This window comes from Centropristis striata, chromosome 9 (genome assembly GCF_030273125.1).
Source record: "Centropristis striata isolate RG_2023a ecotype Rhode Island chromosome 9, C.striata_1.0, whole genome shotgun sequence".
NCBI classification, from domain to species: domain Eukaryota; kingdom Metazoa; phylum Chordata; class Actinopteri; order Perciformes; family Serranidae; genus Centropristis; species Centropristis striata.
Genome location: NC_081525.1, coordinates 10821789 through 10893877, shown reverse-complemented (window position 1 = coordinate 10893877; position 72089 = coordinate 10821789). Strand labels below are relative to the sequence as shown.

The 72089-nt window shown below is 38.6% G+C and overlaps 4 protein-coding genes and 1 pseudogene across 4 annotated transcripts; 4 read left to right on the top strand and 1 right to left on the bottom strand.

The window, feature by feature from the left end:
- Nucleotides 1-7931: 7931 nt before the first annotated feature.
- On the bottom strand, nt 7932-14099 carry LOC131978350 (aquaporin-4-like). Its single transcript, XM_059341966.1, has 4 exons — nt 13629-14099; nt 12319-12483; nt 9963-10043; nt 7932-9102 (listed from the first exon to the last, which is right to left on the bottom strand). Exons 1-4 carry the CDS (start codon nt 14010-14012, stop codon nt 8851-8853), a joined length of 882 nt encoding a protein of 293 aa, XP_059197949.1. The 5' UTR covers nt 14013-14099; the 3' UTR covers nt 7932-8850.
- A 34062-nt stretch (nt 14100-48161) lies between these two features.
- Nucleotides 48162-50334, top strand: LOC131977826 (interferon-induced protein with tetratricopeptide repeats 1-like; annotated as a pseudogene).
- A 3228-nt stretch (nt 50335-53562) lies between these two features.
- On the top strand, nt 53563-57882 carry LOC131978102 (interferon-induced protein with tetratricopeptide repeats 1-like). Its single transcript, XM_059341618.1, has 2 exons — nt 53563-54556; nt 57598-57882. Exons 1-2 carry the CDS (start codon nt 53563-53565, stop codon nt 57858-57860), a joined length of 1257 nt encoding a protein of 418 aa, XP_059197601.1. The 3' UTR covers nt 57861-57882.
- A 2436-nt stretch (nt 57883-60318) lies between these two features.
- LOC131978056 (interferon-induced protein with tetratricopeptide repeats 1-like) lies at nt 60319-65665 on the top strand. The gene is made up of 3 exons (XM_059341559.1): nt 60319-60395; nt 62239-62415; nt 63904-65665. Exons 2-3 carry the CDS (start codon nt 62411-62413, stop codon nt 65129-65131), a joined length of 1233 nt encoding a protein of 410 aa, XP_059197542.1. The 5' UTR covers nt 60319-60395; nt 62239-62410; the 3' UTR covers nt 65132-65665.
- A 1309-nt stretch (nt 65666-66974) lies between these two features.
- Nucleotides 66975-68898, top strand: LOC131977825 (interferon-induced protein with tetratricopeptide repeats 1B-like). The gene is made up of 2 exons (XM_059341268.1): nt 66975-66979; nt 67587-68898. The coding sequence occupies exons 1-2, from the start codon at nt 66975-66977 to the stop codon at nt 68896-68898; spliced, it is 1317 nt and encodes a 438-aa protein (XP_059197251.1).
- Nucleotides 68899-72089: the final 3191 nt, after the last annotated feature.

Below are 72089 nucleotides of genomic sequence, written 5' to 3'. Positions count from 1 at the left end.
AAATTTTATTACTTACATAATCTACAATCAACAACAGTTTCCAAAAACACGACTAGAGGGTGTGAGGCGGACTAGCGAGAGAGTTGTTGTCTGTGTCCGGCGTGATGATGTTTCATGTCCCTGACAACACTGTAGTCTCATTTAGCCACTTGTTAGCAACCGCCTTTTAAGGACACGTGTTGGGATATTTACTAATTTATTTTATGTCGCACAATAAAACGGCAACATCTCTTAAGCTTGTGTTAACCACAGACCTTATTTCAGGCATCTAACCAAAAACCCGTTCAAAATCCTCATACTGAGTTTGAGAGGAGAGACCCCATGGTGCTAAAATGCTAACTTACTTCCAGGTTTAACAACTCATTCCTGTGGTAGTCATGGAGATGGGTTGATAACAATCAGGTGTGTCTAGACCATAGACTGTATAAAATAGGTCTAGACCAGCCAAGGAAGATGAAAGTTAGAGTTACCTTCAAGTAAGTGCTTTGAGTTACATAAACACCATTAAAACATCAATCATGCATTAGCTATATTGCAGGAAACAGGAAATATACAGGTACCTTTCTGCTTTTTGATGCATGTACTTTTTGTGCGTGTGTGTGCGTGTGTGTGTGTGTGTGTGTTCTGTCGGGGACGGATCTTTAGGGGGAGATAGCAGGTAAACAGTAGATGTCACATAGAAATGGTTTACACCATCTGAAAGCTGGGGATCTGAGACGAAATTGACCACTGTGTGTCAGCTACAGACTGTAAAGGCTTCAACATGTCGTATTCATAAAACACATTGTATTTTGGTTTTGGTTAGGCACCAACCATTTAAAGATATAAGGGTTTAGAACATTATGATTGAAGTATTTGACGACCATTCCCATGCTCAAACAGTTACAAAATAAAAAAACTGTCTTCAGATAACAATGATTGAATGAATGAATGGGATGTTGCATGCATGGAGCTATACCCATTGTGCATATGGTCTTATACAAGACATCACAAATGCATATTCAAGATCCAGAATATACCATAACATTTTCCAATGGTATGCTTTTTAAGACAAAATGAAATATGACTTAATATATCTCGCAGTAGGGAAATTTAGTCATCACATTAGCTCAAGATACAGATACAAGGATATAAAAATTAGGACATATATATACATTCTATACACATTATATACATACATTTCTGCTATATATAATATAAAAATATAGTTTAGCATGTTAAATAGTAGTGGTGTCAACAATAATCGATTCGGCGATGCATCGCAATGCGGGGCATGCACGATTCAGCATCGATGCGGCAAAGTGCCATAATCGATTATGTTTATTTCCTGTCCTCCAGTGGAAAGTTGTGGGGGACAGTTAGGGTGTGCCATATCGTATCGTTCACGATTATACCGGTATATTTTTTTTATGGGTAAAAAAAATGCATATCACGATATTGGCAACATGCCCTACTTCTTGACATAGTGGCGTAAGGATTTCCTATTACTTACCTAGACCTTGGCGGCCCGCCAGAGTCTCCTATGCTGCGCTAACGTCACATTTAAAGCTACTGAAAGTATATCTACACTTTTCATAACATAGTTATTTTGCGTTGTGTCTCTGCTCAGCAGTGTCTGTCACCCGTCAGTCAGTCAAAACCCCGACCCACCTCTCAGTCCTCCTCCAAGACATGTGCACGCATTCACACACGCACTGAATATACCGAGCTGCCCTCCCACTGCGCTTCAAAACAAGCACCTACCTGTCTGTAATGTGTCAGTCCCGCCCCCACTCTCTCTCTCTGTGCGTCTGTGTGTGCGTGAGCCGATCTAAATACTATCAACATCCTGTCAGAGGTCCAAATGGTCCAAACACACTGTTGCATTCTGCCGTTTGTTAGCCACGAGCTAACATTAGCTAACAATTAAAGTTGTTTTAATCACAAAAAGCTACTATTACTTCCTGTCGCTATACAAATGCAGCTTTCAAAATAAGAGCACAGAATCCACCACAGAAATTACAAGAAGACTGTCAAAATAAGATGCCTTAAATAAAACATAGAAGAACCCTTATTCTCCTTTTCAATAATTAATTCAAATAGGCAATGATGTGTTTGTGAGGCGTTTGCTCCCATTTAGCTCTTTTAGTGGACGAGATTGATCACATTGTACTATAAAATGTACAAAATTTTCTCCCAGGGGGCCCCCAGACCCCCTAGAAGGTTATTGTTTATTATTATTTGCTAATACTCAAGTAAGTAATTTTTTTGTATTTGGCAACTGTTGAGATTTGCAATTTACACTACATTTAGATTTATGATTGCTTTTTATTTTGTTGTACAATTTTTATTTATTTGTACAGACTAAAAAATATTTTTTTATATATTTTCCAGTATTTTTTAATATTGTCAAGAATATCGTTATCTCGAAAATACTCTGAAATATCGTGATAATCTTTTAGGGCCATATCGCCCACCCCTAGGGGACAGGGTGGGAATTTCACACTCTGGCCTTGATGCCCTGTGAAAAAATGTTCAATTTATGGCCAAGGTGGCCTTTGCGCCCCTGTCAAAGTTCCAGTAAACACAACGCTAACGTGACCCACTCCCCATCCTTCCAGTGTGCATCAACACATGGCTCATTTGAATATTCAAATGAGCCATGTGTTGATGCGCAGCACAGGTAAGCTAGTGGGACAAGCTGTTTTGATATGTTGTGACCGAAGTATGTGGTAGTATTTGACAGAACATTTAACATTTACGTTTTTATAGAAAGTACTATTGATAGGTAATTACCATTGTATTTGCCTATTTAAAGTCGACTCCTTAACGTTACATTTTTGCGTCATGAAAACTAGCGATAGCTAGCTAGTTGGGATATCGATAACGTCTTCCCTAGCTCAGGAACAAGGGCTCGACATTTAGCTGATGTTAATTTCACCTCAGCAGGTTCCTTTTTTATGACAGGAGGAGGCATTTCTCTTTCCTTACTTTTAGATGAACTCAGGCAGGAGATTCATTTTGCCATCTTTTCAAAATATAGCCAATAAAATCTATTGTTATTAGGCCTATCTGACTGCTTGTATTGCCTCATGACTGACGAAAAATGTCCCTTGTTGTGTGCAGTATAATTGTGATGCATCGCAGTACATCGTAGAATCGAATTGAATCGTTACCTGGTGAATCGTAATCGAATCGAATTGTGAGGGCAGTGCCAATGCACACCCCTATTAAATAGGTTAAATAGGTTGTTGCATGTTGTAGTATGAACTAAATATGTAAATACATTTAAATATATGCAGAGATATACACAGTATAGTATAAGTGGTGTATGACATATATAATATAGAACAAATACAGAAGGCTTAATATAGGCCTAATGTGGTCGGATGTAAACACAGAACACATGTATAGATAAAGCAGGTGTGAAGAATGAAATGTACCTGTAATGTGTATATTTAAGGAAGAGGCCCTGAAGTCTAAAGTTTCAGTTTGATGAAGATGTCTCTTCTAAGCTCTGAACTGTACCACGTTGTTCATTCTTGCATGCATGGATGAATGCAAGCTTGCTTAGATTAAAGTGTATTGAACTGTAGATCTCTGCGTCATCTCTTTAATACCCGGCCACTATCAGAAAAGGATCATTATACATCATACAGTGGCTCCATTCTAGTTTCACGGTGTTGCTATTGTTTCTGCTGTCTCACTGTGTCACTAAGAATTTAAACTGCATCCATGTTCTCCATGCTGAAGTCAGAACAGACGTTGGTCTGTAGCTCCAGAAAATATGCATCCATAAGCATCTGTGTGTGCAGGAGAGCAAGCCATCACTTTATCTTCAGTGGATTTATGATACATTATTAATAACCTGACAAATGATTGATGGCCTGAAGCAACACATCCAAAATCTGTGCTTTGCCAAACACAAAACACACCAAGAGGGATGGAGGGGTGTGTGTGTGTGTGTGTGTGTGTGTGTGTGTGTGTGTGTGTGTGTGTGTGTGTGGTGGGGGACCTGTGTGTTTTTTTATATATATATTGAACAATATGCAAAAACTCTTAACAGGTCCCCATTCAGACAGGAGACATTGTGACAGAAGGTAACATTTTCACACTGTTGCTGCATAAAATTTGATCAATCAGATCTTCATCAGGCGCAGAGTAACAAACACAACAATACACGCTGTTCATGTCCTGTGTGAAACCAAAAGGCAGTGTGAGTTATTTATTCATGTGATGCACATACTGTATGTTAGTTCCACAGTTAAGTTAAAGGTGCAATATGCGATTCTGAAGTAGGTTTAGAAACGCTTTGGGGTGGTGTACTGTGAAGTAGAGTGTTGATATTAAACGTCCTGGGAATGAAACTCAATGATCAACTGTCTTTCCCTGTTTGTCTGATTCTCCTGTGCAGTGTTGCCAACTCCTCAGTAAGGAAAGTAGCTATTGGCTGTCCTGAAAGTCGCTAGAAGTCGCCAAATTATGTCATCGCCTAATTTGCATAATTTACAATGTGCATGTAATTTTAATGGACGCTGTAGGAGAGAGGAATAACGTTGTGGGAAAGACAAAAAGTGAGTAAAAAAACACTTTAAATATGTTTAGAACTGCAAATGCACTGTCCCAAAAGAGACACTGACTGTAAACCAGCCAGCAGCAACGCCTCGCACGCATGATTCAACATCTCCTGCTCTGACTGCAGCTGGGAGAGACTCCTGCAGGAGAACTGGGCCGCTTGTGAGTAGTGATGTGCCGATGAAGCCTCATGAAGCAATTTCCTTATTCTCTGAGCCCACTCGATGTTGCTCTTGGTTTAAAGAAAGAGCAATACTAATTCATTGTGCTTTCAGTCCTTTGTTGAACATAGAGCGCCATCTAGTGGGATCAGAAAATAAAGAAAATGCTTCATGAGGCTTCATTGGCACATCACTACTTGTGAGTGCTTTGGGACGGGGGAGGGGCTGCCGGAAGCCCCCGCGGCTCGTTAAGAAGAGTAAGAACGAGTCTACAAAAGTCTCCAATAACACCAGGAAAAGCTAGATTTGTCGCTAGTCGCCTGAAGAAAAATAGTTGCTAGGGGGATCTGAAAATCGCCAAATGTATCGACAAAGTTGCTAAGTTAGCAACACTGCTCCTGTGTCTCCTCCCCTGTCTGTCTGTTTTGTGTGTGTGAGTGTATGGGCGTGGCTTAGTTCACAGGAAGCACCAGGTAAACCTGATCCAGCAATCAGCCCTCACAGGATAAACCCCGGTCTTCTCTTCACTTGTAGCCTGATCGTTTTAGTCACCCAGCATGGTAGAACCTTTGTTCCCTGTTCCTGAGCACTAATCACCTCACCTGCCACTGTTGCATCCTGGGAACCTGCCTTCTGAGTCGTGCATTTGGGTCCAGACCTCCCATAGTTTCCAACACTTACGTTAGGAAGTTGACCAAGTAGTTTTGTTGCCCAAACCTAACCAAACATCAGCGAATAACATTAACCACATGTTTAAAACTGTGACTGGTACATTTATGGAACATTGTAGTATATTTTATGCTACAAATGATGTTACATATAATATAAGAGTTTTGCTTTACTAAGAGAAGCCACAGTCTGACCTTTTGTTCAGAACAGAGTCTCCATGTAACTGGTTCAAACCAGAATAATGAGCATTAATATCTGGGAGTCGTCAGACAGTAAAGGCGTTGGAATTTGAATATAAACAAGTATAGATTGTATCCTTTTAAGGTTAAAAAGTAGACTAAAGAGCGTGCTCGTGCCCGGGAAGATGTGTCCATGCGTTGCGTATGGGCTGGAACATTTGAATTAAATGATCTTACACACAGACAGAAAAGCCAGAGAGAACTGAGGGCTCCATTGGACTCGGGGCCACCTTTTTCAGCAGCCTTGAAATTGACAAAGTTCTCCTCCGCTGTACCTAGGCAGTGTATTCTGATGTTTGATAATAAAGAAAACTAAAAGGAACTTCGACTTGGTCTTTAATCCACTTTTCTCACTCAGAGAGGTAGTAAATTTACACCACAACATTCTTTTGGTTCATATCAAATGGAAAGACTTCTGTGGATGTATGAATGAATGAATGAATGAGGGCTTGTGAGACTGATTACACCGCCCATTGCTTTATACCTTGAAAGTGATTTAACATTGTGGAGTGCAGTGCAGGTTTAATGAGACTGTTTTATTCATTATAAATTCAGTTAAACTGGGTTTAAATTTTTAATGAATGGCCAAGAGAGTGTGGAGCCATGATGCACACACACACACAAAAACAGAAAAACATGCTGGTTGGTTTGATTATAGCATATTTAGTCAGGCTGTTAGTGACATCTGCTGGTTAACAGAAATATATACAGCAATCTGCCTCAGACCTTGAATTAAACAGCCGTTTATTCATTCATTCATTTTTGATTTAATGTAATTGAGTATGAGACAAAAAATGTAAAAGTATCCTTTTCAGTTTTTTTATTATGTACTAGTGGCCTTTTATGTCGCACATCCCAAAGTCACAGTGGCTAGATGTTTATGATATATAGTATTTAGTGTATCTGGGATATAAAAAGATAGATATGTAGAAGATATGTAACAAGCAAACAACAGTTCACCAAAATCTGCTCTGTTATTTATAACTCCATGAACCTTCAAATGGACACAAGTAAATTCAGGATTCATTCTGTTTATTTTCATATAAACGTGTTTGCATGAAACCAACTGCAGCCGTACTCTGCATGACCACATACAGAACATGACCAATTTATAATATTTGTGTCAATTTATGTCTTTCACCAAAATGCATGAGTTCAGATACATTTACACATACACGAAAAAAAGAAGAATTATCCAGTTTTTCCACAGTATTATATATTACAATATATTTTTAAATACTTTTCATAGCCATTTTAATGCATTTTAAGCTGTGTCACCTACAAATTGTACCAATATAGATGTACCTATATGGATTAACAACTGCTGCAGGGCCTGTGGGCCTCGGGGTTTGAGGCCTGGTGATTCAGTTTATACTGTGCTTCCACTATGCATTCTACAAAATAATGTGTGCTAAACCAAGCAGTGGTGGATAAAGTATTCAGATCTCTTACTTCAGTAAAAGTACAAATACCAGACTGTGAAATTACTCCACTACAAGTAAAAGTCCTGAATTCAAAACTTACTGTAGAAAAAGTACAAAAGTATCAGCACCAAAATGTACTTAAAGTATCAAAGGTAAAAGTGTTTGTTATGCAGAATGGACCCACTCAGATATATATTCTAAATAATGTTGTGATTAATTTATGTTTGCAATTTAGTAAAGATAGGCCTCATTTAACTGCTTAATATACTGTTATGAGGTTTAATTTATACAAAATGTGAATTATTTTAAATTGATCATTTTATCATGTTAAACCTAAAAGTAACTAAAGCTGTCAGCTAAATGTAGTGGAGTAAAAAGTGCAATATTTACCTCAAAATGTAGCTAAGTAAAAGTATTAAGTTACTTTAAATAGAAATACTCAAGTAAAGTACAAGTACCTCAAAATTGTGCTTTAAGTACAGTACTTGAGTAAAAGCTTTATGGAGGTTTAGTGTTATGCACAACGGACCCACTCAGATTGTTTTATATATTCCAATATATTATCGGATTATTATTTTTGATGTTTTTATATAAGCAGTGTTTAGTCAGTCAAGACAGTCAAGTTGCCCTAGCAGCTCTGATAACTATCCAGGATCATTTCAGCTGTTAAGCAGAATTATCACAGATAACTTAGTTTCTTCACCATGTTTTGAACTGAATTTTATTTAGCACTACCAGGAAGAGAAGTAGGAGAGAAGAGAAGTGTCTTTGATGTGCAGCTCTTGGTGGTGTTGCGCTTCACAGTACCACCTAGCCTTCTTGGCTGCATACTACATCCGAGAACGTTCCCTAATGCTGCCCTCACACTGTTTCTCCACCTTTCCCTGCCTAGATTTTAGCAGTTATTGCAGCAGGAAAAGTCCCCATGGTCAATGACTGCAGGTCAGAGGCAGTTTGTATAAACTTCCATCCCCTTCCTTTAATATGAACACCATTGAAAAACACATTATATTATAAGAGCTCAAACATCGTTTTTAACGACGCATGTTTTTTTCTTACATTTTACTGGTAAAAACCTAAATCAGTGGTAGGCAACCTGCGGCTCCACAGCCACATGTGGCTCTTCAGGCCATCTGCAGTTGCTTCCAAAACATTTATAGGAAATGAAACGGTTAGTTGTTTACTTTTTAATTTTTGTTTAACGTTGGTGTAGACCCAAATCGATTTATATTCTTCTATTGTAAAAATGTGCAGCTAATATATGGCATTAAAACATTGTTGTTGTTACTTAAATTAAATGTGCATCATAGCTTACAAAATTCGACGGCCCGCCACCTTAACCTCTAAATTTTGCCAACTTCAAGTCTAGTTTTAAGTTTCCCTAGAAGGCTAGCTTTTGATTCCAGGTCTCCTGAGATATTTGTCAAGTGTCAAGCCTCTCATTTGCACTTTGGTTCTCACTGCTCTCTGACAAAATCCTATCGATAAATGCTCATTATGACCTATTAGTAAAGCTGGTAGGATAGTTTAGACTTAGCCAGCTGTTTGATCGTCATTGTAAGGCTTGGAATAAGGTTTGCGGCTCCATTCCGACATTTTTTCCCATTTTTCTGCCAACAGTGGCTCTTTTGCCCATAAAGGTTGCCGACCCCTGACCTAAATGCATTACTACAGTTAATAAAGACAAACACAATCTGACTCATTCCTATTTGCTCCATTTGTTAGTGTCTAAAGGAGGTCGGTCTCCTTCAGAGCTGACTGTTGATCAGCAGACTGGAGCGGATCAGTGCCGTTCCTCTCTAGTCATACGGAGGACAACACGTCCCCCGACACCTCCCTCTCTCTCTCCTTCCTCTCGGCTCTCTCCACGTCCATGACGGTGAAGAGAGGCTCCTGCGCCGTGACGGAGCCCTGACGCTGTTTAGCAGCAGTGAACGGCGTCTTGATGACGAAGGCCTCGGAGTAACGTCTCTTCAGCTCCGGGTCCGGATAGAACAGGTACTCATACAGAGCTGCAGCCAAGGTCCCTCCCAGAGTCGGAGCCACCCAGTACACCTGTAACACACACACACACACACACACACACACACACACACACACACACACACACACACACACACACACACACACACACACAAACACACACAAACAGTATTTTCATTGTTAAATTAAAAATGTATTACAATCATTAATATATGGATCATTTGAAATGCACAGCTTGAACATGTTCGTTTTTCTTTTTTTAAATAAAAAAATGAACCATTTTCTATAAATACTCATATACTTCAGTTTTATTTTGAAGTACTTGTACTTTACTTGAGTATTTCCATTTTATGTAACTTTATGCTTCTACTCCACTACATTTAGCTGACAGCTTTAGTTACTTTTCAGGTCAAGATTTATCATAAAAAAACATCATACATTTAAAGTGATTAGACATTTTCTTAAAAATAAACATCATTACAGTATATTAAGTAGTATAAATGAGCCCTATCTTGAGAGAATTGAAATGCATCAATAATAATCCAATAATATATTTGGAATCTGTAGAATACAACAGTGTAAGTGGGTCCATTCTGCATAATGAGTACTTTTACTTTTGATACTTTAAGTACATTATGATGTTGATACTTTTGTAATTTTACTTCAGTAAGTTTTGAATGCAAGACTTGTACTTGTAGTGGAGTCATTTCACAGTGTGATATTAGTACTTTTAGTTAAGTAAAGTAAATTCACTTCTCAGGTCGACCTTTTGAACTGCTCATTAATATGTAAACAGCCAATCCGTTGACATGTTCAAGACAATACAACAATCCAAAAGATTTGTTTTCTTGTGCATACAAAAAAGCATTAAAACTGCTAACATATATTGATAACTTTTGATTGATATTGAATTATAATAAAACACTAGTCACCCAGTGGTTTTCCCAGCTCCAAGTGACGATGGCGGGGCCAAAGGATCGGGCCGGGTTCATGCTGGCTCCCGTGTAGGGAATCTGAGGGGAGAATTACAACATCAGGACACTGAGACAAGTCCTCCAAATTCAATTAAAGAATAAATTATTTGTAATTGCCTTCCAAAGTGATCAAAGCAGCCTTTTTTTTATATACCTGACACATTGATTGACAGCCTCCTGGATAATTAAAATCACTATTATTTTTCAATGCTGTCTCGACTTGGTTTTAAATCAATTAATCTATAAACATATTCAGCAAAACACTGAAATACTTCTGACTAATCATATTGGTCCAGTTTGATTGGAAGTGTTTAGTTTGGCCTCATACAACCAACCAATCATAACTACAAGATTCCCCCATATTGGCATATTTATATAAACAAGTTGCATACACACTGTTTTTTACTTGCTGTATGCTTGCTATCGATACAGCATAGTATCACGATATTTTGCATGGCAATATTATATTGATTCATGGCCGCCAAGTATTGATATTTAGCGTTCCGACGGGCCGTCACTATTTTTGCAGTTGTTTTTTGTTTCGGAGGCTGTAGCGGGCTCCATTTTAGGAAAATACTGGAGATACTGGTATATACATATGAAACTAGAAGATCTAAGGAATCTATAGGCACCATGTGTGTCAGGATATTGTGTCGGGAAGTTGTTGAAATAACCCTGCAAATTTAAGCTTTTTAAATGTTTCATTCGAAAAAATTCAGAGCAGTGAAGCCTAAAATGCTGCAGTTATTGTCGTCCATACATGTTTGATATCAGTTCAGTTCAGTTTGACTGAAGTGAGATGAATAGACTGAGAATTTTCTCTTTTTGGACAAAACAATTATTGATTGAATTTAATTTTGTGGACACAAAATTCAGTTAAACAGTTAAATCACAATATATTGTATGGTAATACTCACCGTATTGCAAAATGCTTAAAATCACAATAATATTGTATCGTGACTCAAGTATCGGGATAAAATTCTACCGTTTGGTCTCTGGGGATTCACACATCTAATACTTGCTATATTATTTTAATAAGGTTCATAAAAAAATAAAAATGACGAATCATATTCACATTCCGACCTGCTACCTCTAAGGTTAAAGGTCAGGTTTGGGTTAATAACCACTTAGAACCTTATCACTGATGGTTAAGAGAAGAAACATGCTCCTGGTAATATTGACTGTAAACAGCTCTCTTCTGTGTTGCAGTTGTGGGTCTAATAATGCCTGAATGAAGGTGGTATGAGGGTTTGTTGTGTTTTGAGTTTGCTTCTTTTCCTGTAGGCTGTGTTTTCATGGCTGGATCAGATACTGAGCCTCCTTTGGTCATTCTAGGTCAGGGATGGGCAACTGGAGGCCCGGGGGCCGCATACAGCCCGCACCCTCACTTGAAGTGGCCCTCAGTACAACTCAAGGTTATTATAGTTAATAACGAAAACTAGAATTGAAAAAAACATTTTCGTTAACTGCAATAAAAATACAAACGAGAGTTTAAAAAAATATATATAACTGACTGAAACTGTATTGTGTGGTTACAAAACTAACTAAAATTATAGTGAAAATATCCTTAGTTTTCATCTTTGTCAACTTTTTTCATACTTAAACCTTTTTGGTTGATATGAATCCTATTTCATCTCTCTGGTTTTATGACTTAGTAAACTTATTGGGGCTGAGATGGATCAGACAAAGGAAATAAAGGAACATTTATTGTGACTTTTTTGAATCTCGCTCCCAACAAATACCCCATTGCAACAAAACTAAAACTAATAAAAACTAAACTGTAAATAAAAAAATAAAAATAAAACCGAATTAAAACTAGCAAACTCACTCTAAAAACTCATTAAAACTAACTTAATTTGAAAACAAAAAATCACAAAAAAAAAGGAAATTAAAACTAAAACTAATGAAAAATCCAAAACTATTATAACCTTGGTACAACTACATGCATTTGAGCATGAAATCTTAAAAGTTCAGTGTAAAAATGCACAAAATTACTTCTTGCAATTAATGTTGGTCTGCTGTTCTTGCACTGGGAAAAAAAAGAAATAAGAGTAAGTGGTTATTTTTCATTTGCTTCAAACCTTTTGTATTCCTATTTATACTGTTATACATGCATTTGAGCATGAAATATGTTAAGTTACTGCACTGTAAACATATTTAAAATTGCTGGTTAAGTGCACGGTCCTATATGTGGCCCTGTGGTAGTGTCCATGAAAAATTGTGGCCCCCTTCAGCATTTAAGTTGCCCATCCCTGGTCTAGGTTATCATCTCTATCTCTTTTATTTACAGTAACAGCTGGTAAAATGTACTTACAGCAAACAGATGACCGATACACACAGACAGGCCGATAGCCAGAGCAGGCGAACCCTTCAGGTCGGTACGTTTGTGGTCGCAGGTGGCGAACACGGTGAAGACGAGCTGGAAGCTGATGAAGAGCTCCACAACCAGAGCGTTCCCCACGGAGACACTGGGATTTATCTGACATGGAAAAATCACAGCAGCATAGAAATGCATCACCAGGGCTAAAGTCCAAGTTAATTACGAAATAATAAATAAAAAATAAATATTTCATTATGACATCGGTGCTATTTTTATATGTGTTGGTAGCAGTGGTGTAATGTAACTAAGTACACTTACTTAAGTACAATTTTAAGGTAATTCTACTTTACTTGAGTATTTCCATTTTATGTAACTTTATACTTCTACTTCACTACATTTTGAGGAAAATTTTGTACTTTTTACTCCACTACATCTAGCTGACAGCTTTAGTTACTTTTCACGTCATGATTTAACATAAAAAAAACATGATAAATTCAAAGTGATGAGATATATTTTTAATTAAACCTCATATCAGTATATTAAGTAGTTGAAATGAGCCCAACCTTTACATAATTACATAAAAGCATCAATACAAATAATACAATAATATACTTAGAATATATAAAACAATTTGAGTGGGTTCATTCTGCATAATGAGTACTTTTACTTTTGATACTTTAAGTAGATTTTGATGCTGGTACTTTTACTTCAGTAAGTTTTGAATGCAGGACTTTTACTTGTAGTGGAGTCATTTCACAGTGTGGTATTAATACTTTTACTGAAGTAAGAGATCTGAATACTTCTTCCACCACTGGTTAATAGACAACAAAATGCAGCAACACTGCTAGTTATTGCAGTTATTTCTTAAATAATTAAGACATTTTCCAGATTTATTTTCTGGCTGTAACCTTGAATGTGTTTTCCACCAGCAGCTTTAGCACCTTCAGACACTTTTTGCATATTTTGCACCATTACTTTCAGGTTTACAAAGCTAGACCTGACCCAATAATGTCTGTTGATGAAACAATAATAATGTTTTCTTTGAACTGATCCCATTAATGGCAATTATTAGTGATGTGCCAATGAAGCCTCATGAAGCATTTTCTTCATTTTCTGAGCCCACTAGATGGTGCTTTTAGAAAAAGACTCAAACATTAATTATACATTTTGCTTTCAGTCCTTTGTTGAACATAGAGAGTCATCTAGTGGGCTCAGAAAATAAAGAAAATGCTTCATGAGGCTTCTTTGGCACATCACTAATAGTAGTGTACAGTAAATATCTGCTCTCATAAAGGATTGAGTACCTTGCTGACCCCCATGTCCCCCCTCACAGAGACCGGGGTGATGCCGTACAGGATGGCAGCCCCGACCGTGGCTCCGCCACACTGGGCCAGCAAGTAGAAGACGGCTTTAGCCAGATTGAGCTTTCTGGTCACCACCATGGCTGCTGTGACCGCAGGGTTAATGTGAGCGCCGCTGACGTGGCCGAAGCACTGCACCATGGTGGCGATGCTCAGGCCGAAGCAGAGCGAGATGAGGACCAGGTCGGGGGGGCTGGGGTCGTCCTCCACAGCCGCCCAGTGGATGGTGGACCCGAGGCTGAGCAGGACGAAGAGGAGCATGGCGAAGAACTCGGCCCCCACGCAGCGCCAGAACTCCTGAGTCCAGATGCCTTTGAAGGCTGTCATGGCTCGGTCTCGAGAGAACTGACAGGGTGGCGTACGGCAGGGGACGCAACACCTCCTGGACGGGACACAAATCAATGGCAAGAGAGGGCTGTTAACTAGTGATGTGCCAATGAAGCCTCATGAAGCATTTTCTTTATTTTCTGAGCCCACTAGATGGCGCTCTATGTTCAACAAAAGACTGAAAGCACAATCTATAGGCGTGTTTCCACTAAGTACTTTTTGTAAAGCGGCTGAGTGTTTTGGCTCCGCCCACTAGTTAGTTCCCCTATTCCTCTGTTCCCATACAGGTACTTTAGCGGCTAACCAACAGAGTTTCAATGTGACAACAGACCCACGTGGCAAGCAGTGTTGCCAACTTGTTGCTATATTTAGACTATTCAGACCCTCTAAAGACTCTGTCTCTATATTTAGACTATTCGGACCCTCTAGAGACTCTTTGTCTCTATATTTAGACTATTCGGACCCTCTAGAGACTCTTTGTCTCTATATTTAGACTATTCGGACCCTTTAGAGACTCTTTGTCTCTATATTTAGACTATTTAGACCCTCTAGAGACTCTTTGTCTCTATATTTAGACTATTTAGACCCTCTAGAGACTCTTTGTCAACCCTTTTTCAAAAAAGCGACTAGCAACAAATCTAGCGACTTTTTCTGGTGTTGGAGACTTTTGGAGACTCATTCCTATTCTTCTTAACGAGAAGTAGGCACCATCCCAATGCACTCACAAGTGGCCCAGTCCTCCTGCAGCAGTCTCTCCCAGCTGCATTCAGAGCAGGAGATGTTAACCCCTCAGCGTCCAGTCTGCAAATGAATCATGCATGCGCGAAATCGCCACCTCAACCACATCCAATCAGCAGTCAGTAGTACTACTCGGTGATGTTGGGCGGATCCTCTCTTCCAAGCCACACCCAATCATTTGAATGAAATTTCCATTTTATGTAACTTTATACTTCTACTCCACTACATTTCGCTGACAGCTTTAGTTACTTTTCAGGTTGAGATTTAACTTTAAACATCATAAATTTAAAGTTATTAGACATTTTAAAATTAAACCTCATAACAGTATAATACATAGTTAAAATGAGCCCTACCTTGTGAAAATTGAAATGCATCAATAATAATCCAATAATATATTTGGATTATGTTGAATATTACACTGTAAAATGGTCCTTTCTGCATAAGAAGTACTTTTACTTTGGATACTTTAAGTACATTTTGATGCTGATACTTTTGCACTTTTACTTTAGTAAGTTTTGAATGCAGGACTTTTACTGTAGTGGAGTCATTTCACAGTGTGGTGTTAGTACTTTTACTGAAGTAAGAGATCTGAATACTTCTTCCACCACTGTTGCTGATCAATGTGATTTTGGATTTAACCCTGACTGTACTGACGTCATCATGCAAAGATGCACCACCTGTACTACTGTTAATACCAAACAACTTTATATCCACTTTGTACTACAGTACTACTTCTTCTGCTAGTACCCCTATGATACTGACAAGCACTGGTGGTATTATGATTATAAATAACTTATGATTGATTTTTGATTTTATGTTATGGCAAATGCATTCATAAATATAAATAAACCTAATACACATACATGCTGGATGGCAATGCAAAGAAAAGCAAGGGAATACACCAGAACTTTGAGTACAATGTATTTGTGTTCCCATGCATGCACTACAAAAGTGACAAGGGGCCCACACAGTCATTGTAGGACATTCTTGGATTTGTGATGGTATAACAATATTCCCAGTTGAATCGAAGGGACAACAGAACCACTATAATCTACAAACAACCCAGTCTGAGGCTCTTAATGAAGGACACAGATAAAAGGCTTTCAGGCATAACAGAATTTATAGATAATAACCACAAACTTATAAACCTTCTTTTTCAGTAAATCTTGATAATTCAGGCTTTATAAGAATAAAGAAAGTGTGGTTTAATAACCACCAACAAGTCTAAATGTCTTTAGTAGAAACAGAAGTTGAATATGTCCTGTAGAAAAATCCAAAAAGACAGATCTGGGAGTAATGTTGAGCCGTGAGCAGTGTGGAATTATTTCTCTGCTGCAGCAACTTTAAGCGACCAGACTCAACTGACGGTTTCATAAAATGGTCCAGGCCGTTACTTGTGCATGTTTAAAAACCTTCAGCACTGTGCCCTTGCAATATTCTACATGTGGTGGGAAAAGTATTCAGATCTCTTACTCCAGTAAAAGTACTAATACCACACTGTAATTACTCCACTACAAGTAAAAGTCCTGCATTCAAAAACTTACTGAAGTAAAAGTACAAAAGTATCAACATCAAAATGTAGCCTACTTAGAGTATCAAAAGTAAAAGTACTCGTTATGCAGAATGGACCAACTTACAGTGTTATATTTTTCATATTCCAAATATATTATTGGATTTTATTGATGCATTTCAATTTCCTCAAGGTAGGGCTCATTTTAACTACTTACTATACTGTTATGAGGTTAAATTTTACAAAAGCGTCTGATCACTTTAAATGTATTTATTTACTTTTTCTGTTAAATCTCGACATGAAAAGTAACTAAAGCTGTCAGCTAAATGTAGTAGAGTAGAAGTATAAAGTTACATAAAATGGAAATACTCAAGTAAATTACAAATACCTCAAAATTGTACTTAAGTACAGTACTAAATGTACTTAGTTACATTCCACCACTGCTTTCAGACTTACAAAACTAGACCTGATCCAGTAATGTCTGTTGATGAATAAATAATTAATTGCAAGTGTTTTCTTTGAACTGATCCCATTAATAGTAATTATAGAAGTATAAGAGTAGTGTACAATCAACATCTGCTCTCAATTTAACTACTTAATATACTGTTATGAGGTTTAATTTTAAGAAAACATCTAATCACTTTAAATGTATGATGTTTTTTTTATGTTAAATCTTGACCTAAAAAAGTAACTAAAGCTGTCAGCTAAATGTAGTGGAGTAAAAAGAATGTTTAATATATTCCAAATATATTATTGTATTATTATTTTTGATGCATTTATGTAAGCAGTGTTTTAATTTTGTAAAGATAGGGCTCATTTTAACTGCTTAATATACTGTTATTTGGTTTAATTTTAAGAAAATGTCTAAATTGATCATGTTTTTCTGTTAAATCTCGACCTGAAAAGTAACTAAAGCTGTCAGCTAAATGTAGTGGAGTAGAAGTATAAAGTTGCACAAAATGGAAATACTCAAGTAAAGTACAAGTACCTCAAAATTATACTCAAGTGCAGTACTTGAGTAATTGTACTTAGTTACATTCCACCACTGATCAGCGATCAGTTTACTTGTTTATATTGTTCTGGCTGTCTTCAAGGTTTACAACTGTTAATTAGGCTACCGTCCAGAAAAAAAACTATGAATGAAAGCGACCACAGATCAGAATATACAATCCATTCGCTGTCAAACCCGCAAACCATGAAAACCAAAGAGCTTGCCACAATTAAGTCACCAATTAAGTCGTACTTTTTAAGCATTCTCCCTATTATATCGGTTAAATCCAGTCCGAGCCTCGGCTTTTCGGTTTGTCTTGTTACAAACTCACCTTCCCGTGCGTCTTTACGCGTGTGGCTACTCACCTCAGGCGCTCCAGAGCCCCGCCGCTCTCCGTCATGACTCCTCCAGCCTGCTGCAGCTCGATGCCTTTTATAGCGGCGCTTTGTGAGTGTGCGCTGCTATGTTTGGGGTCTGGTTTCTCCTGGTCTGGGCTGAAGAGAGGAACCATCAGAAAAAAGACAGGGGAGTGCCTAAATTGATGGAAAATCATCAGTGGCGGAGAGTAACTAAGTACATTTACTCAAGTACTGTACTTAAGTACAATTTTGAGGGACTTGTACTTTACTTGAGTATTTCCATTTTATGTAACTTTATACTTCAGTAACTCTTTATATTAAGGTCCTTGTAATAAGCATTAATTAACAAGTAATAAGGCCATTGTAAGTCCTTACAAGATGCTTATTAACATTACTGTGTGTTTATAAGCCTATATAAGTGTTAATAATGGCATTATAATATAGCTAATAGCAGGCTATAAGAGATTTATAATAAGAACATTAATAAAAGCCTCATGAGTATCTAATAATTCTTCATAATAGCATTACAAACACCCATAACCCACCCATTATGTCTTTGCCATGCCTTTATTAATCTTTTGTTTGCTTATTGATATTAAAATATACTTTATTGCTCATCTATTATAAGTTAACTATGCACTTGTTAACAGTTAACTATGCTTTTTGCAGCTAAAGGGATCTAAAGAGAGAACAATGCCTTATTACTTGTTAATTAATGGTTATTACAAGGACCTTAATATAAAACGTTTTTGTAAACCTGAAAGTAATGGTAATATAATATAATATAATATAATATAATTTTAATTATTTATACTCAAAGACAAATTAAAGGTTAAACTGATAAAATGTTAAGGGTAGAAATAATTAAGTATTTTGTTGTCTTCTAACACAAAAAATAGCACCTATGCAGTGGTGGAATGTAACTAAGACATTTACTCAAGTACTGTACTTATGTGTAATTCTGAGGTACTTGTACTTTACTTGAGTATTTCCATTTTATGTAACTTTATATTTTTACTCCACTACATTTAGCTGACAGCTTTAGTTATTTTTCAGGTCAAGATTAAACTTTAAAAAACATCATAAATTGATAAAGTGATAAGACGTTTTCTTAAAATTAAACCTCATAACTGTATATAGTCATGGAAAAAAATATTAGACCATTGTTTTCTTGAAATTCTTGTTCATTTTAATGCCTGGTACAACTAAAGGTACATTTGTTTGGACAAATACAATGAAAAAAATATCTCATAATAGTTTAATTTAAGAGGTGATCTCTAGAGATTTTCCCTTGTTTTCTTGATAATAACCAAAATCCTTATCAAGAAAACCATGGGAAATGGTTAAAAATGTAACTCTTATGAGCTATTTTTGTTGTTCTCATTATATTTTTTCAAACAAATGTACCTTTTGTTGTACCAGGGAGTGGGATAAGAAATTTAAAAGTTATTAATTAATTACCTTCAAATGATAAAAGGACTTGCATACTCTTTGGATGTGAATAAACTTTACAGTTAATAACAGAGGGTTCAGTCATTAAATCATTAATAATGAAGAATAATTTGCTGAGTTGTATTGTTTAAAAAAAAAATCATTCTCAGTTATCAGTATCATTGCTTGAGTTAGAATTTTTTAGGGTTAGGTGTTTTTTTTTCTTCATATATTTTCTCTTGTTGGGACCGTCTCTGTAAACCCTAGAGATGGTTGTAAGATCAGCAGTTTGTGAAATACTCAGGCCAACAACCATGCCACGTTTAAAGTCACTTAAATCACCTTTCTTCTTCATTGTGATGCTGGTTTGAACTTCAGCAGCTTTTCTTCACCATGTCTACAGGCCTAAATGCTTTGAGTTGCTGCCATGTGATTGGCTGATAAGTTATTTGTGTTAACGAGCAGTTGAACAGGTGTACCTAATGAAGTGGCCGGTGAGTGTAAATACTCAGTTATATTACATTGCTTTTCTAACCTGATGTTTTGCTTGTTGCATGTTTTGCTTTTTTGCATGTGTTGTCTTGCATATTTTGATATGTAATGCTTCAATTGCCAAGCTTTTTCAAACTTTTGATTTGAAAAGTGCTGAAATAATAAATCCATACCAACTTACATGTGGAGCCAGTGAGATCAGCCATTCCTATATCATACAGAACCCCCCCCCCAAAAAAAAACAAAACACACACACACACACACACTCACTCACACTCACTCACACTCACTCACTCCCAATCCTGCAGGATAAATAGTGACACACTGCTGAAACACAAGGCTGCTAGTGTTTGTGCTTCTTCTTGCAAGCTGACAGAGCAGCCCTCCCCCCGTCACACACACACACACACACACACACACATTTATATAATAATTACACAACATGTGAGTGAGTGACAAGAACAAAAACAATACACCAAATACTTGTGATAATAGGACCGCGCAGTCCAAAGCAAAGGCTTATGTAACCCCGTCTAGTGACATATCAAGCTGTTTTCTATTCATGCTATTTATCAGAAAGCAGCGTTTTTATTCTGGTGCTTTGATTTCACACACTGTAATGAATGGGTTACATAGTGACAAGGCAATAAAAATATGAAATTCTGTAACACTACCTTTTAAAATGAGGGTGATAATGACCTAAATGCACATAGTTGAACTTTAAGTAGCCATAAAGTTATCACTTTGTATTTACATTACAAGTCTAAACAGCCAATGGGAATGTACCATATGGAAGCAATAATTTATTTATTTATTTTATTTTATTTTATTTGACAGGGACAATGCAGTTAGCATAGATACAGTGCATGCATCCGATGTGCTGCATATAGAGATATAGCTTCAGCTAATTTTCAACTCCTGTCCCTAGTTGGGCTTTTACAACTACATACAAAATCACAATACTATAAAAATCCAATATACAATCACCCCATCTACAAAATAGAATAAAATTACAAACAATTACAATTACATTTACCCTGAGAAAAAAAACCTGTATAACCCTGTATAAATATAGCGTCGAGTTTAAAATCATCATAAATCTACAACAATAAGGAGAAAAGAAAGAAATCAGATAAAAGGGAGAAAAAAAAACAATCTTACATACCAATCCAAGGTAACTACTCAAAAAAATAACCACCAAAAAATAAATACAATAATAATACAAAGGATAAAAAAAACATTACAACCCAATCTAAAATAACTACTTAAACTATAACACTTTAAGAATGGGTACAGCTCTGGTTTGCTGTTGAATAAATGACAAGTATCTAAATCATTAATTGTATTTTATTCATCTCTAAAAAAAAAATCTGTGTTTTGTTGGATGTAGGCCAGTCGTAATTAATAAAGTAAACTTAAACATTTTTAATGGGCTTAAAATATAAATGAATCATGAAAAAATACTCATTTCTCTATGAGCCCTTACATGATGGACTTAATGCTGTTCATGAGCCTTTTACTCATTAAGATTGATACAATTTTGGTTAAAAAAAACAATAAAAAACCAAGACAATACGACACCATGAGGAATAAATTGAGCCACTGGGCCTTGAGAGTGGACAAAACAAGTCGGTGCCCTGACAGATGGTTATCTGTATTTTGGGCTTACCCATCTAAGCCCTCTGGCTGATCCAGGAGCATCTCTGTCAACTGCCTGTTGTATTGTTTGTGTCCTTTTGGTGTTTCTGCTGTTTGTATTTGCAGCAAAGATGATGTGGGAAGCCACACGTGCTGATAAGATACAGATACAGGTCAGATAGAGCCAGGACGGCCTGACTGTGACCATGAGCAGCTGCAACACGCTGCGTTTACTGTAACCACCAATAATTAGGAGCCGAGGCTGCCCTGCAAGGTGCCAGCTGCTCACCAGAAAGTGTCACATTCACACGCTCATACACCATTGGGAGAGCCATCAGGAGCAATTTGGGGTTCAGTATCCCACCAAAGGACACTTCAGCATTAGAGGTGGGGGGAAAAATCCATACAGTATAGTATTGCGATATTTTGGGTGGCAATATTATATTGATTCATGGGCAGGGCCGGTTCTAGGCAGCATATATAAGGGGGCAGTCAGAAATGTGAAGGGGGCATTATGTGTACACATCATGCTCCAGTACTTTTTTTTCTGTGCTTATAGTAACAACGCTTTCTTCATTGAAAGGGGTCTATGTGTCCAACCCCGAACAATCCCTCAGGGGGAGGGATTGTTCGAAAACTGACACTGAAAAATTAAAATAAAATGAATGAATAAAATAAAATAAAACATCCCTCATCCAGATTTCGACCAACAATCGTGTATCGTGTGTCCCTTTTTCGGTGGATTTTTCCGCTACTGCAGATAATTTTGCCTAATTTTAATGTATATTAATTTTGTGAGTATATTAAAATGTGCTTTCTCAACTTCTAAAATTTTGATTTGAGGGGGCAAGACATTTATTTAAGAGGGCTCAGCCCCCTTTTGCCCCTGCGTAGAGCCGGCCTCGTTCAGGGCCAACAAGTATCGATAGTTAGAGTTTCTTTAGCGGCAGTTTTTTTTCTTTTTCCAGAGGCCGTACACTGTAAAAAAAAGTTTGTTGAAATTACAGTAAAACACTGTCAAATTGCATGAGAAAAAGGGTGTAAAATTTAAAATTGCATATCACCCTAGTAGACACTTTTAATTACTACAAAATCAAGGAATAGTACAAAAACTGTAGAAAACACACAGTTTTACTGTAAAAATATAAAATGTTCATGTAAAATTAATGGAGAAATACCATATTGTCACAAGGACACAATTACCCTGAAAATAAAGGGACTTTTCGGTCTAAATTACAGTTTTTGCTGATATTTACATTTAAATTTAAAGTACAAAACCCACTCACTGTAATTTTTACTGTGAGGTTCTGGCAACCACACCTGCCGGTATTTTACCGTAAATTGAACAGATTTTTTTTTACAGTGTAGAGGGCTATACTGGAGATATTGGAGATACTGGTATCATATGAAGCTAGAAGATCTAAGGTATATAGGCACCATGTGTGTCAGGATATCATGTTGGGAAGTTGTCGAATTAAGCTGCAAATGGTGCTAAAGACACTGGAACCAGGTATGTGACTCTGTGGGGACGTTATTTCACGGACACAGCTGTATCGAAGCTATTCAGTAGCCTGGCTATCACCAGACTACATCACAAATGAGATATAGTCATTTTTCCATAGAGGAGGCGTGGTTTAAGATCGTCCATAGCCGTTTATTGGGCGCTAAGAATGTCTATCATAAGTGTCTGTACGTAGCTCTTAGCCAATCGTATCAGTTATACCCATCTCTACTTTGGGACTAAAATGCTCAATTCTGCTTCTGCAACGTTTTTCTGCAGCATGTTCTGACTCTGGCTGCTCTGTAGTTTCAGCTCACCGTCTACCGGCAGTGTTGGTGTGTGTGTGTGTGTGTCTGTGAGAGAGTGTTGCTTGCTGCTTTGCTTCTCCAGTTCTCGCTTTCTGCAAGATTATTTATTTTTACGCCTTATTCCCCCTCATGTCATTCAGCCACACACATCCACTGATTTTATGGTCAATAGACGAGCTGCTGCGGGTCTCTGGCCGGCTCCGCTGTCCCCCGGCTCGTAGCGAGATCACCGGCGTTACAGTAGCGAGCGGTAGTGGGGCTAGTTGGTAGATTAGACTTTGGCCAAATCCTGTTGGAAGCAAGGCTAAAACATCCTTTTTGGTGGTGAAACAGGAGTGTAAAGTCAAACATTGTTCTTCTTTTAAAATTAACTTTGGCTCTAAACTATCTAATACGGTCTACAGCTAGATCCAAAGAGAGCTTTGCGTCTGCTGCAGCCATGTTGGATCCGTAAGAAAACTACAAAACTACAAAATTCCATCTCGCTGTCCCTCCCCGTTCTGTGATTGGATCCCTAAAACAGGGCTAAGAATCGGCCATGGACACCAGACCCTTTGGCAGTTCGAAATGAAATCGAGTGTGCAAGGCAGTATGGGTATACTCAGGCTAGCTATTCAGAGCAGTGAAGCTATATTGTACCGCAATACTCACCATATCGCAGAATGCTTAAAATCGCAATAATATCATATCGTGACTCAAGTATCAGGATAAGATCGTATCGTGGGGCCTCTCTGGTGAGTCCCACCTCTATTCATGTAGATTGCCATAATCAGGGATCGAACCACCGACCTTCCACTTACGCCTCAGCCATCCCAGTGCTCTTTCCTTCACCAAAACCAAGTCCTGTCAGTGTCTAAACACAATTATAGATAGTTTAGTATTGCTTTTATTGCAAGATAAATTAACAGGAAATCCAAAAGAGGTCTGCAAGGAGCCAGGGCTCTTATAGAAGATTGTTTTGAAATCTCAAGGCTTTCTTTTTCCTTTTGTTTTGGCCCAGAATCCCTTTTCTTATCTTTACTTCCTATTGTCTGGCCAAAATGTAAATCTACACATTTCCCTGCCAACATGTGACTGATGTGCTGAAGCATGGAACATACTGTGTTCATCATGTGGGACTCTTAATGTTTTTTGGCAGATTTTGTCTCACATGACATATACGTATTTAGATAAATGCCTTAAACTGTCTTAATTGGCATTCAAACATGTTACAATAATTTGGGGGTTTGTTGTAATATAACAAACAACAAAAAGGGAAATGCAAAATGAAAGCAGAGGTTCTTAACCAGTCGCCAAAAGGCAGCTTCTCAGTCTGCAGTGCAGATGTTGGGACAAAACAACACAGAGTTAAAAAAAAAAAAAAAGTACAGAACAGCAGGTTGTTATTGTTTCTTTTATCATAAGAGCACATCTGGAGTCCTGATCTCATGGCGAGACCAGACAGAGCTCGGCTGAATCACAAGAGAAAGAGAAGTTTGAGAAATTTAAATATGTGACCAAACAGGCACAGAAAAACGGTTATCAGTCTGATAAAAAGAAAAATTTAAGTACAAAAGCAATTCTGTATCTGTAATCATTATTTGACAGGTTCCAGGTCTAGGTTGAAATGTATTTATACATATCATGGCATGCTGTTCAGGAAATTATTATGGATATTGAATGAAAGTTTGAAAACCTGAGAATATATATAGAAGGTTTTAATTGTAAGGTTTCTAAATATATTCTCAGGTTTATATATATATATATATATATATACACATATATATTATTTTCTATTGTCTGTTTAATATATATATATATATATATATATATATATATATATATCAAATAATTATTTTACTTGAGTGATGTGCAGCATACGGACCTTCACTGTCACCAGATCTCAACCTGGCTGAAAACCTACTGAAAATCAGTAACAGTGGATCAACCTGTTAGTCATCGCGTTTCACCACCACCATCTAAACATCAGATACTGATCCCTCAACTGGGATCTCCAGAGATCTGGGTCATCTAAAACAAGCAGCACTAGAGCTGTCCTAAACCTTGTGGTAAAACAGTAAACTTGTTTTTTGTTTATTTGTTTGTTTTTTTAAATGCCACCCCTCTGTATTTTTATGTTCTAGTTTGATTTCGGTTTTGTATTGTTGTCTGCACCTGCTCCATCCAGTAGAGGGCAGTGGAGCACTAAATAACAGAGACAAATACAGTATGAGGCATTGGTCTTATGTTCTCAGGATCTCTCATGAATTGTCATGACATTTTCTGCAAAGCGCTCTCTCTCTCTCTCTCTCTCTCTCTAGACAATCTATTATTCTTATTTTAATGGATTTTTAAAGTATGATTTTCTAGGAGCAAAAAATATGCATAATGATGGTTGATTTGTTGTTAGAGTTCCACTCTGCACCCTCCTGCTCAGCCTCGGTCTTTCAGTACTTTTCCACTCTACCTGCCAGCCCCTCCCACCTCATCAGCCCGACTCCACTCACCTGTTCACTCAGCTGCTTCAGATTACCAATCAAGCCACTATATAAACTCCTGCCTCACACACACTCATTGCCAGACTGTTTGAGACTCTGCAGTGCTTTATTCTGGACTGTACTTGTACTCTGAGACAAGTTGATTAAAACGTGGTTGTGTAAGCAGGACAGGTTGTAATGCTACTTGGATGGTGTTTTCTGTTTTCCACGGTGGAAGGGCCTTGGTCACCCTGGGAGATGTTTTTTGGAGGGCTTTTGTACGGTGGCCCTGAGAGCTCACAGCGCTGCAACTTAAGAAAACACACGCAAATTGAGGAAAAATCTTCATCAATTTGACAAGACAAGCACAGCATTTAGAAAACGCGCAGCAAATAAACCACAACACGACAGAAGTGTTTCCAGAGGACCATTCAAAGTGATGCACACGTCTGGACACGCTTGTGATATTATCAAGTTATTTCAAGATAATCGTAATTTCACGTTATAAAGATCTTAGCGTGCTAACGTTAGCAGACGAGCAAGACCAAGACCAACTCGGTGCCTTTGAGATAGACCAACTAAAATGTGTATCATTCATTTATTTGATTTGTTTAACTGCAATGTGATTGATACGGGCTAGTGGGCTAACGCTATATATCACAGAAATCAGAAAACTTTGTCATGACAGAAAATCATCTTGGACGTGGCTCAAATACAACAACAAACAGTGCAAAACGCAAACTCGGACAATAGACATACATGAGGGTCTAAGGACAGAGGATGTCGTACCATGTACAGTCTGTGAAGCCCTTTGAGGCAAATCTGTGATTTGTGATTTTGGGCTATATAAATAAAATTGATTTGATTTGATGAAGTAGTCCTAAAAACAGAATAAAAATACCCAATGAAGTTAATTTACACAGGATAAAAAAATTACAGTACGCTATATGTGCAAAGCAGGAAAGTGTCTGTGTGTGTGTGTGTGCTGCTGACATCTGCCAGCTCCAAAACAAGCACCCAGATGGTAGCCGGGGACTTTAACCATGTAAATTTGATGGACATTCTGCCCAAATTCCACCAGCATGTCACCATAACATAACACACTGGTGTGCATTTACACAAAGGTGCATACGAAGCTCTCCCCCGCCCACACCTCGGCCTCTCCGACCACATCTCCATCTTGTTGGTCCCTGTCTTCTGTCCCCTGCTGAAAAGGATTAAACTGTTAAGGTCATGGTTAATTGATTCTAAGCCCAAGAGTAAATACAACCGGAGGAAAAGTAAGTTCTCAATGCAAGCCTTTTATTTAAGTCACATGTAAAATTAAGCAGATCTGGACTCAGATTAAAATCGTTCTCGCAGGATTTTGGTCAGAGTGAGCCCCGATTTCTGTGATTTCTCGCGTACAGGAGTTGGACTTACATGCAATCCGAGTTCTATTGGCCAGTTACCAATGATGTGGACAAGTCAACAGCTGATGTGGCTAGGTCAATTGCCACATCTTGCTTCTGTGGGAACACAAACTATGCATTGGCTATATGAGCTCTCTGTCTCATTATAATTACCTAATTATAACAAAACCAACACAGACAACTGTCTCTGTACTGCAGGATGTTCTCAGTGCACAGACTGGCAGATCTTCAGAGAGGCGGCTATAGGGAGGTGGATCTAGAGCAGGGATGGGCAACTGGAGGCCCGGGAGCCGCATATGGCCCGCACCCTCACTTGAAGTGGCCCTCAGTACAACTACATGCATTTGAGCATGAAATCTTAAAAGTGCAGTGTAAAAATGCACAAAATTACTTGCAATTAATGTTGGTCTGCTGTTCTTGCACTGAAAAAAAAAAAATCACAGTAAGTGGTTATTTTTTATTTGCTTCAAACTTTTTGTATTCCTATTTACACTGTTATACATGCATTTCAGCATGAAATATGTGAAGTTACTGCACTGTAAACATATTTAAAATTGCAGTTTCATCATATCTGGTTAAGTGCATGGTCCTATATGTGGCCCTGTGGTAGTGTCCATGAAAAATTGAGGCCCCTCCAGCATTTAAGTTGCCCATCCCTGTTCTAGAGGAAACTGTTGTCCTCAGCTACATCTCCAAATGTGTTGACGTCACCACCACAAAGACTGTGACTGGAAACCCCAATCAGAAACCCTGGCCGAACACAGATGTCAGGTCTCAGCCTATAGCATTATTTGCACGATTCAGTTCTCTAGTTAAGCTCAGTAAACATGGCGTGATCCCTGCTCAGGCTTTATCCAGTGACCTGCTGCGTTCAGGTAATGTCTCAGCTTGGAGGCCAATGAGGAATTGTTTTCCTCTCAGCTTGAAGGCGTCATGGGGTTCTGACACTGTGTTGAGTTAATTGGCTAATTATTCCCATGCTGGTGGTAATTAGTACTTTCAGCATAATGTAATTGATCCAATGTTGGAGCAGGATGTGTGATTGGCTGACAGCTTTTGATTCCCGCCGGGCATCTCTGTAGAGGGAAACTGGGCTGATATTTCCACTGTTTTAATTAAAGCACTTAAAAGGTAGCAGCAAGGAGAAGAGCTTCACCTAAACTATGGCCTTCAGGGCAAATTCTGCTTGAATGATCAAGTCATATAGAATTAATTTACACACACATTGGCAGAAAGGCAGATTGGAAGCTTGTGAGACAGGAAAAAGGAGAGAAAATCGACGTTACAAACAGAGACAGAGGATAGGATTCGGAAATTAACATGGTTCACTTTGATATTTAACTAGAACATGTAATTAAAAGGATGGTTCAGGTTATAAACTCTCTGAGAGAAGCTGTGGTCTTTGATGTTGGTGAGTCTTTCAATTCATCTCACTTCTCTAGAATATTTTTTCAGACTTTTTTTCCCAAATAAATCTCCTACTTTTTTCTCCTAGATTTGCCTTTTTTATTTTATTTTATTTTTTTACAATTTTTAAAAAACTTAAAAAAAAAAAAAAAAAAGTACAGATTAACAGGAACTAAACCCTTGAAATGTTCAGCATTGATTAAGACCTTATATTACTGTTTGGATAGTGTTGCCCTTTGACGAAACTGACAGCTGGAGACAAAGGAAGCTGTCATAACTTACCAGTTGTGTCACCATCTATTTTGCTCCATGTAAGTGGAATATAATATGGTTTACGGACAATAATGAAAATCGGAGTCAATTGCTAAATTTTGATGGTATGGTTTGGCTTGAATTGACTCAACTTGACTTGCTTTTGGTACCAGGTACTTTTCTTGATCTGGTTTTTCAGTGCATGAAACTACTGTGACATGATGTTTAAAAGGTACCAGGTACTATTCACAACTTTTATCAGTGTATAACCAAAAACAAATGGTTCAAGCAAGTCGAGATCAAACAGTGGGAATGTGGCAAGTTGTACAAATGATGCAAGTAGACATTCATTCATTCATTCATTCATTATCCTCAACCACTTAATGGTCGCAGGGGGCTGCAGCCAATCCCATTGGCTGACATTGGGCGAGTGGCAGACAGGCAGTCACGCTCTCATTCACACCTACGGGCAATTTTGGACTCTACACAGAAGAGCCGCAGGTCGGAGTTGAGCTGGCGACCCTCTTGCTGTGAGGCAAGAAAGCAAGATGCAAGTAGCAACCAAGTAAGCTAGTTCACTAAATCACTGAACATTGATTGGCTTGGTGAACTTGCACAGTGAGCCAATATAAACAGTGTGATGCACTTTGTTAAAAAGTCATTGTTCTCAGTTATACATACATTAAATATTATAATTGTTTGTGTGGCATTAGGTTAACCCCTTAGCGAACTGACGGCCCACTGACTCTTTGACAACGTTTTCTTTTAGAGGCTCTAGTGGGCTCAGTTTTAGGCTATAACTTTAAATACTGACATGGCCATTTCAAAAGGTGTTCCTTGACCTTGGACCTTATATCTAAATGAAAATGGGTTCTATGGGTTCCCACCTAGTATACTAATCCCTTGAACGTTTGGCCAAAAACTTTTATTCTTATTCAGCACAAATGTGTTTTTTTCACTAACTGTATTTCAATATTTCTTGCATTATGAGGCCCCTAAACATTCAAATTAATCATCAGGTTCCCATGTTTCAGATGATGTACAACTTCTATTGACTGCTGACCTGCTATCTCCTCCTAAAAATCCACTGTTCCCCAACCCCAATACTCTATAAAAGGGTGCAGAATGGTAAGGGGTTAAGCTCTGTATAGAGGAGGACCCGTCCTACTGGCTGAGCCACAGCCAACAGCCGTCCAGTATCTACCAGCACCTCTCAAGCTCTCTAAAATCTGTAAAGTTAGTTCAATCCATAAGAAAACAGAAGTGTAGAAACAACAAAATGCTGTTTTATGGGGGTGTATGTCACAATTACTTGGCTCTGAGCAGTTGCTAGGCAACCAGAGGAAAATTCAGCAAGTTACTGTTCCCAGCCAATAAATAGTCCCTTGGAGCCTTTTTTACCCAACCAAATCTGACGGGTCTTAGCAACGTATCTCTGGCTAGGGCCAGGTTCAGTTATTCCCAAATGTAAAAATTCTGCTCTTCCTCTCTCTGAATGTGCCAATCATTGCTTCCACTTTTTTTAATCACTTGCTGCAACTAAATATGCAATATCCAGTGGAAAGAGTGGAAGAGACACATATTGAGTGAGTGAGTGTAACCAATATGCTTTTACACTAGCCTAAGCTACAACAGAGGAAAAAAAATTCAAAATGCAGCTCCAGGCTTTTGGGGCTAACGTTATGTCCCAAATTTGACAGTGTCATTTGAAGTAGGTTGGGGTCTAACTTTAGGGCCTGTATAGAATTCTTCCTTACGTCTGGTAGCATTGGCTACCATTCTCTGCAGAATGAGAGGAACAGAAAGAAACACCCCTTATTCTGAATTCAGTTTTCAAGCCTTTCAAGCCTTTTCAGTTTCAAGCCTTATAACAAGGTGGTAAGTCATAGTACTAACCTTGTAGTCACAATTATCTTGCCACAGGAGTCAGTGTTACCAGTGTTCACGGTATTCAGTGTTGTCAGTGTTGTGCCAGAACTAGAGAGGGATACTGGGACGATATGGGAGAGGCAAATAAACCAAAGAGGAGAGAAAACAGGGAGAGGATAAGCTGGGAAAACAGACAGAGTGACTGACCATTGTGGCATCCTGAAGTCACGCCAGATAAGCAGGCTGAAATTGCTGTTGTATTTCATATTTGTAGCAGTTTCTTATCAAATACAAACTCCCTTCAGGTCTGCCTGATAGCATTCAGACTACAATGTTTACTGTAGACATTTCACATTTCATCCAGTACCACCACAAGATCAAAGTCACCTCTTTAATAACATAATAATTACAAGAAAACAAATGACAATCATCACACTTACCATGCCAAAATCTCATTTATATACAAGTATTGATATATGTATCATAATCTAATTGGCAAGTGCATGAAATTTGCTAACTCATTCTGCCACACAATACGATGCAATTTTAACTGTTTAACTGCATTTTGTGACCACAAGAATTCAAGAATTGTTTTGTCAAATAAGAGAAAATTGTCAGTCTATTCATCTCACTCACAGTATTCAGTCAAACTGAACTGAACTGATATCAAACATGTATGGACGACAACAACTGCAGCATCTTATCAAACTTTCCTAAACGTTAAGCCTCACTGCTCTGAATTTTTTTGAATGAAACATAAAAAAAGCCGAACTTTGCAGTGTTATTCCGACAACTTCCCGACACATTATGGTGTGTGTGACACAGAAAGAGAGTGTATGGGAATGTACGTTTATAAGAATACTGAGAAAAACCCCAAGCTAAACCGCTTGATATACATAACACAACACAATATCTTTTTTTTAGCCTCCTTTTGCTGTTAGCCATGTTGAGAACACACACACACACACACACACACACACACACACACACACACACCTGTAAATGCTTAGATTAGACATGTGTTTTGTTAACTTTGCTTTTCTTGTGAATCAATGCTTTTTGGAATACACATGCTGTACTTTTATTGCTTTACATGTATGAGATATTCCAACTTCTTCTATGAAAAGAACTCCAAATTCCTTCAAACTTTACTAAATATTGATATAGTAATTACTAATTATATATATATTAGGGCCGGGACTTTAACGTGTTAATTAAGATTAATTAATTACACAAAAATTATCGCGTTAAAAAAATTGACGAATTTTAATCACACTTATTTTTGCACCGCGGAACGTTTCTCACTGGATGAGTTTCAGGCGGACCGATTATACTGGAGCACCAACTAGCGTTGATGAGTTGAGACAACAACAAACCACAGTGAACATGAAGGACGAAGCTGATGAGACGCTTTCGTTAGCCCCGTGGATGATGGGACATTTAGTTACAAAAAACCAACGGATGGAAGCGTCGATAAGAGCATGGTTGTGTTGCTATGCAACAAGGAATTTGCATATCACCGCTGCACATCGAGCCTCAAGTATCACCTCAATGCAAACCATATAGCAGCTTGTGTGGACGCTAATGTGGTATTCAACGGTATACTAAAAATCCATATGAAGAAAAATACTTCTCACTGTTCTCAGGTCAAATATTTATATGCAATCAAAATACGATTACTTTCGATGAATTAATTACAAAGCCTCTAATTAATTAGATGCATTTTTTTAATCGAGTCCCGGCCCTAATATATATATAAATTACTTTAGCAGGCTCACTTTTAGGAATATAATGGAGAAACTATCATATGATCATACGATATATATGTATCTAAGATTCTAAGGAATCTATAGGCACCATGTACATCAGGATATCGTGTTGGGAATTTGTTGAAATAACTCTGCAAAATTAGGCTGATTTTTTTTTTGTTACAGTGGTCATGTGACCTCTGACGTCATGATATCTCAATGAAAATAGGCTCTCTGGGTTCCCACAGGTCTCCTCTTCATACCTGGCAGCCTCCCAATTCAGAACTGAGAATTTTCTCATATTTGACAAAATTCTTGATAGAATTTAATTTTGTGGACACAAATTCAGTTTAACAGTTTCACTGCAATATATTGTATCGCAATGCTTAAAATCGCAATAATATCATATCATGACTCAAGTATCAGGATAAAATTGTATCGTGGCCTCTGGGGATTTCTTTACATCTCTACAGACAAACTCCTTCAGCCAATCAGCGTACCAAAATATGTGAAGTTATTCAGTGGTTACATGAGTTGGAATGGGGAAAAGGCCAGACGATCACATAGAGCCAACAGAAATCATCTCATGTGATAGGATACTGGTAACAGGCTGTGCTCAGACAGTATATTCTGAGAGTTCCAGCTGCAACGACCTCTCTCCTGTCAGCATACAACATCTAAGTTCTCCTCAAAAAGCCTCCTCAAGGAAAGCCAAACCTGTACTGGAAAGGTTCCCTGAAACAGTTTCTGCCCTTCACACTCCATTGGTTACCACTTGACATTTTGGTGGTAAAAAAGCAATTCGGGGGCATTGATTTGAGGGAAAGCACGGTGACTGGGAAAAGGGGAAAATCAATGGCTGCTACAGAGAGAGGAGCAGGGACACAGGTATGCTGCAGCTCCTCGACAACAAAAGGCCAATGTAGGAGAAGAGAGCTCAGTGACTCGCAATCAGCTGAAAATCATACACTGCAGGCCGCGTCAGCAGCTCCTACTGGGAGTAAATTGCTATTTCTGCAGGGTTCCTGCAGTGTTAGTAATACTTAGATGCGCTGCCTCTCTCTGCCTTTTTTTCCCCCTCACACACATGCACACACAGACACATGAGAAACATTCCTTCACTTTTGGGCTTTTTTTTATGTGACAAAGTAACTCAACTATCGTATTTCCTCAAATAGTAGCCAGGGCTTCTATTAATAAAAAATCAGTTTGGGACCCGGCTAATAATTCGGGCAGGCTATTATTTGAAGGAGGCTTTTATTAACCCATTTAGGCCTAAAACGCCTGGAAAAAATGCCTGGAAAACCTATGGGCGATTTTGAAAGAACCCCCTAAAACCTGAAGTTTTTCTGGAAATTCAACAGACGATTTTTCAGCCTCTGTAGCAGATAGAAATTAAAGTCAAAAAGTATTTGAGAGCTTTGTTAGTGATCATCAAGATCGCTTCCGTCACTTACTTCTGAGCTCCCTCCGCTATACTCGTCTTCCACCATGATTTCAAAGTTCTGGAAAAGTCCGATGTTGCATTGCTACACTCCCGCATATATTCTGAAGCATTTCATTGGCCAAGAGACCGAAAATAGGTGGAAAAAACTACAAATACTACAAAACGACGTATCCGCTGTCCCAGCCTTAATGGTAGAATAACGCATCAGCGCTCCCAGTTTTATGAAATGCAGTAATGCTTTCCCGGCTTAAATGGGTTAAAAAAATAAAATCAGAGCAGCTCTGACCGGCACTTTTTAAAGTGTTTTACACAGCTCATTGTAGCCAGTTACCTGGATGTCAGCCATATTGGAAGTACTCGGATGTAAACAAACAATGAACAGCACGCTGAATGTTCATTTTAAGCAGGATTTAAAATGTCTAAACTACTAAAAAGCCCAGAAGAACGTGCGTAAATGGCTCGACTTCACAGAGAATGACTAGGACAGCGGGGGAAACAACCATATTTACCTACAGTACTAACTCGTGTGGCCAAACTTCAAAATACAGTTGTTGTGTTGAAATCTGTTACCCGTCAAATGATGTTTCCTGAATGGTGTTCTCCGTAGCATCACCTCCGCGGTTGGAGTTAGGATTTAAGTTTAAGGTTAGGCTTTGTAGAGAGAACTGTTTGGGGTTAAGGTAAACTTGGGCTCATGTTAAGCAACTTAAAGGAGGACTGGTTGGGGTCAGGGGTCAGGTTGGTGCAGGTTAAGGTAAGGGGGACACATATCGACGGGGGAACAGACTTTGACCTAACACCGGTAAGACACCCGGCTTATAAAAGAGACCGGCTTTTATTTACTAAAAACTGTTTTTACACCCGGTTACTAAATGAGGCCGGCCATTAATAGGGGCCCAGCTTTAAATTGAAGAAATACAGTAACTTAATAATATTAATAATAATAATAAATGTTATTTATATAATGCTTTTAAAGGTACTCAAAGTAGCTTAACATAACACATTGAAACGAATACAAAATACAGAAAACAAAACCAGAGAGTTTATGAGTTCAGGTTTGGCTGCTGGAGTCAGGTCTTGTCAGCTGTCTTGAAAAGGTTTTGAGTTGATTTTTGAAGTCGAGTTGGGGCAGCAATGGAAAAGGCTTGGTCCTGGTGATGGGGTCAGAAAGTTGGCATCAAAGTTGCGGGTGGGGGAGTGATGGTGGAGGAGGTCTCTAAGGTTACTGAGGGCTTTGTAGGTGATGAGTGGGATGTTGAATTGGATTTGTGCTTGATATCGAGCCAGTGAAGGTGCTGAAGGATGGCCATGATGTGTGAGTGATCGGGCAGCTGAGTTTTGGACATATTGTAGTTTTTGAAGGTTGGTGGAGGGAATGTAGAGAATGCTGTTGCAATAGTCCAGTCTGGAGGTTATGAAAGCATTATTTTTGTTGTTGAACCATTAATGTAACATGTTAGTTTTGCAGTTCAAGCGTTATTGTTGATCTGAACACCAGAGCAGATTACGGCCCGTTTGCACTCGGTTCCACGTTGCTTTGTTTACATTTTTCACCGCCAACTTTTCAACCAATAAGAAATAATAGTGCGAGAAGTTTTCAAGCCCTCCACCTTTGACATGCCCCTCTTCAAGTCTTTTTTGTTTTATTTGGTCCGCTTACATTTCTGCACTGTAAAAGCAAACCAGAATAAATACAAAACAAATCGAAAGTATCAATTTCACTCTGATTCGGATGAATCAAACAGACTGGGGTTGTGAAATCGACCTGAGGGCTGGAAATTTACTCACACTATTATTTCTTATTGGGTGAAAAGTTGGCAGTGAAAAATTTAAACAAAGCAAAATGGAACCAATGCAAACCGAGTACCTTTAATTATATCTTCTCTGGTGTTCTGACCAAACTTATGTGGAGAGAAACGCTCATAAACGAGCTCCTGTTGAGGCTCCGGGTCGTCAACAATGTGTTGATCCATTATTTCCACAAACGATGTTCTGCAATCAGACAGCTGTATAATCAGAAGGCCTTGATGCTCCAACCACGATCTGCTTCTACCAGGAAGGTAAATATTAAGTTATTTTGAGCAACAGGTTGACAATTCTGCAATGACTAATTACCTTTAGCTCAGTGGTAGCCTACAGAGTGAAACTAAATGACACGATCATCTTTATCCTATTATCTGTGTACGTCTCACGAAATGCCTGCGCAGGTCGCCCACAATCCACTGTGTGGGTTGGATGCTGCTCAGATTAAGTTCACAGTACAATAGAACCACACTATGGTCTGTTTGGAAACGGACCTAGACCCTCTCTGCAAGTCGTCTCGGACCAGTTATTTTGGTCTACACCAAGCAACCAAACGAACCGTAACAAGGATTTAACCACACCAGAGTTCAAGTAAAACGTACTAAACTTTGTATTGTGAAAGCGCCCTTAGACCTCTTTCCCCAGTCAATTGCCAGATCATCCATGTTGCTTTAAAGTCTCTTCTACCTGAGCCTGAATCTGACTCTGTGCCTTCAGCTTTTACCATCTCCCTTCCTGTTTACCTGTGGATTCTTGGCTACTTGTGTCTGGACTTGCTGCCTTTGCTTGTAAGCCTATGTCTCACCATTTTACCTGTTCCCATTGACCTGGTTGTCGATATTTGGATCTTTCTCCTTGCTTCCTTGTATACGCTCTGTGATGCATAAGCATGTAATCAGTGAAGCTTTCAATCCATCATAACAGAATGAGCCAAGTGTAATTTTTAATAAAAGAACAACATCCAAACCAACAACAAACCAACAGTGAATGCACCACTCCCATTTTCTTCCTTTTTGAGAACACTGGATTTATGAATAAAAAATAATTCAAAATGTGTGTATGTGTGTGTAGGTGGAGTAAAGAAAGCAGAGCAGTAATAACAAGGACTATAATTATTGGAAGCAGGCCTGATAAGGATGAGGTGAGGACGAGGAGCTCGCTTCAGACTTACTGTTGGGACTGAATAATAAATGAAAGGCAGAGATGAAAGGGACCGTGGGTTGCCCCCTGCACGCTGACAACCTCCCGGCATCCTCAGAGGAGAACAAGAAAACTCAGGGGGAATAAACAGGTTATTTAAAGATAAATAAATGTGGCTGCTTCCCTTGTGAAAATACTTGATTGTGTGACGTTGCATAGAAGCTCGAGAGAGTAAGAGAGAGAACAGAAAGACCTCGTTAAAAGTTGACCATCTCAAAATTCAACCCTCGATAGATTTACATGAGTTGGCTTCCGAGCTGACAGACAAGCGTGAAGTGTCCCATCCCCAGTTTACTGTGCCGGGCTCCTAATTTACTTGACTCTGGGACCCCCAGGGAGTTCTGTGATTATCAACAAGCAGAATCACTTTGCTTGATGATGATGATTAAAAGAACAGTTTAAAACATTTGGAAATATTCCTGGATGCTGTTTTTCCCAGAGTGAGATATTATAAATTATTTTTTTTTATGTGTTTGCTCGGAAGAAAAGTCCAGGACATGTTTTTGTTTGCAAAAACTACCAAATAAAAAAAAAGACACACACACACACACACACACACACACACATAAAACTTTGCTTCCCTTGTGAATAAATGCTTTTTGGAATATAAATGCTGTACTTTTATTACTGTACATGAATGAGAGATTCCAACCTCTTCTATGAAAAGAACTCCAAATTCCTTCAACATTTCCTAAATATTGGTTAAGTAATTTGATTATAATTACAGGTAAAAGACATTTTAAACAGTAAATAAATGTGCGTAAATGCCGGAAGTGAAGTAGTTACAAGGGTCATGTGACTACCGCAAGTAACGTAAACGAAAACGTAAGTTATGTTGAAAAACGTGATTCATGTAACATACATGAACAATGTAACTTAAGTAACAATGTAAGTTAAGTCGGTAAAAGTCTTTGTTCAACTAATCCTCCACCCCAGCATCCAACCGAATGCCAGAATCCGCCTTTTTAACTCTGCTTGGCTGTCAATCACTACTATGTCAGCAAGATAGCAGCAGACCCATTACAGACGGTGAAATACATAAATATAGCTCATTTTTTCACTGCCTGAACATACAACCTATACTGAGGTTTTTGAGGGGAGAACAGGCTGGTCAGTATCAGATTGCCTGGGTCCACATCTGTTAGCATTCCTGGGTGTCTGGTCATCTGTTTTTATCCCCAGTGGGGTATAGAAATGATCAAAACCAGAGAGAGGGGTGTAGAGGCAAAGGTTGGGAGATGGTACCAGTCAAACAAAATGCATTTAGCTAATTGGGAAGGAAATGTCTTGGTGTGTAAGATTTTAGTGCCTTATTCTGTATTCAGAGAGAGAAAAACTGAACTGAATCACACTTTCATTTTAAATCCAAGTGAAAGTCTGGACGTTTCAGTGCTGATAAGATAAGTAAAGCCCCTAAAAGAAAACACAAAAACACACACTGCAATACACGCTCTGGCTCTCTCTCTCTCTCTCACACACACACACACACACACACACACACACACACATTTACAGCTGTATAAAGTCAATGCTTGGATTAGATATTGTGTTTTATTTTGCTTTGCTTGCGTTCTGAATAAATGCTATTAGAATATAAATGCTGTCTATTTCATGCAGCACAAGATTAAATACAAATCACCTCTTCTATGCAAATAATTCAACCTATTATTGATACGATCCTTTTGGCTATAGTTATTAAGTTTATTTCAAAGTTAAGTTCTGTTGGGAACTTTATCAAGATGCAGCCTCACATTCTGATTGACCACCTTGCATCCTATTTCAAATGATCTGATATGTTTTTGGTGTTGCTTTTAAACTTTCTTACGAACACAATCCAGCAAGTGTTGGTAAATGGACGCATGTCCAGCTCCAGGCTGTCAAGTACCGGCTCACCTCGAAGTTGTGTCCTGTCATCTCTTCTCTACACACGCAGTAGGGTTGTCACAATACTAAAATTTTCAACTCGATACCGATATTCTGGAAAATATTCGATACTCGATACCATTTTCGATACCACAAGGATAAAAACAAAGACCCTAAAATTATTAACAAGAAAAATGCAACATGTAAAAATTAAGTAGTAATAAGTATTTATAATAAAAACGGTTATGCAAAAAGAAACTGCAACTATGATAACAAGCTTCAGGTCTGAGGTAGTGCAAAAAATAAATAAATACAATAAACAATAACAATTTGAACAATATTTTGAGGTTGTATGTGTGCACAATATTAGGCAAGCTTGATAAGTCGACTTTTCTTTTCATTCTGGGACTTCAAGAGAGAAAATAACACTTTTCAGTCAACAACATTTATGTAAACTTATTAACTCTTTATATTTATCTTATTAACTCTATGCTTATGTATACTGACACTATGTCAATAAACGTAACATGGGCATACTACGTGCCTGATTTATTTATTTATTTACATTGTTTATAATCATTAATGTGACGTCAGCCTTTAATTGCTAGCTGCGGCTAATGGCTAATGATAACACGACACTTTTGAAAATGAGTATCGTATCCGGATACAACGTTTTAGTATCGATACTTTTTTGAGTATCGATACTTTTGACAACCCTAACACGCAGACAGCTGAAGAGCATCACAGGAAGGCAGTTATATCGTACAATCTCTAAAGACACTGCCCTCATGAGACAAGTCTCAGACCATGGCCCCACCTGCTTTTGTATAATGGTGTGATGATATTTTTCTTGGATCTTAATGTATCAAAGACCAAAGAGTTGGTCATTGATTTCAGCCAGAATAAAGACACACCAAGAGCAAGCACCATTCATACTACAAATGTTGAAATTGTTGACTCTTACAAATATGGTAGTGTTTGACTCCCAATTTAAATTTGCCAAATAGGGTCAACAAAAGGTTCATTTTAATGCGGACGCTTCATTCCTTTGATGTCTGTGATACGATCTTGTGTAACTAAATGTTCTTTCATCCGCTGGTTTAATGGGTTTTCTGTGAAAAACAAGAACAGTCGTAGTAGCATAGTTGAAGTGTGCTTCAACATTATTGGAGTTCAGCAGAAGGACTTGGGAACAATTTGGGAGAAACAGGTGGCTGAGAAGAGCAAAACAAATTATCAGACAACAAAATGAGCCTTCTTTTGACCGAACTCTCTCTGATGTCTTCAGGCAGACGCTACAATGTGCCCTTACATAAAACAAATCGTTTTTCCCTTTTGCTATTAAGCTTCTGATCACAGACCTTACCTTATTTTGGAGTTGTTCCTCCTACTAATGTTTTTAATATGTACTTTTTTTGTCTTTTTCTTTTATGGTCCTTATTTTAAATTGCCACTCCTATTGTCCAAGTCTAATTGATTTCTGCTATTCAGACATGTTTGAATTTGTGATGCCACTGCCGAGACTCTGAGTGGGTCGAATCGGAGCATCAGGTGACGTATTGTCTCCACAACTTGTGTCTGTTTCTGTGGAGTGATTTGGCCTGTAGCCTCTCCTGGCGCGGAGCTCTAATTACTGACATTTCTCCAGAGAGGAGCTACTGCATTGTGGGTGTTTCAGCACCTTTCATTCCATCAGTGGGAGCACTTGGAAAGGTCACACTCCACATAACACACTGTCTAGTGAATCAATGAACCAACTATCGCCTGATGTGTGCATGCATAAATCTGTGTGTGTGTGTGTGTGTGTGTGTGTGTGTGTGTGTGTGTGCAGTTACCAACCTTTCCAACAGTGGACTTTGACATTGTAACACATTCACCAACAGCGAACCTCATAGCTAACAGGGGAGATTTTGGACGTCCCTTGTTGGTCATAAGTCATGCCAAAATCATCCTCTGGTGTTTCTTAGGTTAAGATGGGACTTGAAGGTGTTTCAAGTCAAGGTAAACCAAAAATATACATGTGATCTGAGTTTTCCACACCACAGAAATGTGTTATTAAACATCCAGACTAATATGAATGAGAAAAAAATCGGCAAGTTTAAAAAAATTCGGTTTTAAAATAATGAAAAAATTTGTTTGTGTTAGTTAGTATTCCCAGTTAGAGAAAGGCTAGACAGGCTATTAAACAGTCCATGAAGTGTTAGAAACTAGTTTCTTTAAACATGATTTGTTATTAGGGTTAGAGTCTGGGTAATTTTTGTGATGTGCCTATGAAGCCTCATGAAGCATTTTCTCTATGTTCTGAGACCACTAGATGGCGCTCTTGGTTTAAAGAAAAAGGCTCAAGCAAAAGTAATTAATTGTGTTTTCAGTTCTTTGCTGAGCATAGAACACCATCTAGTGGGCTCAGAATACAAAAGACAATGGTTCATGAGGCTTCATTGGCACATCACCATATTTTGTAACAAGATAAAAAAGGTCAGCTTTAGTGGATGGCTTAATTGGGAAGTATAATCTAAAATGCAGGAAAATAATAAGTGTCTTTGGATTTACCAGGCTGTCTGCAAAACCACTGGTATGGTCTTTTAAGGATAATAACGTGAGCTGATGTCATATTGATGAGTGATTAAACCCTAATTTTCCAAATGACAAGCAAATTTTTGATCACCTGCACCCAATAATTAGAATTACATACCCTCTTACAGCTGGGAAGCCTGCAACCACCACCACCAAACTTTAATTTGTTTGTATCACTTTCCATATATACAGGTATGTTGATGAATAAGGTGACTTTTTCAGTAGAGCAGCAGTTTTGCCCTTGAAGCGTAAAGCACAAATTGAGAGATGGTCTTTGCCGCTTCCTATAAAGACCGCCCTGTTCCTCTTGTCCTTACACCCCCCTCCTCCAGGTCCCTATGTCTCAGGGACAGATGGTGAGTGTCACTAGCATGCCAGTCCTCATATCTCTCTATGGGCCTCTGCCATGGAGAGATGTTTTTGCACAATGTTTTGGGTGTGTCTTTATAATCCAATGAAGAAAGGAAGAGGGAAGAGAAATTTCATGCAGAGGGGCAGAAGGGCAGCCCAAGAGATGTTTAATGCAATAAAAGATGAGAGAAAAGGAATGCATGGAGAAGGAAGTAAGACAAATGAGGAGAAAGAGGAAAAGAGGATGAGAAGGAATGAGATAGGAGGAGGGAAAGCCATGCAGGGAATGATGAGAGAAAGAGAGTGGTAAGATGTGCACATGGATGACATGGAAGGGAAAGATAAAGAAAGACATTGCGTGTAGAGAGAAGAGGGAGGAAAGAGGATGAGAAGGTGGGGAATAGATGGAAGTCAGTGGGAGGGAGGGAGGGATGTGGGAGGAGAGGTAAGGAGGGATTTTCTTGGTCTTTCAAGTTGGACTTATCTGGCATATTCAGTGAAGCTGATTGGTCCGGTTGCCATGGTGATGTAGTGGGCTTGGAAGCAAAAGAAAGAGGGAGACTTTTGAGTTTTGATATCCTTCAAAAACACATCTCTTAAAAGAGCCAAGACACACACACACACACACACACACACACTGCAAATGCAACCGTGTACAGCAGTAGATGCCTAGTAAATTTGATGCCAGTTCATCCAAATGTTTATTATTAATTAAATAAAAAGAAATCAAATAAAATAGGCCTACTACAGATAGACATATATACACTATATAAGACACTTTGGTTAAATGGTAATGAAGGTTGTGTGAATGTAGTGGTACGGCAATGTTCCAAATTTTTCTCACACTGGAGGATTTTGCATCACACACAGATTCTTTTTTTTTTTTTTTTGCCTTATTAGATACAGCCAAAGACAGACAGGAAAAAGGATGAAGAGAGATGCAACGAAAAGCAGAAAAAGGGCTGCAGCTTGGAATCAAACCTGGGCAGCTGCCAAGCACTCAGCCCCATTGCAGAACACAGGCTACACATTGTTTTTAAACCTGAGATAATTACTTTCATGGTCAAAGGTTACTTTTTTCTCATACTGTATGCCTGTATACATCTATATATAGACCCTGTGTCTGAAACGCTGCTTTTTGCAGTTTTTTAAGGCTGCCCCTTTCGAAAAAGCCAACAAAAAAAAAAGCCCAGTCTGATCTGATTGGTTAGTCTTTCTGCCTGATCTGCTCTTCAGTCTTGGCAGCCATGGAGCAACTGAGTTTAGCCAAATTCTACATTAAATATCACCACAATACCACTTCTAAACCAAAACCTTCCCAACCAGACATGTTCCAGCAGGAATATGATCCAAAATCAGGGATAAACATCAACAACCAGAATTACAAGTTTCTCTGAGGTTTGCCTCAGGTAAATACTGCAATGAATAGTGCTTTTATACACTCATAATCGTTAGCTCAGTATTTATTCATTCACTCTGTAAATTGTAAACATGCACTGTTTTACATGTAGAGAGGACTCCAGCCCTATCTATCTCAATACAAACTGAGACGACTTCTCACTCGTTTTTTTTTACCTCAGAAGAAAAATCTTGTGGCAACATTATGGTCTCAATTGCTATAGTTTCAAGTCTTCTCCAATACAATATGATGTTAACTGTGTAAATAATGGGCTCATTTAGAAAAAAAAAGATAGTAAAGAAGGTTATAATTTGGGGCGTGGCTACTTTTGATTGACAGGTCGCTAACACGGCTTTTATCAAGTTCTTCATAAAACTCACACTCAAATGCTTACATAAACTATTTTTTTTACTATCTAAACTTGTATGCATACACGCGCGCGCACGTGCGCGCAAACACACACACACACATACAAAGATGCAGCTACAGAAAACATATAATAAATAATCTATACAGAAATGTGTGCATACTTTCAAATGTGAAGAAACAGTGCACAGATAAAATTCCCCCATACATTCACACAGACACAAATCCACACTTGGAAATGCACAAACATCCATCTGCATGTTGAGAAAAACAAGTCAGATAAATCCATGCTTACTCACACCACACCACACCACACACACCTGCTCAGGGGAGATAAGTGTTGAAGCTGTGAACAGAGCCAGAGTCGTCTGAGCCTGTAAAGTGGAAAGCTGCAGTGCTCCTTCCCTCACAGCTTATAGCCACACTGCTGCAGGCTCCATCCATCCACCCATTCATTCATCCATCCATTTCCACTTTGTCCCACATTTTGCGGACAGCAGAATAGAAAAAAAATCTGTACAATAGAAAAAAACAACATTAACATTGGCTCAAAAAACACGATACTGTCAATATTTAAGTTGACTGTTAGGTCACTCTCAATCTTTTAGAAGAGACTAAAGACCTAACTCTTTCATGAACACCTTCCCACATAATGGACATGGATGGCCGGGAATGAAAAGGAAAATAAAAAACAAACAAAAACATGTTTCTGATGCACCATTGTCTTTGTACACTGCATGGCGGTAAATGCATCCTACTGGACTCAAACCTGACCCCATAGCAGTTATGTGTTTGTGTCTGCAGCTCACTGATTTTTCGAACAATTAACTGGCTCCTGATCCGTTGATTTCTTAGGGTTTTACATCTCACTGCCTGTTACGGCCGTTGACTGTCTCTAAGCCTCTTTCTGGAGGACAGGTGCATTCTCCTCTCTGTAGCTGTATCCCAAAGTCAAGGATCCTTCCTTGGTAGGCTCCTTCCTTCGGAGTCGGGTCCTCCGGAGGCGAGGCAAGAGTCCTTCCTTTCACTGGTATAACGCACAAACGGGACAGCCTTCAGAGTGTGCAGCTGTGCGTCATTGCGTAATTAGACATCCTGCTTAAATTCAGCAAATTTAAAAATCAGTTCATAACATGATGTGTCTTTGGCATCAGCACTCTGACACATATTAGTGGAAATGGAAGAAGAAGCTTTAAGGTTGAATCTCCATGATTTAGCAAGTAAAAGCCACAAAGTGGATTAAGCGTGAATATTTCATTGATCCTGGCTGAATTTGGCCGCTACTTAGTTTCATAAAAGCAGCGGCGCAAAATTCACCATGGAAATGTGTTCTGTGATTTTTTGTTTTTTATTTCACAGTACAATACAATAACAGTTATTTATAAATAACAATAACAGATAATAGCGGACTTTCGGTCCCTGTAAACACATAATAATAACTTTCTGAATGGCATAGTTGCACATACTACATCATCATCGGACGCATATAAATTAATTAACAATACCTTTAGCGACTGAGACGGCATTAATTAACTTAACCGGCAATGTATCAAGATGACGTTTATTATCTTTAGCTTAATATTCTGGCATTTGTTTATGTATATGTTTTTGCTTGACTTTGAACACACGTTTTGTAAGTTATGTGACAACATTCAGTGTAAACTGAAAATACTTTGTTTCTACGCTCGCCATTTTTTACATCTCCATAGAGACCGGTGTGCAGAAGGCATTATGGGTACTCGGGGCACACGGAGGATACACACATGCATGCTTGGAATTTGGGCAGAAGAAGGACTCTGTCCTCCGGAGCATCCTGGACATTGGGACAGTCCTTCGGCGGATGTCGATGACGTAGTATCATTCAAACTCAGCCGTTTGAGGATCCTTCCTTGACATTGTTTCAGGTCCTGCCACGCCCCCTGCATACCTGGTTCACTCACACCTGAGTGTGATCTGCTCGTCAGTGGAGCTGTTTTCAACCTCCAGATCCAGTGATCTTCCCTCTCTCTTGCCACTGACCTTTTCTGGTTAACTGCATGTAGTTTGTGTTGTAACTTGCTCTGTGTTTTTGTGTCACAGCTACATATATAGTCAACTTGTTTGTTTAGAGTGTCTGGAAGCCTGGTAGGGGTTCTCTGCCATTTTTGTTAACCTGTTTTCTGCTTATTTAGGGAGCTTAGCATTTTCTATTTTGTTTGGTAGGTTTAGCTGAATCTTATTTCCCAGATAATGATTGACTTTTGTTTCTTATTTTGGCCTTGGAGATCCTGAAGATTTAGCTGCTTCCTTTTTCTGTGCTACTTAGTTGGTTTATCTCTGTTTATTCCTTTTGCCTGTAAATATATATTATTAATTATTGTTAAACTTAGAGTCCCTGCAGCCATTTTTCGTCATAGTTTTATGTTTACCAAATATGTTACTTCCTGTGACTCCTAGACCTCAAACTAAGGTCATAACACTGCCACAGACATAATCCTGGTGGACAAATTGGAGAAATTCTAAATCAGGACATGCTTGTCCTTGAGGAAGGGCAAAAAGTGCTTCTGTGAGAAAGCCCAACAGGTGAAACGCCATCTACTGGTGAACAGTGATGGTAATAACGGCGTTAAAATAAACAGCGTTACTAACGTCATTATTTTTTTTAGTAACGGGAAATCGAATTAATTTCTATTTCCCTCGTTACAACGCCGTTACCGATAATTAAATGTGGCGCGTTATAAACTGAAGCTACTCACTGACGCTGTTGTCATCCGCCTTGGCTCTCAGCCGCAGGAGCAGCAAAGCTGTTTTCTTTTTTCTTTGGTGAGGGAGGAGGGAGGGACGAGACAACCGTATAAGTGATAATGATTGTTTAAGGTAGAGTAAGAGTTCGTAAGCCAATCAGAGGCAGTGTTCAGTTTACACACAAACCACACTGTAGCCTGACATATACAAAGTAGCAGAGGTAAACTGCAGCAATGGCGAGTCTGGAGAGAACGTTGGCATTTTCAAGTACAGACACTACTTTAATCTCCTTGAGGTAAAAGGCAAGAATGTACATGTTAAGTGTACATTATGTCCCAGGGTGAAGTGTTTGTCCATGTCCGTTGTAAGCAACTCTAATCTAATGAAGCATCTCTCAACGGCACACGCGTGGCTAAAAACACCGTTGTTGACACTGTTGATGATGATAGCAGGCCAGGTGTGGCTAACATGAGCTCTGCTAACAAAGAAGGACATGCAGCTAAAGCTCATATTGTTACAATGTGTATTTTTGTGATGAAGAAAATACTTGAAGTACAGTATGTCCTCCAGTTGTGGTCTGTTGAGGTGCAATAAATATCAAAGGTTCTGTGTTGGTACCTGTCTATGCAGTTCTATTCTATGCAACTGGCTTGTGAAACCTGCTTAGAAAAAAATCCAAATTCTTAGACATAAGCCTATTTAAAAAATGTTTTTTTTAGCGCAATAGCTACTTTCCCTGGTAACTAGTTACTTTTATAGTGGATTAATTCAGTTACTAACTCAGTTACTTTTGGGGAGAAGTAACTATAACTAATACTACTATTTAAAAGTAACGTGCCCAACACTGCAGGTGAAAGGCAGTAACGCGGCCTGAACAGGTCAGGACACTGACAAGCAGCAGAACAGCTAGTAAGCAGACTGTGTGAAGCTGCATGGACTTTCTGTGTTTTTCTCATACCATGTGTGCGCTCTTGAGGAAATATAAGTTATTTCTACTTCTTAGTCATGAATATTTTGATAATTTATTCCAGTTTGTGTTACATGGAAGTATTTTGTGTGAGTTTGAGTAAGCAAGGTAGCCTGTGGCCCAGTAGTTGTTAGCGCTGCCTCTTGCTAGCACTGCAGCTAAGTTTGGATGCCTGTCCTTAATGATGAATATTTAATTTGCTAGCACCAATATTGCAACTCAGTTTATTGTTGTGATTGTGACTAAGCTTATTGCTATTGAGGACTTTGAACTGTCAAATTATTTTCTGTGGTTACTTTGATATGTGAGGCCCCAATGCTGTTAAGCATGCTTTGCCTCTGTTAACGTTGTGTTGGAAATTGTACAGTTTCCTCCACCACTTGTATTACATTTCTGTTGTTGTATTATGCTTAGGTAGCAGTTTATATTTAAGTAAGGAATATTACTGGGGGACTTTAAATCATATGGCAGTTTATTTATGAACCTTTATTCTGATTTAACTGTTGAGTAATCTGAGGATATTTTCTAATACATTTTATTGATTTTCTTTATAATTTCAGACTACACGTGTGTGCGCACACACACACACACACACACACACACACACACACACACACACAAACACACACATATGTTGTACAATGACGTCAAAGTCCAACAACCTTTATTAAAGAAGACAACTCAGATCTCTCTGTCCAAGTGCCCTGATTCTCTAATTGGAATCATAGTCTATAATCCGACACCTCAACAAGCAATCCTTCTTTCTGAGTCTCGCCCATCAAACAGATTCAGTGCTATATCCTGCTGGCATCCTCTCCACTGAGGGCCCCATAGTCTTGGCAAAACTGATAGCTGAGGCCTTGAAAGGCAAGAGGTAGGAACTTTCTGTGTTCTGGGTGGATTGGAACATGAAAATAAGCATCTCTGAGGTCTTTGGAGGTGAACCACTCCCCTGCAGTGATAGTCTGAAGGACGTCAGTTGTACTAAGAATCCGAAAAGTGTTTTTAACAGCACTGATTCTTAATCCAGATAAAACTGTAGGTATTACATCACTATTTGATTGGATGGTGTAATGTGGCATCTCGGAAGTCAATATTTGACTTTACTGTGGTTGTTAAATATTAGGCTGCAGGTTTCCATTCACGGGTAGAGGAAGTAAAATCACAACACAAGACTTAATGTGACCAAAGTCCACGGAAATGTCCAGAGGCGTTTGCATATAAATGTGAATGCTGGGTGCTCAACAACATCAGATAATTTGCAGATCTGTGACTTCACACCAGCGAACTCAGAGCATCAGGAGCAACAACTGGTCTAATATTTAGAAAACAGCTGAACGATGAGGTGAGAAGCTGCTTATACATTTGAATCACTGTATGAATTAATAATGAGTATCACTGAGTTATTTAATATCTTATTAAGTCCTTGAGTCTGAAATATTAACTATTTAGATCCTACAAATAAATTCATGTCTCGATCAACTTGTTTATTCTCCATTAATATATTCCTCTTTCTTTCTTTCTTTCTTTCTTTCTTTCTTTCTTTCTTTCTTTCTTTCTTTCTCTACTTTTTTTCCCTCTTTTGTTTCTGTCTTCTTCCCCTTCAGCCAGTGCCACAGTAATCTTAAAATTTGTTCTTCAGTATTTCAATTTAAGAATTACTTGTCTCCTGATAAGATGTTTTCTTAGGGTTTTACATCGTACTGCCACAGACATAATTCTGGTGGACAAATTGGAGAAATTCTAAATCAACGTATTTTATTTTAATTTAGTGATAGTCATCAGTCAACAGCCGGCCTCTTAAGAACTTCTCGCCCCTCAGAAAAATTGCTACGAGTGACCGGGCTTGACTGGCAGCAACCCAGGAAATCACAGAACCATGGTTACATAAGTAACCTCTGTTCCGGTTCATTCCTTCCTGACTGCCAATATCAGAAACAGAGTAGATGATTCATACCAGCAGTGTCACAAGTAAAGTCACACCAACCTACTGGTTTATCAACCATGTCAATGGCAGAATAGCTGATGCCAGGGCAGATCCTGAAGCCACATTGTGACAGTACCAGTGATCTTGTTACGCCCAAAGGCAGTTGGGCTCATGATGCAGTTGGATGTAGGTGATGTAGTTATGAAGCAGAACGTGACTTACAAAAGTTAATTTACATGTAAGTAAGATAAAACAACAACACAAACTCTCTCTCTCTTAAATCTCTTTAGTCCAGGATTTGTTTGACCAATCTGTCACACATCCCACTAATACATTTTTCTTTTATTCTCCATCAGTGCTGCTCAGAGTCAAACTACACTGATGTCCAAACTGAAGGCCCTGCAGTGCCACTTCACCTGGGATCTGGTCCCCAGCAGGATGAAACTTCTCCGTCTCCGGATCATGCTGAATGACATTGGCACCAAGGAGGGAAACAGGTGGCAGGGTCACATTTACAACCTGCGGGGGTTTGTTGAATACAAGATGAAAAACATTGATAAAGCAAAAAGTTCCTTTAACAAGGCTGCAGAGGCCTTCCGCCTGCTGAGAAACGCAGACGAGGGTCCCTGGTTGGTGGTGAACTACGGGAACCTGGCTTGGCTGCACCACCACCTGGGGGACGAAGCAGAGAGTGAGGCTTACCTGTCAAAGGTCAACGCCCTGATGAATAAATACCCGTCCCCATCCAAGGACGAGCTCCATCCAGAGATCTACGCTGAAAAAGGCTGGACCCTGACGGAGTTGAACCCAGACCTGGCTGCAAATTACTTCAAGAAAGCCATCAGGATGCAGCCGGACATGGCGGAGTGGAAAGGCAGCCGCTTTGTGGCGTTGGGGAAACATTTTCTCGCCATGGGAAAGGACCCAGAGAACTTAAACCGCAATGTTTATTACCTTGAGCAACTTGCAATAAAAGGATATAAACTTCAAGATGAAGCTCGTGAGTTAGCACAACAGGTTTTGATACATCCAGTCAGCAGCTACGACGGTATTAACCCATTGCTTAAGCTTTACAGAAACTATGTATCTCTTGATGAGGCTATTGATTTTATGGAGGAGGCTATAGAGAAACATCCAGATGAAATTATCCGAAGAGATGAGCTGCACTCTGCTACAAATGGAAGGTCGTTTGTTGCAGCGACAGTCAGCCAAAGCAAAGTGTGATAGACAGAGCAATCACTCTCCACAAGGAGGTGATTTCTCTTTACCCTCATTCTTCAGTTCAGATGAAAATAGACCTCGCAAACATATACGCAAAGTCAGGTTACAGTCTGGCTAAAGCTGAGCAGATCTACCAGGAACTGTTAGAAACTGACCTGAAACCTGCAGAAAAACAGATGCTTTACAACAACTATGCAAAGTATTTATACTTTGATCGACATGAAGACCAAAGTTCACTGTGATATCACATGAAGGCGGCTGAGATACCGCAACCGTCCCTCTATCGGGACCACAGCATCAAAGTTCTGGAGAAGCATAGTGGCAGAATGCGTAGAGAAATACAGGAGTTTCTGCAAAACCTGTAGGAGCCACAGTGTTTTTATCAGCACTGATTCTAAATCCAGAAATAAATTGTAGGTATTGTATCACCCCCAAAAATGTAAACACACACATGGATTACATACAAAGGAAGGTTTGTGCAAATTGCAGAAAAGTGAGCTGCTGATCGCTATAGTTTGACCTTATTCAGTGTAAATAATTAGAGGTTAACTTTATCCTAGGAAGTGAATCTAAAGATGGTGATTCCATAGAAACAAATTGATTTTGCTTTAATAAATGCATGCGAGCATCAGCCAGAATGCATGAACCGGAATGTCAAAGTCATAGAGAAATACATAAATGTTGCTTATTTGCTTCCATTGGGTCTTCATTGAAAACCACTTAAATGTGGAGGTTTATCATTTTTCTTCTCCAGTATTTTAATCAGAAGAGAAGAAGACTGCAACATCTGACTCAAACCCTGTAATATGCAATTAATTCATTGTTGGTTTTATTGTTTTCATGGTTAACACAAAGATAAAATAGTGTATGTTCAGAGCTGTGTCCTTTAAAGAACCCCCCCCCCACACACACACACATATTTACAAGGAAAAAAAACATTTAAAAGAAAACCCTCACAAATTTACAAGAAAAAATCACAAATTTACAAGAAAAAAAACACACATTTGCAAGAAAGTAATCAATAATTTACAAGAAAAAAATCACAAATTTGCAACAAAATAATCAATAGTTTACAAGAAAAATTTCACAAATTTTTCAGGAAAAATAACTGACAAAATGATCAAAAACACTGTTCAAATCAAACAGCAAACGCTGTGAACAATCTGTCTACAAAATGCCCTCTGTCCCCGTTTTATAACAGGTTCAGACCACACACACACGCACACACACACACACCAGGCAATAAATGTGTCTTAAATAAATCAAGTAAACTTGTTAATCAAAGGTCGATTAGGACTGCGCTGATATGAAACCTGCTTTGCTGTAAGCTTTGAAGTAGTGAAATGATGATGATGTTAATGTAATAACTAAAATGATGTAGAAGCTGAATATTATCTCCAGATGTACCTGATTGTCTGCATGCATCCTGCTTAAATTCAGCGCCGCAATTTAAAAATCAGTTCATAACATGATGTGTCTTTGGCATCAGCACTCTGACACATATTAGTGGAAATGGAAGAAGAAGCTTTAAGATTGAATCTCCATGATTTAGCAAGTAAAAGCAACAAAGTGGATTAAGCCTGAATATTTCATTGATCCTGGCCGAATTTGGCCGCTACTTAGTTTCATAAAAGCAGCGGCGCATAATTCACCATGGAAATGTGTTCTGTGATTTTTTGTTTTTTATTTCACAGTACAATACAATAACAGTTATTTATAAATAACAATAACAGATAATAGCGGACTTTCGGTCCCTGTAAACACAATAAAGAAATGTATAACTTTCTGAATGGCATAGCTACATATACTTTGCACATACTATATCATCATCTGACTGTATAGATTAATTAACAATAACTTTAGCGACTGAGACGGCATAAATTAATTTAACCGGCAATGTGTCAAGATGACATTTATTATCTTTAACTAAATATTCTGGCATTTGTTTATGTGTATGTTTTGCTTGACTTTGAACACACGTTTTGTAAGTTATGTGATAACATTCAGTGTAAACTGAAAATACTTTTTACTGTAATTGGAATCATAGTCCATAATCCGACACCTCAACAAGCAATCCTTCTTTCTGAGTCTCGTCCATCAAACAGATTCAGTGCTATATCCTGCTGGCATCCTCTCCACTGAGGGCCCCATAGTCTTGGCAAAACTGATAGCTGAGGCCTTGAAAGGCAAGAGGTAGGAACTTTCTGTGTTCTGGGTGGATTGGAACATGAAAATAAGCATCTCTGAGGTCTTTGGAGGTGAACCACTCCCCTGCAGTGATAGTCTGAAGGACGTCAGTTGTACTAAGAATCCGAAAAGTGTTTTTAACAGCACTGATTCTTAATCCAGATAAAACTGTAGGTATTACATCACTATTTGATTGGATGGTGTAATGTGGCATCTCGGAAGTCAATATTTGACTTTACTGTGGTTGTTAAATATTAGGCTGCAGGTTTCCATTCACGGGTAGAGGAAGTAAAATCACAACACAAGACTTAATGTGACCAAAGTCCACGGAAATGTCCAGAGGCGTTTGCATATAAATGTGAATGCTGGGTGCTCAACAACATCAGATAATTTGCAGATCTGTGACTTCACACCAGCGAATTCAGAGCATCAGGAGCAACAACTGGTCTAATATTTAGAAAACAGCTGAACGATGAGGTGAGAAGCTGCTTATACATTTGAATCACTGTATGAATTAATAATGAGTATCACTGAGTTATTTAATATCTTATTAAGTCCTTGAGTCTGAAATATGAACTATGTAGATCCTACAAATAAATCCATGTCTTGATCAACTTGTTTATTCTCCATTATTATATTCCTCGTTCTTTCTTTCTTTCTTTTTCTACTTTTTTCCCTCTTTTGTTTCTGTCTTCTTCCCCTTCAGCCAGTGCCACAGTAATCTTAAAATTTGTTCTGCAGTATTTCAATTTAAGAATTACTTGTCTCCTGATAAGATGTTTTCTTAGGGTTTTACATCGTACTGCCACAGACATAATTCTGGTGGACAAATTGGAAAAATTCTAAATCAACGTATTTTATTTTAATTTAGTGATAGTCATCAGTCAACAGCCGGCCTCTTAAGAACTTCTCGCCCCTCAGAAAAATTGCTACGAGTGACCGGGCTTGACTGGCAGCAACCCAGGAAATCACAGAACCATGGTTACATAAGTAACCTCTGTTCCGGTTCATTCCTTCCTGACTGCCAATATCAGTAACAGAGTAGATGATTCATACCAGCAGTGTCACAAGTAAAGTCACACCAACCTACTGGTTTATCAACCATGTCAATGGCAGAATAGCTGAAGCCAGGGCAGATCCTGAAGCCACATTGTGACAGTACCAGTGATCTTGTTACACCCAAAGGCAGTTGGGCTCATGATGCAGTTGGATGTAGGTGATGTAGTTATGAAGCAGAACGTGATTTACAAAAGTTAATTTACATGTAAGTTAGATAAAACAAAAACACAAACTCTCTCTCTCTTAAATCTCTTTAGTCCAGGATTTGTTTGACCAATCTGTCACACATCCCACTAATAATTGTTATTTTATTCCTCCTCAGTGCTGCTCAGGGTCAAACTACACTGATGTCCAAACTGAAGGCCCTGCAGTGCCACTTCACCTGGGATCTGGTCCCCAGCAGGACCAAACTTCTTCATCTCCGGGACAAGCTGAAGGACATCGGCACCAAGGAGGGAAACAGGTGGCAGGGTCACATTCACAACCTGCAAGGGTTTGTTGAATACAAGATGAAAAACATTGAAAATGCAGAAAGTTTCTTCAGCAAGGCTGCAGAGGCCTTCCGCCAGCTGAGACACACAGAGGAGGGTCCCTGGTTGGTGGTGAACTACGGGAACCTGGCTTGGCTGCACCACCACCTGGGGGACGAAGCAGAGAGTGAGGCTTACCTGTCAAAGGTCAACGCCCTGATGAATAAATACCCGTCTCCATCCCAGGATGAGCTCCATCCAGAGATCTATGCTGAAAAAGGCTGGACCCTGATGGAGTTGAACCCAGATAAAAAGGTGGCTGCAGATTACTTCCAGAGAACCATCAGGATGCAGCCGGACATGGTGGAGTGGAACACCAGCTACGTTTTGGCGTTGGGGAAAAATTTTAAGTACAGCAGCACAGGGGTGGAGGCTGACGTCTTGGAGAAAATGAGAATCGCCAAGGAACAGGATCCAGAGAACTTGTACCTTGCTGCTAACTACCTTGAGCAACGTGCCAAAAAAGGAGAAAAGGTTGAAATTGAAGCTTGTGAGTTAGCACAAAAGGTTTTGAGAAATCCTGTCAGCAGCTACAACGGTATTCATCCATTGCTCAGGGTTTTCAGAAACTATGTATCTCTTGATGAGGCTATTGATTTTATAGAGGAGGCTATAGAGAAACATCCAGATGAGCGTTATCTGAAGAGATGTGCTGCACTCTGCTACAAATGGAAGGTTTGTTTCGGAGACAGTCAGCCAAAGCAAAGTGTGATAGACAGAGCAATCACTCTCCACAAGGAGGTGATTTCTCTTTACCCTCATTCTTCACTTTTGATGAAAATAGACCTCGCAAACATATACGCGAAGTCAGGTTACAGTCTGGCTAAAGCTGAGCAGATCTACCAGGAACTGTTTATAAGTGAAAGTGATCTGGAACCTGCAGACAAACAGATGCTTTACAACAACTATGCAAAGTATTTATACTTTGATCGATACGAAGACCAAAGTTCACTGCGATATCACATGAAGGCGGCTGAGATACCGCAACAATCTCTCTATCGTGACCTCAGCATCAAAGTTCTGGAGAAGCAAAGAGGCAGAATGCATGAAGAAATACAGGAGTTTCTGCAAAACCTGCAGGAGCCACAGTGTTTTTATCAGCACTGATTTTAAATCCAGAAAAAACTGTAGGTATTGCATCACCCCCAAAAATGTAAACACACACATGGATTACATACAAAGGAAGGTTTGTGCAAATTGCGGAAAAGTGAGCTGCTGATCGCTATAGTTTGACCTTATTCAGTGTAAATAATTAGAGGTTAACTTTATCCGAGGAAGTGAATCTAAAGATGGTGATTCCATTGAAACAAATTGATTTTGCTTTTATAAATGCAAGTATCAGCCAGTATGCATGAACCAGAATGTAAAATTTATAGAGAAATACATAAATGTTGCTTATTTGCTTCCATTGGGTCTTCATTAAAAACCACTTAAATGTGAAGGTTTATCATTTTTCTTCTCCAGTATTTAAATCAGAAGAGAAGAATGCAACATCTGACTCAAACCCTGTAATATGCAATTAATTCATTGCTGATTTTATTGTTTTTATGGTAACACAAAGATAGATGGATATAAATTGTGTACATTTGGAGCTGTATCCTATAAAAAAACCCCCCACAAATTTACAAGAAAAAAACACATATAATCAATAATTTACAAGAAAAAAATCACAAGTTTTCAAGAAAGATAACACTATATAAAGATAAATCTTTATATTTACAAAATCTTAAAGAGCAAATTATTTCTCTACATATATAAGAAAATAATCAATAATTTACAAGAAAATAATCAATCATTGACATGAAAAAAATCAGAAGTTTACAAGAAAAAAAATAAAAAATTTAACAGAAATATTAAACAAATTTACAAGAATAAAACACACTTTTCAAGAAAAATAAAATGATCAAAAACACTGTTCAAAGCAAACAACAAATGCTTTAAACAATCTGTCTACAAAATGCCCTCTGTCCCCATTCTATAACAGGTTAGACCACACACACACACACACACACACACACACACACACACACACACACACACACACACACCAGGCAATAAATGTGTCTTAAATAAATCAAGTAAACTTGTTAATCAAAGATCGATTAGGACTGGATTTGCCTGCTGCGCTGATTTCTGCTTTGCTGTAAGACTTGAAGTAGTAAACTAAATTATGTTGAAGCTGAATATTATCTCCAGATGTAACTGATTGTTTGCATGCATGTCAAATGTGTCACAAATACTATTAAAAATAAAGTCACGACTCTTCTTTGTTGTTGTTTTAGTTCTCTATTTGCAGTTTCTTAAAACGGCCGGCTGGTGGACTTCAAACTTTTGAAGCTACTGCAAAGTTCAAATCAATTTTAATAATTAATTTCATGCTTTCCAGTCACACTTTGAACTTTTATTTGGAAAATAAGTGTTTTTCAGTCAGGGGGTGAAGTGGAAACCAAACCTGGTTAGGCCTGCACTGCCCTACAAAGTCTAACTGCAGTAACTACGCAAGGGGTAAAACTGAGAAAAACTGCTTTAAATAAGTTTTTTAACTAGCCAGCCAAATGTGTTATAGGTAGGTAAGTAATATGACACTTATTTCTACATGTATTGATGATGTAATTTTTATGCTAAAAAATCATGACGTTTTTTTCGACCGTTTGACCCCAAAAATGTAGTTATTGCACTCTGGTTTTGCATTACTATTAAAACCTTTTACAGCAATGCAAAACCAGAATGCAGTAACTACAATGTTGTTGTCTTCTTTCAGCTTTTATATTTTGTTTTCAGTGAATTAACATTTCCTAATTGATTTTGTTATAAGTGTATTATAAAGTGTTTAACAAGTCTATTCAAAGATTTGTGTATTTTAGACTTAATATTGTAAAGTAATGTTATATTTTAGTCTTAATATAATTTTATCTCACTTTTTTACTTAATCACTATCTAGATAATAATTTTCCTATCAAATAAACTTATAATTTCTAATATTCTTGTCTTCACTATTCAACATAATGAAGAAATACAAGGCTACACTGCTATTGTTTTATGTTTAAATGCGTATATATCCAAAGCAGACGGTGGTAAGTACAATTACTGCGGTCTGCTTTGGTTTTAAGTTGGATTTTGTAGTTGGCAAAATTGAACAGATTGACATCAAGGAGTTCATTTTTAGTTATAACTCAATTTCAACCAAAACGGTGCTTACTGCAGTTAGGCTTTGTAGGGCAGTGCAGGTGGCAGCAGTGTCATGATGTCATAATGCAGGTGTGTCCAGGTAATTCTTCACATCAACACACTGCAGACAGCTGCAGCACAGTGTCCAGAAATACTAACAAATGTGTTTAAAATAATGCACGACACTTATATATTTGATTGGATGGTGTCATGTGGCATCTTAGGTTTGATATATATACATATTTATATTTCACTGTGGCGTCATTTTATAGCTTCATGAGCAAAATAAACTTTTCAGTTTGATAAATCATGATGAGTTTTATTGTTAGATATGTGGCTGCAGGTTTCCATTTCTGGGAAACAGAACACGAGACTTAATGGGACCGAATCCCACACAAATTTCCAGAGAAAGGGCGTTTGCATATAGATGCAAATGCTTGGTGCTCAACAACATCACATCCTTTCCTGAAAAGCACAAGTTGGACATCTGTGACACTAGCGAACTCAGAGCATCAGGAGTAAAAACTGAGTCGAGAAAACAGCTGAATGATGAGGTGAGAAGCTGCTTATACATTTGAATCACTGTATGAGTTAATATTGAGTATCACTGTGAGTTATTTAATATCTTAATAAGAGTCTGAAAATAGACGAAAATAGATCTCGCAAACATATACGCAAAGTCAGGTTACAGTCTGGCTAAAGCTGAGCAGATCTACCAGGAACTGTTAGAAACTGACCTGAAACCTGCAGATAAACAGATGCTTTACAACAACTATGCAAAGTATTTATACTTTGATCGACAAGAGTACCAAAGTTCACTGCGATATCACATGAAGGTGGCTGAGATACCGCAACCGTCCCTCTATCAGGACCACGGCATCAAAGTTCTGCAGAAGCATAGAGGCAGAATGTGTAGAGAAATACAGGAGTTTCTGCAAAACCTGTAGGAGCCACAGTGTTTTTATCAGCACTGATTCTAAATATATAAAATAAATTGTAGATATTGCATCACCCCAAAAAATGTATACATTCATACGGATAACATACAAAGGAAAATTTGCGCAAATTGCGAAAAAATTAGCTGCTGATGGCTGCGCAGCAGGAAGTAAAGTTTGGCCTTATTCAGTGTGAATAATTAGAGGATAACTGTATCCCAGTAAGTGAATCTAATGATGGCCGTTCCATTGAAACAAATTTATTTTGCTTTTATAAATGCAAGCATTAGCCAGTATGCATGAACCAGAATGTTAAATTCATAAAGGAATACATAAATGTTGCTTATTTGCTTCCATTGGGTCTTCATTGAAAACCACTTAAATGTGAACGTTTATCATTTTTTCTTCTCCAGTATTTAAATCAGAAGAGAAGAAGACTGCAACATCTGACACAAACCCTGTAATCTGCAATTAATTCATTGTTGGTTTTATTGTTTTCATGGTTAACACAAAGATAGATGGACAGAAATAGTGTATATTTGGAGCTGTATCCTTTAAAGAAAACCCGCCACAAATTTACAAGAAAAAACAACAACATATTTACAAGAAATTCATCAATAATGTGCCTTAGTAATGTTGAAAATAGTGTGTGACATATGAAGGCTAAAACGGAAGAAGGGATTCACCCCTCAAAAATATATAACATTCTTCAAATGAATTTATTTTGTAGTCCTTTGAAGACATATAATGTGATCATAATGTCAGCTGTCTAAAGTCAAGCTACCAAGACTGGAACCTAAGTTGACTGACAAATGTACTGAAAGTAATAAATATAAATATAAAATGGCCTTTTTTTCTTAATTGATATTCCAGACAATAATCCCAGACAGCCTGTCAGTGTCTGTGCTGATCCCTGTTCAGTGATAAATCCAGTTGCTACGACCTAGTGGACGATTTCAAGTAGCCCTGACTGCAGTGTGCAATTCGAGGCGGAGCTCAATGGGCGTTGAGGTGGGTGGAGTCAAATGTTAAGCTGGGTGGAGTCTGTTAGATTTACTCGACGGCACCACTTAGTGATGACAGCCGTGAAGCACACTTCTATTATTATTATTATTGGCCGCATATCAACAAATAAGGAGCATATTCACGTGTTATCAGAATTAAACATACATACATAAACAACAAGATTAGATAAACTATTGGATAATGTAATAGCAGGGATACCACAGCAGGGAATTCTATGGATGTACAGTAGCAGAGAGGGATAGTGCAACAACAAGATGTCAGTAAAAATGTGAAATGACAAATAAGGAAGTTTGAAGCAGCATTAAAACTTAAAAAAGCTGTTGTCATTCCCATTTTCATCATCCCAAAATAGTTTGCATGCTTTTGAAGTCTAATGTAGCGTTTTTTTGCCTTTAGTGAATTCTAGTAAAATATGGGTCATTGTTTATTTTGATAAATGTTAAAACTTTATCTATCCTGATTTATAATGCTATTATACTGTATCATTCGTAACATTTTACTTGTACTACAAAAATTCTGTCAAACACACTGATAAGGTGAATGTGATTTGTACATAAGGTTATACCACTTAAGAGATCAAAGACTGTGGTGACTTTAAAATCATCTTTATTGAAATGAACACAATTAAAAATCAAAGCTAACATATTTACAAAATAACATAAATAACTGAATTTAAAAATTACAGCAAATAAAAACCTTTATTAAGCAGCATAACACACTCATGAGATGAAGCTGGTGCTGCTGTTTGGTGTGTGTGTGTGTGTGTGTGTGTATATATATATATATAAATATAATAAACAAACATCTTACCTCTGTGCCTCACTGAAGCATGACTTTTAACATGGTTTTCCACCATATGATGTGCACCTTCAGAAGTGCAGTAAGGGCATCGATAAAGACCACAGCTACTCTTTGGTATTTTGGGAGTCTCGCCTCCAATAAAACACTGATGTGTCTCTATATGTCAAAGAAAATAAGCAGACATAAATGACATGATACTTAAAAATGGATACATAAGCATTCACCATCTAAGCTGACATTTGTATATAATAACGTTACTATGTGTAAGTTATTTTAAATCAGTTGGGATTACGGACGATTGGTCTCATGGGTGGTCCAGTAATTTAGGTAGTTGTTCATTTTAATTTAACGTTATACACTGTAAAATGTGAATGTTACAAAGTCAATTATGCACAAAGACAGTTTTACTTACTTCCATTGTTGATCAAAATGTGTGCTGTGAAAAAGATGAGAGCATCGGAGCTAAACGATTCAAGTACCCCTGCTTCTCAAATGACTCCACCCAGCTCAACGTTTGACTCCACCCAGCTCAACGTTTGACTCCACCCACCTCAACGTCCGTTGAGCTCCGCCCCGAATTGCACACTGCAGTAGTGTTGAGTTTCGTTTTCCTTAAGTTTCACTTTCAAGCTATGTGCTTTTCAGTTGAACAAAGAGCAGCCTAGAGTGTGCATGCAACCAGTATTTTCTTTACGTTTAAGCCTTGGAGTTGATTTGTCCGTAAGTACATATGCAAATATTTGTTTGTTGAAGTTATTAATCGGCAAAAAATAATAATTATAAGCCAGCCTCAATCCAACATCTACGGTAAGAATACTAGCGTAACTGTATCCCAAATCGGACACCGTTCGGCTGAGATTCTATCAAAATTTCACATTAACTACTAATATAAATGATCATGTTATGCTTCCAATTAATTCAATGGTGTGAAACTAAAGTCTAACTTCTTATCTTTGGCATTCATTTGGCTTACCTTAAGCCGAATGAAAAACACCATTATCAACCATTGTTATCAACATGCCTGGACCGTACTTCGGTCCTTCACAATAAAATACAGGACAGTAAAAATAAAGATGTCCTTTCAAGATCGTCGCCCTGGCTTACTGCTTTCTCTCATCAGATTTACTTTGATATTGTAATTAGACATGTAAATCTCCATGTACATACATGAAATTTCACATGTAGATTGTTCAATATGTACAAATCATCATATCACTCAGCTCACAATAAAGTTTAATCAAGGGTCATCCAAACAAACAACTTCTAGCTAAAGTAAAATTAAATTAAAATTCAGGTTAACTTGCTTGCCTCATGTACGTATCCGTAAACATTATGCTGATTCAAGGTAACACTGGGGACATTACTGCAAGTCTGGACAAAATCAGTATTTCAAATTACCCTAATTATATATCGAAAACAAGTTGAAGTTGCTGTGGTAAAGTTTTAGAGTAACTTACCGTGAGTAAAGCAGTGTTGGGACACCAACAGACAGGAACACCACGGCAGTGTTAGTCAGCGAGCCGGCCGGCTGCTGTCCGTCCCGGTGTAGCATGTAGCCTAGCTTGTTAGCTCCGTTAGCCTCCGCTAGCTCGGTAGCTTTGAGCTAAGTGGGCGTGTTTCGGCCGCCTCAGTTGCAGCTCTCTGCCCATTTTGGATTATCCGGGGAGTTGGGCGGAGTCAGTTTTGCCAAAATGGCGACTGTGGACACGCCCACAAAGCTTCATTTGCGCTCTTCAGAACCCTATGGGATATATAATCAATAATAAGGTTAAAGAAGTATCTTTTAAGATAATTCACAGAATTTACCCATCTTAAGTTTTTTTTACAACAATTTAAGAAAGACAGACTTAAACTGTTTTTTCTGTGAAGGACACCCTGAAAATGTTTTTCATTTATTTTGGTCTTGCCCTTTCTCAACTAAATTATGGGAAGATATTTGTAACCTGATTTCTTTTTCGATTGAACCTCATTTGTCCCTTTGCTTTGAACATATATTGTTTGGTTTCACTGACTTTCCTTTTGCAAAAGAAAAACAATACTATATCATCAATCTCATAATACAGTTAGCCAAATGGCATATCCATAAATGTCGTTACGTTAATCAAAAACCTCTCTTTCTTGTCTTTGAAAATGAAACCAAACAATATATTAAGTCTATTAAGAAATCGACCAACATGAAAGCTATAAAAACTTTGAATTTATGTGCATTTTACAATGTTTTTGTATTAAAGCTTGCCTCTGTATTGTTGAAACCCCCTGACGGCGTTTTGTTGCACCATGTTGCTTTAATAAAGTTTCAGAAAAAAAGAACCCTATGGTTGACGTCACAGAGGCTACGTCCATATTGTATGCAGTCCATGATCATGAAATAACTTGATAATATCACATGCGTGTCCTGACATGTGCATCACTTTTAAGTGTCCTCTGGAAACACTGCAAAGACCACTTGTGTTGTGGTCTTTGCAGCGCATTTTCTAAATGCTGTGCTTGTGTTGTCAAATTGATGAAGATTTTTTTCTTAATTTGCTTGTGTGGTTTGTGTATTTGTATGTGTTTTCTTTAGTTGCATCGCTGTGAGCTCTTAGGGCCACCATACGTTTCCATATAGATGCAAATACTTGGTGCTCAACAACATCACATCATTTACAGAAAAGCACAAGTTGGACATCTGTGACTTCACACCAGCGAACTCAGAGCATCAGGAGCAAAAACTGAGTCTAGAAAACAGCTGAACGATGAGGTGAGAAGCTGCTTATACATTTGAATCACTGTAGTTAAATTCATGTTCATTCATGTTCATTCTTGTTCATTCTCCATTATTTTATTCCTCCCCCCCTCAATTTCTTTCTTTCTTTCTTTCTTTTTCTTTCTATTCCCTCTTTTGTTTCTGTCTTCTTCCCTTTCAACCAGTGCCATACTAATCTTAAAATTTGTATTTTCTTTATTATTTCTTTCTAACAATTACTTGGCTCCTGATCAGTTGTTTTCTTAGGGTTTTACATCGTACTGCCACAGACATAATTCTGGTGGACAAATTGGAGACATTCAAAATCAATGTATTTTGTTTTAATTTAGTGATAGTCAACAGCCGGCCTCTTCAGAATTTCTCTCCCCTCAGAAAAAGGGTTACGAGTGAGCGGCATGACTGATGGTTGATATGAAAAACCACTCAAGAATCGCCTGTCCGAACTATGACATGCTTGTCCTTGAGAAAGGGCAAAAAGTGCTTCAGTGCATTGATGTGGTATCCCCTCCACTGAGGACCCCATAGTCTTGGCAAAACTGATACCTGTCGCCTTGAAAGGCAAGACGTAGGAACTTTCTGTGTTCCAGGTGGATTGGAACATGAAAATAAGCATCTCTAAGGTATTTGGAGGTGAACCACTCCCATGCGGTGATAGTCTGAAGTACGTCAGTTGTACTAAGAATCCGACATATCTCCGTCGCAGAATATCTCCTGCGACAAAAAACGAGCCTTCGCTGGGTTTGACCCTACTTTGACCCCTGAGGGTGGTGAGGCTGACAGGAACTGCAACCTGTAATCCTGTGACATGGTTCTTAAAACCCATGCATCTTGTGAATGGGGCTGTCCAGTAGTCTAGGTGCTGCTGTGAAAAACTGCCCACCACCGCCCCCTGACCCTCAGTACGTGCCCTGAGTCTTATTTGGGGGTTTTGGGGGAAGCTGGTCTCGTCCCCGTACACTATGGGATGGGCAAGGTGGAGGATGGGTCTCCCTGGGCTGATGCCAGTCACCTGCAGCAGGTAGATTGTGTTGCCAAGGCTCCTTGTTTCCTGGCACGATGGGCCGTGGCACCCATACCCCGACCTCGTGGTCCCCAGGCTTCTGAAGCCTGGCGTGATTGTTCCTTCCTCCAATGCTCGTTCTGTCTCCGGTACAACAGGAAGCTTTCACAAGGCACGTCTGCAGTCATCTTAAAGAGGCGTCTACACTAGCCATACCTGAGGTAGCATCACCACAAGGGTTGACATCAACCGACCTAGCTCTCCGGTCATGAACCCAAAGGCAGTTGAGCTTATGATGCAGTTAGATTTAGTTGATGTAGATATGAAGTAGAACATGACTTACAAAAGTTAATTTACATGTAAGTTAGATAAAACAAAAACACAAACTCTCTCTCTTTTAAATCTCTCAAGTCAAAGTCCAGGATTTGTTTGACCAATCTGTCACACATCCCACTAATATTTTTTCTTTTATTCTCCATCAGTGCTGCTCAGAGTCAAACTACACTGATGTCCAAACTGAAGGCCCTGCAGTGCCACTTCACCTGGGATCTGGTCCCCAGTAGGATGAAACTTCTCCGTCTCCGGGTCATGCTGAATGACATTGGCACCAAGGAGGGAAACAGGTGGCAGGGTCACATTTACAACCTGCGGGGGTTTGTTGAATACAAGATGAAAAACATTGATAAAGCAAAAAGTTCCTTCAGCAAGGCTGCAGAGGCCTTCCGCCTGCTGAGAAACGCAGACAAGGGTCCCTGGTTGGTGGTGAACTACGGGAACCTGGCTTGGCTGCACCACCGCCTGGGGGACAAAGCAGAGAGTGAGGCTTACCTGTCAAAGGTCAACGCCCTGATGAATAAATACCCGTCTCCATCCAAGGACGAGCTCCATCCAGAGATCTATGCTGAAAAAGGCTGGACCCTGATGGAGTTGAACCCAGGCCTGGCTGCAGATTACTTCAAGAAAGCCATCAGGAGGCAGCCAGACATGGCGGAGTGGAATCGCAGCCACTTAATGGCGTCCGCAAAACATGTTCTCGCCATGGGAAAGGACCCAGAGAACTTAAACCGCAATGTTTATTACCTTGAGCAACTTGCTATAAAAGGATATAAAATTCAAGAAGAAGCTCGTGAGTTAGCACAACAGGTTTTAAGAAATCCTGTTAGCAGCTACGACGGTATTAACCCATTGCTTAAGCTTTACAGAAACTATGTATCTCTTGATGAGGCTATTGATTTTATGGAGGAGGCCGTGGAGAAACATCCAGATAAAAGTTATCTGAAGAGATGTGCTGCACTCTGCTACAAATGGAAGGTTTGTTTCGGAGACAGTCAGCCAAAGCAAAGTGTGATAGACAGAGCAATCACTCTCCACAAGGAGGTGATTTCTCTTTACCCTGATTCTTCACTTCAGATGAAAATAGACCTCGCAAACATATACGCAAAGTCAGGTTACAGTCTGGCTAAAGCTGAGCAGATCTACCAGGAACTGTTAGAAACTGAGGTGGAACCTGTAAACAAACAGATGCTTTACAGCAACTACGCAAAGTATTTATACTTTGATCGGCAAGAGTACCAAAGTTCACTGCGATATCACATGAAGGCGGCTGAGATACCGCAACCTTCCCTCTATCGGGACAACAGCATCAAAGTTCTGGAGAAGCATAGAGGCAGAATGCGTAGAGAAATACAGGAATTTCTGCAAAACCTGTAGGAGCCACAGTGTTTTTATCAGCACTGATTCTAAATCCAGAAAGAAATTGTAGGTATTGCATCACCCCCAAAAATGTAAACATACACATGGATTACATACAAAGGAAGGTTTGTGCAAATTGCGGAAAAGTGAGCTGCTGATCGGTAAGTTTGACCTTATTCAGTGTAAATAATTAGAGGTTAACTTTATCCGAGGAAGTGAATCTAAAGATGGTGATTCCATTGAAACAAATTGATTTTGCTTTTATAAATGCGAGCATCAGCCAGTATGCATGAATCACAATGTTAAATTTATAGAGAAATACATAAATGTTGCTTATTTGCTTCCATTGGGTCTTCATTGAAAACCACTTAAATGTGGAGGTTTATTCATCATTTTTTCTTCTCCAATATTTAAATCAGAAGAGAAGAAGACTGAACATCTGACTCAAACCCTGTAATATGCAATTAATTAATTGTTGGTTTTATTGTTTTCATGGTTAACACAAAGATAAAATAGTGTATGTTCAGAGCTGTGTCCTTTAAAGAACCCCCCCCCCCCCACACACACACACACACACACATATTTACAAGAAAAAAAAAACATTTAAAAGAAAACCCTCACAAATTTACAAGAAAAAAAAACAGAAATTTGCAAGAAAGTAATCAATAACTTACAAGAAAATAACTCACAAATTTACAAGAATAAAACACAAATTTACAAGAAAAAAATCACAAATTTGCAACAAAATAATCAATAGTTTACAAGAAAAAATTCACAAATTTACAGGAAAAATAACTGACAAAATGATCAAAAACACTGTTCAAATCAAACAGCAAATGCTGTGAACAATCTGTCTACAAAATGCCCTCTGTCCCCGTTTTATAACAGGTTCAGACCACACACATACACATACACGTACACACGCACACACACACACACACACACACACACATACCAGGCAATAAATGTGTCTTAAATAAATCAAGTAAACTTGTTAATCAAAGGTCGATTAGGACTGCGCTGATATGAAACCTGCTTTGCTGTAAGCTTTGAAGTAGTGAAATGATGATGTTAATGTAATAACTAAAATGATGTAGAAGCTGAATATTATCTCCAGATGTACCTGATTGTTTGCATGCATGTCAACTGTGTCACAAATACTATTAAATATACATTCACGACTCTTCTTTGTTGTTTGTTTTAGTTCTCTATTTGGAGTTTTTTAAAACGTCTGGCTGGTGCAATTCAAACTTTTGAAGCTACTGCAGAGTTTAAATTCATTTTAATAATTAATTTCATGCTTTCCAATCACACTTTGAGCTTTTATTTGGAAAATAAGGGTTTCTTTCAGTTAGGAGGTGAAGTGGAAACCAAACCTGGTTACACCTGCAGGTGGCAGCAGTGTCATGATGTCATAATGCAGGTGTGTCCAGGTAATTTTTCACACCAACACACTGCAGACAGCTGCAGCACAGTGTCCAGAAATACTAACAAATGTGTTTAAAATAATGCACGACACTTATATATTTGATTGGATGGTGTCATGTGGCATCTTAGGTTTGATATATGTATTATATATTTCACTGTGGCGTCATTTTATAGCTTCATGAGCAAAATAAACTTTTCAGTTTGATAAGTCATGATAAGTTTTATTGTAATATGATATGTGGCTGCAGGTTTCCATTTCTGGAAAACAGAACACGAGACTTAATTTCCAGAGGAAGGGCGTTTGCATATAGATGCAAATGCTGGGTGCTCAACAACATCACATCCTTTCCTGAAAAGCACAAGTTGGACATCTGTGACACCAGCGAACTCAGAGCAACAGGAGTAAAAACTGAGTCCAGAAAACAGCTGAATGATGAGGTGAGAAGCTGCTTATACATTTGAATCACTGTATGAGTTAATAATGAGTATCACTGTGAGTTATTTAATATTTTAATAAGAGTCCTAGAGTCTGAAATATTAACTTTTTAGATCCTACATATAAATACATGTCTTGAATCACTTGTTCAGTCGCCATTATTATATATTTTTTTCTCCATTTCCTCCTTTTTCTTTACTTTTACTATCTTCTGTGTTTCCTCTTCAGCCACTGTAACAGGAGTTTTAAAATGTATATTTTCTTTATTACATTACTTTATAACAGCTCACGATGTCCATAAATACTAACAAATGTGTTTAAAATAATGCACCTGAAACACCTTCAAATCTATTTCATTGGATGGTGTCATATGGCATCTTAGATTTGAATATTTGACATCACTCTGGCTTCATTTTACAGCTTCATGAACAATAAAAACTTATATGTGGCTGCAGGTTTCCATTTCTGGGAAAAGGCAGTAAAACTGGATGAGAGTGAGATTTGAATGAATGAGATGAACAGTTATCTACACATAGAACACTTGAGAGCATATTACATTATTTTTTACTGATGATATGTTTTTATATTTGTTCTTTTATTCTCCACCAGTGCTGCTCAGAGTCAAACTACACTGATGGCCAAACTGGAGGCCCTGCAGTGTCACTTCACCTGGGATCTGGACCCTGGAAGGTCCAAGCTTCTTAGTCTCCGGGACCAACTGAAGGACATTGGCACTGAGGAGGGAAACAGCTGGCTGGGTCACATTCACAACCTGCAGGGGTTCATTCAGTACAAACTGGGCTTCACAGAAGACAGCAAGTGTTTCTTCAGCAAGGCTGAAGAGTCCATCCACCAGCTGAGACACGCAGACGAGGGTCCCTGGTTGGTGGTGAACTACGGGAACCTGGCTTGGCTGCACCACCACCTGGGGGACAAAGCAGAGAGTGAGGCTTACCTGTCAAAGGTCGACGCCCTGATGAATAAATACCCGTCCCCATCCCAGGATGAGCTCCATCCAGAGATCTATGCTGAAAAAGGATGGACCTGGATGAAGTTCACTGCAGAGAAGAAGCTCCTGGCTGCAGATTACTTCCAGAGAGCCATCAGGATGCAGCCGGACATGGTGGAGTGGAACACCAGCTATGCTTTAGCATCAAGGAATGCTTTTCAGTACAGCAGCACAGGGGTGGAGGCTGACGTCTTGGAGAAAATGAGAATCGCCAAGGAACAGGATCCAGAGAACTTGTACCTTGCTGCTAACTACCTTGAGCAACGTGCCAAAAAAGGAGAAAAGGTTGAAATTGAAGCTTGTGAGTTAGCACAAAGGGTTTTGAGAAATCCTGTCAGCAGCTACAACGGTATTCATCCATTGCTTAGGGTTTTCAGAAACTTTCTGTCTCGTGATGAGGCTATTGATTTGGCAGAGGAGGCTTTGGAGAAACATCCAGATGAGCGTTTTCTGAAGAGATGTGCTGCACTCTGCTACAACCAGAAAATCGTTTGTTGCAGAGACGGTTGCACAAAGCAAAGTGTGATAGACAGAGCAATCACTCTCCATGAGGAGGTGATTTCTCTTTACCCTCACTCTTCTCTCAGGAAGAAAATAGATCTCGCAAATATATACGGCAAGTTGCGTTACGGTCAGGCCAAAGCTGAGCAGATGTACCAGGAACTGTTAGAAAGTGACCTGGAACCTGCAGACAAACAGATGCTTTACACACTGTATGCACAATATCTGTTCTGCGATCAAAATGATTACCAGAGGACGATAGAATATGACATGAAGTCAGCAGAGATACCACACCAATCAGATTTTCGTAGGAACAGCATCAGATTTCTGAGGGACTTTAGAGACAAAAGCAAGAACCAAGAAACTAGAGAGAAAATAGCAGAGTTTCTGAAAAACCTGCCAGAGCCATAATAGTGTTTTTAACAACACTGGTTCTAAATACAGGGGGAAATAATTTAAGTATGGCATTAGCAAAACAATTTCAATATTAAGTACATTCAAAAATTTTATTACATTCACATGAGAAAAACCGGGCTACACGGTGGTGTAGTGGTTAGCGCTCTCGCCTCACAGCTCACAGCTCACCGGTTCGCCTCCCGCCTGTGGCTCTTCTGTGTGGAGTTTGCATGTTCTCCCCGTGTCAGCGTGGGTTCCCACCAGTCCAAAAACATGCACTTAGGTTTAATTGGGGACTCTAAATTGCCCGTAGGTGTGAATGAGAGTGTGATTGTCTGTCTCTATGTGTCAGCCCTGCGATAGTCTGGCGTCCTGTCCAGGGTGTACCCCGCCTCTCGCCCAATGACAGCTGGGATCGGCTCCAGCCCCCGTGACCCGATTGCGGTTAATGGTAATGGTAATGAATGAGAAAAACCTGTTTTCTTCTGATGGTGTAGACGGTGCTTCACGATGTTACGGTTTGCGTTTAATGCTTTATTTTATTTTTGTTCATTTTTTAGTGGGTGCCAGCCAGGTTTCTCTCCTGACATTTAAGATGGTTAAGTCTTAGATTAGATTTGTTGGTTTTTTGTTTGTCTTATAGTTTGTTTGTTTGCTTTTTAAAGTAAACCCCACAAAGTATGCATGCATATCATAATTACAATTAAACACACATACCCTGCACATTAATCAACACAAGATTAACATGACCAAAAGCTCAGTTTTGAAACCAAAAGCACGTATTCGATCTGAAATTAAAAACACCCCAGAATTCCCCCTTAGTTCGGACACAAAAGTCCACAAATCCAACTCAAAATTCCACAACAGGTTTTCTGTCTCTCTAAATTCAGTTCTTTGTTTCAATTAAAAAAACTCAGATCAGCTTACACCAGTTTTTGTTCAACAAAATTAAACTCAAATCAGTTCATCCAATCAAAGAATGATTAATCCCGTTAAATTATTATTTCTATATTTCACAATTACCACATTAGCATTAATAATGCTAATTATTTTGATGATGGTAATGTAATATCTCGAGATGTAATTGATTGTAACTGATTGACAGAGTAGTTCTCTGTACTCTTTACTTTTGCTTTACTTTGCATTTTTATTAATAAATCCTTTTTGGAACACACATGCTGTCCATTTAATGTTGTACATATATGAGTGATGCCAACCTCTTCTATGAAAAGAACCTCAAATTCATTCAACCATTACTAAATATGAATATGGTAATTTAAATTGTATAATATCTAATTGATAGTTTAGTAACTTTATGAGACTGATTTAGTTAAAGTGGCCGTCTTTTCTCTGAATCAAGCCATATCATTTATTATAATTAACAACTATTTATGATAATTATGTAATAATTATAATTATGTATATCTCTATAGGCACCATGTGCGTCAGGATATCGTGTCGGGACGTTGTCGAAATAACCCTGCAAAGTTAGACGTTTCATTTAACAAAATTCAGAGCAGTGAAGCTTAAGGTTGAGGAGTTATGAGAAAATGTTGCAATTGCTGTCGTCAATACATGTTTGATATCAGTCAAGTTCAGTTTACTTTGTTGGTCAGTCTGTGGGTTTGACTCTCATTTTCCCACCTCTAATGAGAGTTGTGCATCTGAATTCAGGAAGTGCATTCCCAAACTGAACAAGCATTAATTTAAACTGTAAACTGTTGGTTAATATTAGCATTATAATTATTGTTAGCTGATTCAATTTGCAACGTTTTTCAGAAAACCTGTGAGTGTGCATGTGTGTGTAAGAGAGAAGGTGTGTGTGCATGCTTGCTGGAAGCAGGTCTTCTGTCCCGGAGATAAACGTTTGACCCTTACAACCTCTCTGCTTACCTCCCACACACAGCAGGGCAGCAGTTCCTCGCTCTCTATGCAAAGTAAAGAAAGTCATTCAGCAGGAGATGAAACAGACGCTTCATCTCATCACTGCTCCACTACTGCCTGTGAAGTAAGAGGCTGATAAAGGGACATGCAGAGGCTGCTTTTTGGATTTGGGGCTGCTCTCTCCACTATCTAGAGGAAGGTTTAAGAAACACATTCATTAGCATGCTAAGCTGGGACTCTGTCCGTGACTGCTATACTTCAATAATCCTATCAAAAACAGAGAGAAAAAAAGTCCCTTCCAGCTCATTCTGTGTCTTTTCCCAGCACTCCACTCTTCTGTGATGGTCACTACCTTTTCTCTTTTAACACATTTCTGAGGTAATGTTGGTAACCTGCTGAAGCATAGCTGTCCACTTCCCAAGATATGTATGAGATTGAATTTCCACACTCCATTCACATGCATAGAGCACTTCATCTTTAGCACTTTTTGTCTAATATATAGCACTTAGTCATGTGGTCGCTGCCAGGTTTCAGTTAGAAGAAATCATATTTGTTGTCTTGCAATAGATCAGGGGACCAGGGGACGTTTGTTGGATGTTGAACAGCCCGACCGAGAGGCTGGTGTCAGGTTTAGCACTAGCTGAAAGATTGTATTGGTCTTGTATTTGTATTTCTAACGACAATGATGAGCAAGATCCATGTGCAGATGTGAGATTGGAAGTGGCTCGGACAGGTGTGGTCAGAGCTGGGAAAGTTCATCCTGTAGAGTTTTGGAGAATCTGAGTTACAGTGTCAATTATGAATGAAAAACAGGCAGTTTATCCTCATTGTGGCGGTGTTTGATCAGAACGCCTGTGACGGAAATAGGCAGGCGGCAGTGGTGAAGTCAAGGGCTCTGGCAATCCAAGATAAGGTAAATAATATTTAATATTTTGCCAGGAAATCTGCTAGAATCAGCAAACAAGTTGCTGAAGTGTGAAGACAAATATATTCCCAGCTCATATGACTATATGGAGCAGTAGGAACAACAATAAGACACACAGTTACACCAGCATTCACTCAACTCTACTCAAAGCACACTTCAATTATTAACTATCATGAGGCATTAGGCAGTCCATTCAAAATATGCAGAGAAACACCTTGGAAACAGTACCATCATATTATACAGAATTAAGCTGAAAATTTAACCCACCAGGTGACCAATTCTCACAGGCCTAAGGTACCAGAGAAATAAGAGAGAGGTAAGCTTGTGAAAATGTCACAAGCTTACCTTGGGAAACAGATGGTGCTTGAGTACTTGTTTGAAGGTCTCCAGAGATGCA

Bases quoted from the DNA above. Each gene is read 5' to 3' on its own strand.
- LOC131978102 (XM_059341618.1), top strand. From the start codon at position 53,563: ATGTCCAAACTGAAGGCCCTGCAGTGCCACTTCACCTGGGATCTGGTC. The intron at 54,557-57,597 runs GTTACAGTCTGG...ACGCAAAGTCAG, and splicing joins AAACATATACGCGAAGTCAG to GTTACAGTCTGGCTAAAGCT.
- LOC131978350 (XM_059341966.1), bottom strand. From the start codon at position 14,012: ATGACAGCCTTCAAAGGCATCTGGACTCAGGAGTTCTGGCGCTGCGTG. The intron at 10,044-12,318 runs GTAAGTACATTT...TTCTCCCCTCAG, and splicing joins GTATCGGTCATCTGTTTGCT to ATTCCCTACACGGGAGCCAG. The intron at 9,103-9,962 runs GTGACTAGTGTT...TGTGTGTTACAG, and splicing joins GGAGCTGGGAAAACCACTGG to GTGTACTGGGTGGCTCCGAC.